This window comes from Epinephelus moara, chromosome 23 (assembly GCF_006386435.1).
Source record: "Epinephelus moara isolate mb chromosome 23, YSFRI_EMoa_1.0, whole genome shotgun sequence".
Classification (NCBI taxonomy): Eukaryota; Metazoa; Chordata; class Actinopteri; order Perciformes; family Serranidae; genus Epinephelus; species Epinephelus moara.
In genome coordinates this window covers 15400822-15459230 of record NC_065528.1, presented here as the reverse complement: position 1 = coordinate 15459230, position 58409 = coordinate 15400822, and the positions used below count along the sequence as shown (strand labels likewise).

At 41.6% G+C, this 58409-nt stretch overlaps 2 protein-coding genes across 2 annotated transcripts; one reads left to right on the top strand and one right to left on the bottom strand.

The window, feature by feature from the left end:
- The first annotated feature begins 31900 nt into the window (after positions 1–31900).
- On the top strand, positions 31901–36666 carry tmem229a (transmembrane protein 229A). The gene has a single exon (XM_050036813.1). The coding sequence runs from the start codon at positions 32013–32015 to the stop codon at positions 33084–33086; it is 1074 nt and encodes a 357-aa protein (XP_049892770.1). The 5' UTR covers positions 31901–32012; the 3' UTR covers positions 33087–36666.
- A 3451-nt stretch (positions 36667–40117) lies between these two features.
- Positions 40118–43792, bottom strand: LOC126385013 (hyaluronidase PH-20-like). The gene is made up of 6 exons (XM_050036500.1): positions 43611–43792; positions 43349–43517; positions 43033–43251; positions 42797–42955; positions 42247–42336; positions 40118–40555 (listed from the first exon to the last, which is right to left on the bottom strand). The coding sequence occupies exons 1-6, from the start codon at positions 43790–43792 to the stop codon at positions 40118–40120; spliced, it is 1257 nt and encodes a 418-aa protein (XP_049892457.1).
- Between the last annotated feature and the right edge of the window lie 14617 nt (positions 43793–58409).

Below are 58409 nucleotides of genomic sequence, written 5' to 3'. Positions count from 1 at the left end.
CCCTCTCCGCAGCTGAGCACCCACGGCGCACGCCCGGCCTGTTAAATAACCTGTAACCACTGTGTGACACAAACTCAGTGCTTTGGTCATTAAATAATGTCGGGCTCGGTTCGGGTTCGGACAGAAATATGCTGCCCGTGCCGCACTCTAACACACACACACACAAACACACGGAAAACCGGACATTATCATCAGTTTATAAAAAAACCTCGGACGCCCCGGACGGGACGTGAAAAGTGGACATGTCCGGGCAAAAGAGGACGTTTGGTCAGCCTATCATTAACAACCAAACTAAGCTAACAAGTTAATTAACTCTTTGCAAGCCTGTTAGCTCAGCGAGTGAGTGAAGATTCTCAGTCATCCAGGTCATGGTAATCTTAAGTGCTATATCGTAGGCAACTGGACTTGCTTGAGTTTCTTGAAGACGTTCATAGATGTTAATTGACGTTCACTGACGTTCATATAAGATGATTTGCATATTGGTGAAACTAAACAACCACTCCACAAGCGCATGGCACAGCACAGGCGAGCCAGCTCGTCAGGTCAACCCTCAGCTGTCCATTTACGTCTAGAGGAAAAGGGATATTCTTTAGCGGACATCAAGGTCCACGTCTTAGCCAGGGAAGACAGATGGTTTCAAAGAGTCGTGAAAGGCGCCATCTACCTCAAACTGGAACGACCATCGTTAAACAGTGGAGGTGGCCTACGACACCTCTTATCACCCACCTACAATGCAGTTTCCCCAAAGTCTTGGGATCCCTCCCCAGATGGATTAACACCCATTCACACCTGGTCCCATCTAACCCTAAAGACACACATGATGGCCAGGTTGGTCATTGACTCATATGTGACCTTCACGACTCTGACACTAGGAGCTCACATATGACCTCAACGGCTCTGTAAGGGTTCACTGCCACAGAGTTAAAAGCCTGCGACTCTGCTATCTAGAAAGAGCATGGAGAGAGGCTTTGTGACTAATTAGGTCCAGCCCAGCTGACTCGAGTGTTACCAGTTAGCCAGCTGAGCAGCAGACTATAAGCTGCAGTAGTTCAAATAGCCCTGTGAGTGGTCACAACATCACCAAGTTTCTACAACCAAATATTTCTGCGACGATACACGGCTTTATTTCATTGTACCAATTTCTTAAGATGCCGGGTCTTTATCCTTTTGTTTCTCACTTTCCAGACTACTCAATTATGCAGCTGTGAAGCTCAGAGGCTGAACTTTGAGAGCAGTAAGACGTGTTTCCCTGCTTCTCATTTACTTATGCATAAGAGCAAGCGTGAGTGGAGGAGTCAGACGGCAGGCAGAGGGAGAAAGGGGGGATGAAAGATGGGAAGATAAAGCAGAAAAATGAGGTGAGAGAGAGAAGGCTAAGCAACATCAGGGTCAAAGAGACAGCAGGGAAAGAAGATGAGAGATTATAATGGAGGAAAGAAAAGGGCAGCGGAGAGAGATTTGGATTTTTTTTCCATGAATGTCTGGTACAAATTAACAGCAGGGGTTGACAGCACACCCCCGGTGCCACTGGGACGGGAAAGTGTGTGTGTGTGTGTGTGCATGAGCAAGACTGAATTATTCAGAAACAAGCTGGGACTCGCTGAGTAAACATTAAGTCGACACAGAGATGCAGCCTCACACACACTCACATACACACACACACACACACTCGTGCTCCCCCCGGTGTTCAGGGAGACTCTCGCCTCCTCTGGGTCCCACAGACAGATGGGACAGGAAATGTGTCACTGGGTCAAATTCAGACAGCGGCAGCCATCTTGGTACCACTGAGCCAACTGTCACCTTTGTTAACCCTGAAGGAAAACGAGTCTTTTTTTCTGTGTATGGACAGATGCTGCTAAGGAAACCCATTTTCCGATCCTTCTGCTCGCCTGAGTGTTGACAACTTGTCTGATTTGACAAATGTGTGAAATCGAGGAGTGTTAAGCGCTTGCAATCAAGGACTGACTAAGTGGGGGGAGTGAAGAAGCCAAAATCAGGCGAGAGAATTTGGAAATGAATATCAAAATTGTGGTAAAGGGGATCTTTGCTGATTTTACAGGTCAAAGTCAATTTATCAGTCACAGGAAGTGCTACTGTATGCAGCCTGTTGAAACGCACATTAAATGTCTTATGTGGCTCTGTGTCAAGTCTGATAAACTGCTCGAAAGATATCATTTGAGTTATCTCAGCTTGGGCTCGGAGACCACACGTTCTGGAAGTGAAATAATTCTTGCTGTCTTGCTGAGAGTAAGACAAAAGGAGCAAAGCAAAAGGAAAGGAAAGCCAGGAGGCAAACAGCTTAGCATAAAGACTGTTCAAAAATCTGCCTACTAGCACTTCCAAGGCCTACGAACTGACATGCTGTACTTTGTGTCTTTAATCCATACATAAATACAAATGTAAAAACACCAGTGTGGGATCTAAAGGGGCTCTATGCAAAATTTAGAGCATATATTAAGATGGACGACATGACAGCTTCCCCAAAGTGAAGCCAAAACATCTTGATATTCCCTTAAAAAGTCAAAGTACATGTCAAATACATTTTTCCTAAAGATGGTTTCTGTCATTTTAGGTAGTTGTTCATCCTGATGTTTGTTCAAGTGTTTGTTTTTCTGATAGGTTTTGTTATAACCAATAATATCGGTGTGGTTCTGCTCGCAATTGGTCGGACAGGTGTATGGGCAGGAACTCGATATCGGTGGAAATTGCTCCTGTGCAGACTTTGGCTCCAAATGACATCACAAGCATAAGATGGTAGTGGCCATATCCAGAATATTTTGGCTTTATTTTTTGTACATTTTTGTACATTCTTACTCCGACCTTGTCACATATCACTGCTTGGTCATGGACTTTCTACATCTACATATGATGTGCAAGGTAAGTTTGTTGCCTGGGTGCATTTGTTGTTGAGGCCCTGAGACGCAGTGTCAACTTCAGCCTGTTACATTCATTGTGTCTTTTGAAAATATGCTTCAAAAGCTTTCAAAATAAATGTACTACATCATTACAACAATTGACTTTTTGTTTTCCTTTAACAACAAATGCACATAGTTATGTTTATCCAAAACTGGCATGTGGTTAGGTTTAGAAAAAAATAACAGGATTTGGATTTACATTCATACGGGAAGCAAACATCAGCTTCCCAGGTGAAAGTCCAGGTGATTGTTCCTCCCTTCTCAAACTTATGTTTCCCCCGGACACCATCAGGCATTGTTACACTGACAGCATCAAGCTGCGTATCATGCGAATGTGAAAGGACAGTTTTTTTCCTCTGTGTCTGAAAGTCACTTCTCAGGTGCTGGTATTCGACGACTTTGGGATGAAATATGGTTAGATGCGTCATCTATCCTAACATACAGTCTATATGCTGAAATAGCGCTAAATGACAGCAACAGTGCTGACAGAGCTAACAGTGTTAACCAGGGTGGAATCGAGGGACAAGCGCTATGCTTTCATGAAAATGCTGTCCCGATATTAGCGGTAACACCCGTATTAGCTAGCCAGTGGAGTAGGCTTACACACAGCTTACCACAACAAACCCCAGAGAAGTTCGTATTACAACACACACAAGTGACTTTCCCCACTATACACATCCTGCGTACACCCTCTCCACTTTGCATAGTAAATAGTGGTTTGCTGCTATATTAGTGCTTTGAATGTCGCATACAGAACTTTTAAGAATACGTTAGGTAGTGTAACCATTTCCTGTCAAACAGCTTATGCACTGCCAACAACAATGTCAAGGTTCCTTGCAAACGCACGGTGACAACAAGACTCTGGGAAGACATTGCTCCCGGCAGTTCAGCAGGAAATAAACCAAGCTGTAACATGTTCACTAGTGAGCTTTAGAGGTGCTGGTAGGGATCAAACTTTTCATCCAACTCTGGGCAAGAAAGTGAATATGTGACGTTGATCTCTTCCTTTAGCATAAAGCTTCAGTCAAGACACCGTTAAAAAAAACAAGCAGTAATGTATCCATAGATCATAAAGTCAAACTAGGTATAAAATCATCATAAAGTCGTCATCGGTGCAGGTCACTATATATGTGTGTCACCATTACATCAGACTGAATATGCCAGCTTGAATAGTTGTGTTTTCAGACGGGATTTGAGAGTGGAAAGAGTCAATACTGCGACTGTCACGGGGGACAGAGTTCCAAAGGCTGGGGGCAGAACGGCTGAAGGCTTTAGAAGTTTACTATTAAGGTTATCTGTGCTTTCCTAAATTCCCAATGTTAAGCTGTCATATTGGAGAGTTTCACTGTGTTGTTTACATGCATGAATTTCTCCTACATAATCCGTATGTTGAGGCAAGGTTTGTTCAATAAGGAGCTTACAGCGACATGAGTGACATGTTTAAACAAAACTTTAATCCAAAGTTTTTATTCTTCCTTTATGCATGAGTGACAAACATTTTAGCCTGCAGCCTTATTTTGATTAAGAAATATCTTGAGGTTCTTACTAATTAAAACTGAGTTGCCATTCATGGTGATGTTCTGAGTAAATTGACTCGGCAGTCTATATGCTAACCAATCCAGAAGTAATCTCTGTGTCTCGTGTGCAATTTATTTTTCATCTGTTTGTCATTCTGTTGATAATTTCTACTTTGTATTAATGCTCATTTTGATTTTCATTGTTTCCCTTGTAATTTCACATCATTTTAATTTAATCATTGACTTCACAGCTCCACTCTTCCTTCTAGGCTTTGTGTGTTTGACTCCACGAATAAATCATCAGCTATCCTTTCTATTCTTTCTCGCACTCTCCTCCTCCTGCATGTTTGTTCGCGCCAGTCTGTCGGTGGAGCGGTGGAACATGGGATAGCTGTCTAACCTCCATCACCTGTCGAGATACGGCGGATGGATGCACCCTGTGGAAATTAACGCCAGGATTATGCAAATCCAAATTGAACTGTGAAGTTAAGAGGCTCGGCCCAGTGACCTCGTCATCTCGCGCAACATACAGTACTCACACGCATGCACACACACTCGCAGACACTCACATTAATGCATGCGCACACACACGCGGATGTATGTGTACAAAAACGCGCAGACATGAACACGAAGTGACACAGCCACAAATCACTGCTGCTTCTTTGTGTGTATGAGAGTGTGTGTGTGCACTTGTGAGTCCATGTGCCTCTCCTGCCTGTGTGCATGAGCTGAATTATAATTTGGTCATTAGTGCTGTGTCCTAAATTACCACACACACACACAAACACAGACACAGTCACATGTATGCACAGGCCACTGGTTTCTCCAGCTGTGACTGCAGGAGTTTATGTGCACTCTCCAACAAGGAACACTTTGGCTTATTTATAAAACCATTTAATGAGGAGCCGCAGCACTGTGGCACACAGTGACTCAAATATAAGTATTTACAGCCTTCAATGGAAAACCAAAAAAGTGTACAAAGACTCCAAATTGTAATCTGTTTAAATCTTAGAACTGAGACTGCAACGCATTTTAACCTCTGCCAAAAATCTGTGATGCATCTGAGGACACACTGTGCATCTGAGCATGAAAGCAAATACATTCCAAGTATAGAGTCGTATCATAAACCAAACAAAACATGAGCATAATCATACTAAACAGATCAAATCTAAACATTTATGGCAAATTAGGGATGTACCCACATCTGAATAGGTTATTCGGGAAATCAGAAATAGTGCCACAAGACAAAACACCTTATCTGTTTGCATCACAGCACTTTGATTTGACTAACTAGTAGTTTCACTCATTGAAAAGGGACTGCTATATTCTGCAGGTGCCCCCACTGAGTCAGCGCACAGCATGCTGCAGCCTTCAGAGCTGACCATTTCCAGCTATCTACTCTTGCACCGAGGAGGAGGAGTCATGTGTGTGAGTCGAGAGACAAAAGCCTGGCGTGGCAGCTGAATTTCTTTCAACCCAACATAAGTATCAAAGTGAAGCAGAAACTGTAGCTTGAAACTGCACAGTATTTCCTCCATTATAAAAGCCAGGTTAAAAAAATGACCCTGTAGTTCATTCAACATCCATTTAAGATGCAACATGCATTACACGTATCAGCCATAACAGGTTTCATGGAAGTACTTGGTTATTTGAAAGGAAGGAAATAAAAAGAGCTGGGAAATAAATGTTCATTAGAAATAAATAAGCAGGGTAGTACTTTTAAAAAATGTCCTTTTTATTAAAAAATTAAAATATATTTATTAATTTATTCACATAACTGTATTGATCCATTTATATATTTATAGGCCTATTCATTTATTGCATAGGCCTATTTATTAATGTATGTATGTATTTATTTATTTATTCAATACTGACTTAAATGGCATTCCATAGTGGTCGGGCTCAGACAGTTCATAAAACTGAATTTAGAATTTTAAAAAAAGAATAAAAATAAGAGGGTGAGAGAGAGGAAAGTGGAAATATATATATATATCATAACTATATGTCATTAATACATCAGTGTGATGCTTTGAAGGCATAGAACTACACTGCCAATCATTATTAGGTTAGAAAAAATATATATAGTATAGACGACGCCCACTTCCTGGAGCCCTAAGCGCTCCCAGACTTCCCAGGAACGCTCCCACAACGTCCGCGAGTCTGCAAGTGTGGTGAAGTCCGAACATTTGGATTCAGCCATGCTCTCCACCAACTGCAAGACCCGGCGCATGATGGGAAACACCTGGCTCTCACCTGATCTAACAGCTGACTGGTTTAAACATTGACTCAACAAGGTGACGTTTTTATTGAATTTCAGAGATTTAAATTTCATTTGTCTGATTTGAAGGTTTATTCTCTTCAAAGAAAACATGTTGTGTGACTTGTAACACTCAACATCATTAGCTCAAAAATCCCTCAACACACACAAAGACGCAGGACATCACCCAGAGTGCTGACATCACATCAAGCTCAGAAGGTACTAGATGGAAGATGACTTCTGAGAATATGAAAGGAGAGGAGGGAAAAAGTAGAGAGAGCGAGATAGATTGGTTAAAGAGGAACACGTCCTCTATTTTTCATCTCCTCATCCTCGATACCATCCCTCTGCCTGACCTCTGACAGATGACAGATGACAGATTAATATACACACCCTGATGCATTCCCAAGTGTGCTAATGTAACTACGCTCACAGTCACACAATCATGCGCGTTTTGCTCTCGCTCAGATGTGCGCACATCCTTATCATATTTAAGGCTATGTGCTCTGAGCCTGCCAGATTTCCAGCGCTGATAGAATGTAATAGTTGGCATTAGCTCAGCGTTCCCCTGACATTTCACTGGGAAAGGGCTTCAGCTGCTAAGTGTGTTTGTGCGCGTGTGTGTGTTCACAGGGCCCGAACAGACAGGCAGACAGCAGTGAGTGTGGGTGGTGTGAGGGAGAGAGCGAAGACGATGACAGAAAGGTGGCATGGCAGAGATGGAGACGACAAGGAGACGAGAGATGCAGACAGAGATCAAAACTGTGAGAGAACTAAAAGAGCAAAGGTAAGTCATACAAGTCAAGACAGAAGGAGAGAGGGAGAAGTGGGGACAGTGTGAAAGAGAAATATCTATCCATGCTCTTCCAGTGGCAGCTTGCAACCATAATCACCACCAACCAAAGGCTCCATCAGCCTGCATGCTAATGTCATCCAAATCCCAAGTCTTAAGTATCTAACTGATTTACTCTGCAGTCTTGCTGTATATCACAACAGAGTCGCAGTGCCAGTTTTGGTGGTTTTATTTTGGACAAAGAAGCTGCCCCTTAAAGAACAATCCACATTTACTGCAACTTGGGTCTTTCAGGTTTCTTTCAGTTATGGTAACCTTTGTGTGGCTCAAAATCCCACAATGCAACACAGCATTTTGATGGTGCAGAAATGAACAGTCATGGGATACTGCCACACACCTGTCAAAGATTCATTCTGGTCCGAAATCCTCAATTTGCTGCTCACTATAGAGTGGGCGTCTACAGTAGTCTGGACACAGACTGAGTGACGGTTCTGTCTGGAGCTGTGACCAATCTATCTGAATTAATGTGAACAAATAATCATCACAGAACATTGTTTTTTTCTATTGGTTGCAGCTACAGACCGTGGGCGCAGCTAATTGAGTTACTCTGGCAATAGTGTCATCAACTGAGCCAATCAAATCAATTCTTTACCGTGCATCGGCAGTTTGTTAGAGAGACCGCTCTAGGCTAAGAACTGGGCACCAACACATGAGAATGGCATTAATTCTATTCAAGCCAAAATTCAAACTACTGGTGGAACAGTTAAAGGCCCATTCTCTGTAAGACAGGAAGTAGAAACAAGTGTAAAAGGGCTGCTCAAAGCCTTGTTTGCATATATGACACATACAGGTTTTAGAATATGTAACTTCTTTGCAGCCACAACTATATTTGGAATATTTCCTGCAGTCATATGAGTCTGGGCAGACATGGATGCAAACTGCAGCTTTACCAGTATTATGTCTTTTTTTCTTTTACTTGAAATGTAAGCCTTCACTTCATTGGCCTATAGATTTCATAATGAAGGCGTCTCCCTACATCTCTCAGTTTCCACATGCTGCTTTTCCTCTCCCTCTCTTTACCCCCTCCCATCTCTCTGCTGCCCCTCCTCCCCCACTACTTCCGTTCACCCTTCATTTTCCAATGACACAGAGGATCATATCCTCTCTGGGGAATACGATGTAACTTAATACGGGTCAGTGATACACAGAGAAATGCCGTGCCCCACCCCTAACCCAGTTAGTCACTGACACCGTAGTAAATGTGGAGCTTGGGATGTGCCTTTGAATAGATATATCGTATGCATGCATGAGCCTGTGCAGCTATATGTATGTGTGTGACGCCAACCGACTGCCAGCATTAGTCACGGATATACTGCCTTCCACTGCGAGGTAAAAGGGTTATTATGACCTTAGCGCACTCCCTGACCTCTGTAATGCGCCTTTAAATGCTGACAGGCTGATGCACGATTACAGATAATGATGGTAATGATGATGATGATAATGGAGGCTTCCCAGTTCTTGTACATTTCCCGATGATTATGGCGAGAAAAAGAGGAATTTTCGAATTCATTATGTCAATATAAACACCGTGTCCTCGCCTCTGTCCTCCACAGGGTTCAGAGGCTTTCTGTACATGCAAGGGCACTCTGCTGAGGAGTAATGACTGAGTGGGTTGATGGTTTTTTGCAGACATATTCCATTTAACTGAAGGTCTATGGTTTAATATATGAATTTTGAATTAAATGGTCTTTTTTTTAATGTGGTATAGATGTGTCATTGTGTGCTGGGGGCAATGTTTTCTGCCATGCAACAAGCTTCTGAGTGATCTAGCAAGCATCATGATGACCTTGATTGGGGCCGGACCAAATCAATATTGCGTGTTGATCGACCAGTCACAGTGTATACTACAAGGTCTCCGTCCACTGACAGAGGCAGATAAACCAAAACAGAAAGAAAGCTGAGCCTGCTTTTGAGCTGCCCCAGAAGCCTGTACTACAAAGGTAACTTTGGGGTTAACTCAGGGTTTTCAGTACCATGAAGCCGGTTCTCTATTTACTGGAATAAATCACCGTGTTAACTTATGCTGGAAAGTCAGGGAAGTTCAAGATCAAGGAATCGGATCACAGCCTGACAACACCCCGACCTCTGACCAATCAGAATACTGAAGAATAAAGTATCCATGGGTGAAAGTCCGGAGTCTCAGGTAGAAAAGAGGAACCTATATGCTGTTAGAGGTCAGTAGAATCATTTCATTGTTCCAGGGCTCTGTTTCCACTGGGTTTAAACAGAGCTTCTAACAAACTAAGATTTTAAGACTTTAAGATTACAGATTGTCGATTACATCCCACGCTACTGACATTTTACTGTCTTGTAGTTACAGGCACTTTTGCTACAGTTTCATCTCATATCATATGAAGCAGCCTACTTCATTCATGGTTCTGATGTCGCTTGTAATTAACCCCGCCTCTTTCTCATGAACATGCTCGAGGCTGGATAGGAAAACCCAGAGTTGACTGAAATAGTTGATAACCAGCTTTGTAGTGCCGATTATCCAGACAGCCAATGTTAGAGTTAGTCAAACCGGATAACCAAAAGATATCCTGGGTAAGTTGAACTGGCTTTGTAGCACAGGCCTCTCTTCTGAAATCAGTTTCTCTCTGTGCCTAAGCATTTATCCAGGTCATTGAGCTTCAGCAGTTTTTGGAAACGTTTGCTTATTACTGTTTTGCCTCAGTTGGAGCCACAACAGGCGCTGGCAATCCATCTCAGGATGTTAGTCAATGAGTCGATCAACATTAGTGCAGTTTCAGGGTACTGCGCTGTTGCTCAGTTACTTTATGTAAAGTGGCTCTAAGTTCACCTTTTCTCCTTCAGTAACTTCATTTTGATATTTAGTATTGGTGTACTGTAGCTTTCACATGCTGCTAACAATTCTAAAAATTATTGTGCATAAATATGTGCAACTGAAGCATCCAACCCCTTCGTAGTACGCTGTCAGAAATATGAGAATAATGAGTGTAATGTGCATAAACACAGGGGTCGAGTATCTAGGGGCTGGTTGTGATGAGCCAGCCACTTTTAGCGCTTGTTAGAACATTTAAATGCGGAATACATATACTTAGTTTGATATTTGAAGCTGTTATATTGGTCACCCTCACAGATATAACAGGTGGGAGCTGAGTACAAGCACTCTGCTAATCTCATTGTTTAATGAAGCAATTGACTCGATGGGTCTATTAACACTTTAAAAAAAAAAATCAACAAAAGATGTTTTGATTTTGTGAAATTTAGTCCATTAGTCTAAGCTTCATTACCCGCTTTAGCTCACTCATGAGTAAAGATCTTGCTTTTGGAAACATGAGCAGTACAAGACACTGTCTTGTATAAAACAGATGCAGTTCCCCAAGCGTAGCCTGCAGCCAGTTTTTGCTGCTGCTTACAGTCTCACAGCCACTGTACTGGAGCTAGATAAGTTTTAATGACACTCATGAGGAAATTGTGTGTCTGTATTTGTTCCTGCAACATATTTTGCCCTTTAGAAACATGTTTATGTTTCCCCTGTGGTTAGAAGTAATGGTTTAGCACAAGAGCCAGTCATGGATCAGCTGAGTTGTTATTCTGCATATTTTGAACTGAGGCTGTGCAGAAAACAAGACGCTTGAATGTATACATACAGCGAAATGTACAGAGAAAGTCAACTGAAGAAATGAGATTGCATTATGGTTTGTCGATTGTGTCTGTATTGTGTACAGATAGTACAATAGTGTCCTCTATGTAAGGAAGGCCTAATCCCAATCAATCCATCCATCCATTTTTATCCACTTCTCCGGGGCTAGGTTGTGGGGACAGCAGGCCAAGCAAAGCACCCAAGATATCCCGCTCCCCAGCAATGCTTTCCAGCTCCTCCTGGGGGACCCCAAGGTGTTCCCAGGCCAGATGAGATATGTAATCCCTCCAGTGTGTTGTGGGTCTGCCCCTGGGCCTCCTACCAGTGGGACGTGCCCGGAACACCTTAAAGCTACTCTTACCTTTCTTGCATTTCACACAGCACTAAGAAAAAAATTGAACATCCACAACTCCCACCTCCCTCCAAAGTCCCATCCCCCTCCTCCTGCAACTCCACCTCCCTCCAAATGCCTACTCCCCCCTCCTCCATTACGTCCTCATTACGTCTATGATAGACGTAGGCATTGGCATGGTAACGTTAGATACACGGAAGAGGAGAGCGAGTGTAACGTTATAACCAAGACAGTCAAAACGCAACCCTGGAGTTTCAAAACTCACCCAGAGTCAGTGATGACTGATGGGTTTTAGAATAAGGTTACAGTGCTAACGTTAGATAGTAGGGTTAACGTTACTAGGAAGTGGAAACGCACAAGGGAGATCGCGTTAATGTTTCAGAGGCTATGATACAGTAGGCTAACGTTAGCCATTAGCATTTGGATGCTGTATTGTCATATAACGTTATTATATTAGAAGCAAACTAAACATAACATTACCTGTCCTACACAGTCAAACGCAACCCTGGAGTTTTGAAACTTATCCGGGGTCAATGATGACTGATGAGTTTTATAATATAAAGTAAACGCTAACGTTAGATAGTACTGGCAACAAACAAGACAGTAGGCTAACCAATGTTACGCAAGTGGTTACGTCAGTCGGAGGCCTCCACATGGGGAAGACAGACAGGACGCTCGGCCAGTCGTTGCATTTGGTCCGAATGCAATGATTGGCCGAGTTTTTATCTCTGGTGGAATTCACTTACATTTTAGCATGCCATCAGCTTATTAATAGCATTTTAACCTAAACAAAGAAAAGCGTAAAATTTCCAGAAAGGTAAGTGTTGCTTCAACAGGAGGCATCCAGGAGGCATCCGGATCAGATGCTCGAACTCCCCTTTCGACGCGAAGGAGCAGCAGCTCTATTCCGAGCTCCCTCCGGGTATCCAAGCTCCTTACCCTATCTCTAAGGTTAAGCCCAGCCATCCAACAGAAGAAACCCCAATCTCCACCCTAGTGTCTAAACCCTGAACCATCACAGACTTAACTGAGGTCACCTGATTAGTGCCTGAGTGTGTGAGGCTGCATGGGCTCCAAATGGTTAAATTGTTAACTTAACATGGTACATGGTGCATGGTACAATTGTGGGGTTTTGACTAACTATTTCATGTTTTTACCTCCTTCAGGACAGAGGCACTTAAGAGATGGCATGCCTGATTTGAAGGTCTTCCAGGCTTGTGCCGTACAGAGAAAAACAGCATCATTAAGCTAAATTTTCAAATAACAGTTTATGAATAAACAAGTTGTGTAATATATATAGCTTCTGCTTGCATTCCTCTGTTTCAATGTGTTCATTTTTTTATGCAGCATCTGTGGGGTTATCTCCAAGTTTGAAAAGTGAAGCCAATGCAGAATTTCTAATGGCCAACAGGGGGCGACTCCACTGGTTTCAAAAAGACCATTGTATAGAAGTCTATTAGAAACTGACCATACATCTCACTTGATTTATTACCTCAGTAAATATGTTCCCAATGACTTTATGGTTTCAATTGCTACTTTCAATCTTTCTCAATACAGCATGACGTTCATTTTGTAAATTACGGTCCCATTTACAGTAAAATAGAAGGTAAAGCAGGGTGTCCACAAAAAAATGGGTGATGCAATGGTGGTGACGTCCACTTCTTTATACTGTCTAGTGTATCATCTTAAATCCTTGTTAATGTGGTGTTTCTATGCAAATCTAGGCAGGCTGCACACCGTTGTGTCATGTCCTACTCCTTATTTATATTCCTTGTAACGCTTCTAGACTCCCACTAGTAACTCTGTGTTATAAGCCCAGGTCAGACCAATGATTCGCGACAAGACGAAACCATTTTAAAACGTTGCAGAGAAAAGTTGCAGCGGTGTGAACTGGCTGGTCTGAGCTTGACTCAAGCCAGCTGATGGTGTCACCTGCAACTCAGCTGGTCAAATCGTGGTGGCTGGTGTTAGAACGTAAAGCATTTCACCACTTAACTTTAAATTAAAATGGCCATACAGAAACCCTACCCACAACTATAAACAATATGAAACAGAGATTCGCTGAAAGACAGTTTGTAAAAGAAACCACCTCCATACAAATTGTATGCAAATACAAGCAGCATCCGCATCCTCTGAAACATTCAGCAGCACTGCAGGGAGCAACAACTAAGCAGGAGCTGAATTTCATAGCTGACCCTGAGAAACAAAGCTGAGGCACATTCGTAAAGGAGCAAGAAAGCAGTAGAAGAAGAGAATGAAAGGGAGGGAAAAACAGACGGTGGGAAAAAAAGACAGTGTTGTTAGGAAAGCTAAATTGAAAGGAGAAAGAAAGATCGCTGGAGGCAAAGACGGACAAATGAGGAAGAAAGTGTTGCTCTCATAAACAGATAGACGGCATAAACATTAGTTCCTCAGGGATAGTACTATTTGAGACGTGTCGTGCCGATTATTTATAGAGTGACAGACTCCTCCAGGAAATCACCTGTATGGGAACACATTAGAGTGCATCTGGCATGATTTACTTTCATATTGAAGCAATCATTTTGATGACAGTCATTTTGTTTCACCTGAAGTAATGATCAGCCCCAGTGATTCATGTAAAAGAGATTGGAAAAGTTATTTGGTCATTTGTGAATAATGTTAATGCAATGAGCCTTTGCCGGAGGCTTGCCTATGGTCACTCGTTGATTTAAATCAGACAAGAAGTCAATTCTAATAAATGGGAGGCCTAAAGAAAATATACTACTCTGATTCTCACTTTTAGGAGGCTGTTTTGATGACTAATTAATGATCAATATTCATGCTTAAGTACATTGATAGACAAGCGCACAACCTTTTGGCTACTAAACCTTAAAAAAACTACATATTTATTAACTGTCAGAAATAATGGTGAAGCTAAGCTACATCTATAGTAGCATGACTTCTTTTCCTGCAGAACAAATACAGAGTAAAACATCCAAGTTTCAGGGTGAAACATTCAAGAAAATCCACTGGAGGCTTTGGTTTGTTAACCCGTGTAGGCAGGCCGCCATGGGAGCTCATTAGGGGAAAGGTTTTGTTTTGTGTTGTTTTGCTTTTCCTCATTGAATGTTTCCATCAACAGCCAAGTCACATCTTGACATGTATCTTCATTTGCTGTAGCAACTGTGTTTTCAGGTTGTGAGGGATTTTGACATCACAAAGTTGAAGACAGTGTCTTATTTCCATATCCAAGCTGTTGTTATGTTCCTCAAAGACACAAGATGTGCTAAGAATAGGCTTTAGAGAGCGAGAACAGAGGTATCTTTCGCTTGGAAAGTGAAAATGTCTTTATCATTAGAGGGGCTGGGTGATTGTGTTTGAGAGGGTGCTAAATAATTTTGTATGAGGAGATAAAATAAAACATGACATATTTTAAATGTTTAGGTATGCTTTTATCAAGCACTTATTGAAAATAAAACATTTTTTCACCAGCTCCTAGAAAACAACCCAGTCTCACACACAACTCATCACCTGACGCTCGGTCAGTGGCCCTCGGTATCAGAGGCACCCATTAGCGTCGGTATGAGACACACCAGGCGGCGGCATATTTTGACACTTTAGGCAACTACTAAAGTATAAAGAGCATGGAAATTGTAAATTGTCATGTAGTCCCAATAGACCCTTTTACTGTTAGTAACAGTATGATGTTTTTTGGTGGACGGGGCTTAGCAGGAGGCAAAACAATTCTCCACAGACATTAGCTAGCACTAGTTAGCAGGTTCTGTTGGCTTGTTTTAGACAATGGAGGAAGATGATGCGAGTGGTGCATTCAGAAATACTCATTCTGAGTGCTGAGTGCACTCTGGCACAAACAGAGACGGAGCCGCAGAGCGTTAATTCATGTAGAAACAGAACGCTCCCTTTCTTCAACCAACAGGGCTCTCACTTTAGTGTAGATTTTTGATGATCGCCTCCGTCCAGGCCTTTCTTCTTATCACATTTAACCATAGTTGTCTTTGTTATTGTTGACGGGCAGTGGCGGCTGGTATGTGATAAAATTTAAGTTTTGAGCCATGACTCCTTCTATTCTGGCTCCCAATAACACAACAAGCAACATCTTAAGACACCTATGTAGCCTACAGCCCTTCGGTAGAGAGTCCTGTTTTGCCTCCAGCTAACAAACTGACGTCATTGTGACACTGGCCCTAAAAGGGTCTATGCATCCAAAAGTGATGCAGGACGGGTACCCAATGCTTCATATTTTAATGTGTAGGGCCGCTGATGAAGCTGGGAGTGAGAATGTGTTGTAGAGAAACAAAAGTATGTATTTCTGTATTTGGCACTTTTTTTTTTAAACTTTTGCAGTCAGGACAGCTTTCGCCTGAAGGCATTTCAAACAGCGAATGCATAGAGTTACATGACCTGATTTTTGTTTGGTTTCCATATTTTATCACTATAACTGACATACAGGCACAAAATATTAAATTTATATGAAAATGTTGCAGACTATCATGCAAACAAAGACATCACTTCAACCATCCATTATTTTCTTCTTTAACCTTTCATCACGCTTTGAGGACTGGAGCCTATCCCAGCATGCACTGGGCATGAGACAGAGAACCACAAGACAGGTTGCCAGTCTGAGAGCTGAAACATATTGAGAGAAAAACACATTCATACTTGCAATTTAGTGTTCCCAAATCACCTACAGTAATCTGCCACAGGAAACAGAAGCACAGATGATGGAAGAACATGCAAACACCACAAGGACGGGCTCACAGAAAAAAAACAAAATACCCTTGAGATTACAGGTCAGAGGTCAAACAGACAAGCCAACTGATGCTCTTTCCTGTTTACCTCCTGCCACCACAGTTAATAGACAACATCCTATAACATCCTACGCTTGCCAAATGAACAATACTTACTGTATTTGTACTGCATTTGATCAATAATGCCAAAATGAACAATAATTTGATCGGCAATAAGTAGTTGGTTTTAGTCTCTGTTCTTGTGGTTATGACTCGGCTTGTATGGTCACTTTTCCTAGAATACGATAAGCTTATGGTGCCATAGTTTAACATTCCCCATCTTGCAACGCTGGTAACACTTTACAATAAGGTACACAAATTAGAGTGGTTACTGAGGAACTAATGAGGAACGAATGAGTAGTTACTGAGGAAGTAAGGTACACAAAATTAGAGTAGCTACTGAGGAACTAATGTGGAACTCATGAGGAACTAATGAGTAGTTACTGAGGAACTAATGAGGAACTAATGAGTAGTTACTGAGGAACTCATGAGTAGTTACTGAGGAACTAAGGTACACAAAATTAGAGTAGTTACTGAGAAACTAATGAGGAACGAATGAGGAACTAATGAGTAACTAATGGTGAACTAACTATTAGTTAATGGTCAGTTCTTCATTAACTCATGATCAAATTTCATAGAGGAGTTAATCACGACTTAATAATTAGTGAACTAGTTACTTCATCAGTGCAGAATCATTACTCAATAACCTGTCCATTAGTTAACCTTTTTATGTCCTAAAATAAAGTGACACATAATGAGTAGTCTTTCATTACTTCATCATCATCTTTACAATTAGTTCCCTAACAAAAAAAAAAATCACAGCAGGATTCTTGAGATGAGTTTGATTCATTATTTTCAGACCACATACACATTAATATGACCATCCATGTTATTCTGTACGATGATGCCTTAAGGTGCTGACACACCAAACCGACATGAAAGAACTAGCAGCGACAAAAGCCAACTGTTGCGTTGTCTACATCGCCTCACATCGCCCTGTGTCAGTTGCATTTGAACACACTACAAAGACTACATCTGATGGCCAAGTAGCACGTACGCACCTGCGTGAGAGGAAATAACGCAAAAAGGGAAACCAGAAGTCCAATGAATGCATGAGATTAGGTTCGTTCGAGATGAGCCAGGCCTGCGCAGATTCGATCGCCAGCGATCAGTGCACAATGCATGCCGGTTAGTTTTGTGCCTGACTTCGTCCCGACTTGCTCTGACGTATTACAAAAGTGGACGGCGATAAAATGGCAAGAACGAGGCGGCTGCAGGTTTTAGAGCCAGGCGCTGCAGTTGCTCTCACCGACTGCACTGCCTGGCTCTCACCTGATCTAACAGCTGATTGGTTCAGATGTCGACTCAACAATATGACGTTTTAGATAAACTTTTCATTTTTTGTTGAATTTTAGAGATTAAGACTGTATTTGTCTGATTTGAAGGGTTATTCTGTGAACAGAAAACATGTTGTGTGACTGATGGTGAAGTTTAGTTATCAGACTAAATAGGCCTACATTCATCATAAACTATACAGAGTCTACTGTATATTAACACTGGACTTTTGTAATTATTGAAATATTTAGCAACACAGACTTGTGGTCAGTGGGATGTGAGGATTCTTAAAATAACATCTGCTCACTTTTTTAACGTATTGGCATCATTCCAGACAGGATGTAAGTGTGTCTGTGACTTCCTGTACGGACTGAAGGCTGCTGGAAACTGTCGGGAAACTGTCCGACTTCACCACGGCTTTATGTCACCGCCCCCCGCTGCGGCCGCCTGGTCTCGTCTACTTTCCAGGCGAGGCGCAGTTCATCTCAAACGAGCCTATTAACAAAGTAGCGGAGTGAGAGAGTGATACATCCTGTCAGCCGAGGGATTTCCTATCTGTGCAGCCGAGCACGGCAGCACCTCCAAGGACTATTACATCCAGACGGTCCCGGTGTTTCCTCCGCAGGCTCCACTTCACTCAGCTGCCCGACAAACCCGCTGCTTCTTCCCACTTTAACCTGAATAACAAACCGGGGCTCGGTGCTCAGGCTGGATCCAAACGGAGAGCCGGGGCTAGGTGGGAAGCTAGCGGAGGCTAACTGGCTGTGCTTCCCTCCGGTCATGCTGCGGCTAACACTCCGCTAGCCGCTCCCAGCTAGCCCCAGCTCTCCGATTCAAACGAAGAGCCGTGGCTGATGATGATGAAGTAATGAAAGACTACTCATATGTGTCAATGGACAGGTTATTGAGTAATGATTCTGTACTGATGAAGTAACTAGTTCACTAATCATTACGTCGTGATTAACTCCTCTATGAAATTTGATCAGGGGTTACTGAAGAACTGACCATTAACTAATAGTTAGTTCCTCACTAGCTCCTCAGTAACTACTCTAATTTTGTGTACCTGATTGTAAAGTGTTACTGCAACGCTGTCTACACATCGCGCTGACCCATCACACTGATAACGCTCAATCTCCTGCTCTTGCTTGCTCTCAAACACTCCACTTCCCTTTCAACATCATTCTCTCTCTCCTCGTCACCCTGTCTCTGCCTGTCTCTCCCAGAGTGCCTGTGAGTGGACAAAGACGAAGACAGACAGGGATTGTTGTGTTTGCGTACAGACGGGCATACACAGACAGACAGAAGAGAGACCAAGGGCAGAGAAAGTGAGAGACAAGGAGCATCGTCAATGATCCATATCCATATCACTACAGGTCTAATACATGCCCCAGCTGATGGCAGGCTGAACCAATCAGAGCATGACACACGTTCGGAGAGTGTCGGTATCCCATGGCTACAATTTCCCAGACCCCCCCTGGGGCGTACAGAGGATTGTAAACAAAATAGACGGGGAGCACAAAGGCTCATAATACACCACCCATAGTGTCTGTCTGTCTATCTACATATCCATCTATGGTCTTTACTTCCATCTCTGCATCTACCATAGAAGTAGTCCCACCATGAAACAGACCCTTTTTCCTGTCCAGGCGAGCATAATTAAATCATACCATCCTCTGCTGCTGCCCTGGCTGTCTAGACTGAGAGAGAGAAAGAAGGTGGAGAGGTCCACATACAAAGCCCGAGGCAGGCGGAGGACGGAGACAGTCTGGCAACAGGTACACAGAGGGCATCTGGAGTGCTGGACTGAATTAACTAACTGGGTTTTCTGCGAGCTGATTCAACATGCAGAGGAAAGGAGACAGGGAGGACAGGCAGAAAATGAGGAGGAGGTTTGAAGGGAAAGTAATTGGGACGAGCAAAGGTCAAACGGGGAACAAAAGACTTGTAATTGTCAGAGTGAGATGACAGGACAGTGAAAAGAGGCCAGAATGGGGTCGTACAGGTGTGGAGGATTTAGATGGGAGAAATTTACAACTATCAGACAGAAGAGGCAGGAGTAAGTCAAAAGGTAAAATGGGCTTTGAACAGGGAAAAGGTGACATGCTTGAAGTGAACCAGAGATGACACATTTAAAATAGCTGGGAGGAGAACGATTAGAGGTCGTATGAAAGGTGTACAAAGTTCTGCTTCCATTAGAAATAGCCTTTACAGTAACAGTTTCACATCTCGCATATATTCAGAGGAAAAATGCTTTGCTTTTTTTCCCATTTTTGGGTAGTTAATGCAAACAATTTTTGGCCATAAAAGGAAAGTAATGTTTTATTTTACCACTGCTTCTCTACTGTAATTGCATTTTGACCACAGTTAGTCATAAGTATAGATTATTGCTATTCATAAATGTTTAGAGATGTTGCATAGAAATAACTTGACTAACTGAAGAATCCCACTTTGCACCTATCCAATACCACGTCATTTAATAATAGCTCAATACAATTGTCAGTTTGTGATAAAAGCTCCAAATTTGTTACATATAGCTTAATATATATGTAGAAGAAATCTGAATACTGGGGCTTTGCAAAGTGGAATTCTGATCACCATGGCAGCAAAATCCAATATGGCTGCCTCCTGAAAAGTGTTTCAGCTATAACTTTTGAACCAGATGAGCTACAAATGCAAGCTTGGTGTCTGTTTTATGGTTTCGTTTTACCTTGAGAAACACATTGGAATGCAATTGGAATTTTTTTTTTTTTTGGATGCATTTGGACCCCTTATTTGCATATTTCCAAGATGGCGGCCACCCAAATAAAGTTTCTTTTTTCAACTCTTTTGGCAAACTTGAGCTGTGTTCCAAACCGTCTACTCACTCACTCACTATTCCCTATTTCGTGTTTACTATATAGTGCACTACATGGGGAACGAATGAACGAGATTTCGGACACTAACTGAAATTTTCTGAACGTCGTTGCGTCAGTAGCTGCGCCACATACTCCTGTGACGTAAGTGGACGCGCCGAGCATCATGTAAACAAACCGGGCGCTTTGCGGATGATCGAACTGTATGGTGGTTGTACTTTTTGTCAATAAATTGTTGAAATGTCAGTGGCGTGGATGTTTGGTTTTGTCAGCTACGGTTGTGTGTCTGCATTGTGAGCTGTAATAGCCCACGATAGTGCACGAGCTAGAAGCTACCTGGCTCGTGCGAGCTAAGTGGCTATTGTTAGCTCGTGAGCTAACGTTACCGGCTAGCATCCTATTCGTTTCTTTTCTCTTTGCGGTTGTTCTTCTTCTCCTCTGGCAAAAGACGACCACATTGCATTGTGGTATACGGGAGTAAAANAGCGAAGTGGCTATTGTTAGCTCGTGAGCTAACGTTACCGGCTAGCATCCTATTTGTTTCTTTTCTTTTTTGCCATCTTTGCGGTTGTTGTTGTTGTTGTTCTTCTTCTTCTCTGGCAAAAGACGACCGCATTGCATTGTGGTATACGGGAGTAAAATGTAGGGTACATCGTTTGTTCATTCACATTTGCTGTGCATTGTGGGTATTTTATAGTCCACTATATAGTGAATGAAATTAACCGTGGAGAATTCAAACAACACTACAAAATGGCAAACACACTATATATAGTGCACTATATCCGTGATAGGGAGCGATTTCAAACATAGCTTTGGTGTCTATTTCATATTTTTAAGCATCACACACAACAAAATCTTATTATTGTTATCATTTAAAAAAGTTCTGTGGCATCCACTCTCTGTATGCATTTCATGTTCACGTATAACAATGGGTTAAACCTGAGCCATGCCATACAGCTGCGATAGCAATCATTTCACATCCATAGAGGGTTAGCAGTATACAGCTGTTGAGTTTTTTTAATGCATATGTATCGGATCAGTAGTTGAATCTGCCGATGTCCAAGTTCAGGTATCAGAACGTATGCAATCCCCCACACTGGACTCTAGTTTCTAAGAGGCAGGTGTCTGACTGATGGACACTGTATGTAAAATCAAAGCTGTATTCAAATAAGTACTATTACTAAGTACCTTTAGGTAATATTGTGTTTGGTGTGGACCCCAGGAAGAATAGCTCCTGCTTTGACTACAGCTAATGGAGATCCTAATAAATGAGATGAAATGAAACCAAACTAGATTTACTGTTGTTCATGATCTTCCAGTGTTAAGTAATTGGAAGCTTTTAAATCTGTGCTTTCAAAGAACCTTTCCCAACGCTGCCTGTTACTGCTTCACAATATAAGCCACCCTATGTTTTTCCAGTTGAATCTTTTTAATGTGAGGCGGCAGGATTACTAAATGTTTGATTTCTGCATTAGCAGTAACTTAATACAACTCCGATGAAGCCGTGGGAGAGTGAGAGTGAACAGATATCAATGAAATAAATCAAAAGCTATTTACCTGTGAATCTGTTGTGCATGTAAAGTCAATTTAAGAACAATGCAGAAATGGCGAACTCTGTAGACAGGCAGGCTAATTACTAGGGTTTAGCTGAATAATCGGATGAAAAATATATAAATAAATAAATATATCAACTTCTGATCAACCAATATCAATTTCAGGTTTAAATAACTTCTGGTTTAAACTCCACCCACTTTTGGTTTAAGTGTAACAGTGTCAATTATACAGCAGTGATATTCATAACAAAGTTAAATGTACATTTGTAATATTAAGTATTGTAATTACACAAAATTTGTTCCAGCTGTTATTATCTGACACGCTTAGGCCTCCATAGTCAACATGTGGAACGTCTGATACTCAGTTTCTGTACCCTTATGTTCACCTTTGGGGGTACCCCATCTATAAAGGGTTGTCTCCAGCCTTACCGCTCCCTTTTTGTTGTTGTGCTCTGTGGGAGAGGTAAGCGACATTGCTCTTGTTGTAATTTCTGTGTTTTAGCCCTGCTAAGATATGTTAATAAATGTATTGTATGCTAACATAATCCTGTGTAACTTAATTTGTGTAGGGGCTCAAATTAATATGGTTATATTTGAGGGAGGATTTTGTTCTTACCTCTTGTTGTCAGCTGTCCGGAATAAACAGATCACCTCCAAAGGTATCCACGGTCTGGGCCTCTTCATATCAACACAATGCAGACAGCACAAGAGTCCACTGGCTAAATAAGTTCCACCTGTTTTTAGTAAGGATAGAGAAACAGGTAACTTAGTTGGTTAAACAAATACAGACACAGATAAAGATAAGATAAAGACATGCCACAATAAGAGCCAAGAACTTGCGCCGGCTTTACGTAGAGGGAATAGTAGACAAAAAAAAAGGTTGAAGAGTACGAGAAGGGGTGGATGAGAGTAAAGGGTTATGCAACTGGGCGGGGGGGGCATGAGAGGTTACAACACTGCAGCTGTGTGGAGAATATAATCGATTGTGCTGAAAAGAGGTACGAAATGTTTTACCAGAGACAATACATGCTATGTGGTGGGCAGTAAGTGGGTTAAGAGGTGACAAAAAGGGGGAAATGAAGGTTAGAGTGAGGCTGAGGAGATGTAAAAAGAAGGAGGCGTTGAGAGGGTTATTTAAGATGACAAGGTTAAAAGGAGGGTCACTAAGGTTACTGCAGAGAGGAGCGCAGAGATGAAACGAGAGAGGAGAGGATAAGCAGGAGAATGAGATGGGTGAAGAGGGGTGGTGAAGGCACAGATTAATTATAGTAGTAGATCCACTGGGACTTACACAGGAGACTATAAGAGAAAAGAGAAGTTAGAATGTGAAAATATAAATGAGCAGAGATGAAAAGGGTGAGGACAGTTGAAAGACTCCAACAATGGCGTTATCTAAGTAGTGTTAAATGATTATATTTTTTAAAAAAATTGCCATCAGACTTGGAGAGGATGTGGTTCATAAAATTTTAGTGGAGGAGAGGCAGCGACTGAATACAAGATGGGAGAGGGTGAGGCAGACATAAATGCATTACAATATCAGGAGGAGAGGAGAGTCTTTAGAGGAGAGACAAGGAGCGGGGAGAAGGGTAAGGCTAGGTGAGATAGGGTAAGTCAGGGTGTTGTGTTGCAGTGTGACCAGGCGAGCCCCAGAGGGTCTCAGGGTTGCACAGAATTCCTAATGAGGGAGAAACTGCAAACAAGAGCCTGAAGTTACTCCTGGGAAATGTGCAAACCTCCTATTGAGAAGACTCAGCCTTATCCTCTCTTCATCCTCTCCCTCCTCCTCCTCCTATCTCTGGAGGGAGCACATTTTCACACACACACACACACACATATGCAGGCTCTCCCATATAAGCAACATGCACACTAGCATTAGTTTCTATCCAGCCATCTATGCAGACACATACTTCAGATTACATGTATACAAGTGTCTTGTCAGGAGGAGGGGGGAATGGTGGATGGTGTTACACCCAGGTGAGATGGCTGCTAAGCTTCTAAGCAGCAGAGCATGTTCGAGACCAAGAAAAAAAAAGGTATTTTTCACAAGAGTTCGGGACACTCCAGCCTTGTTTGTGGCGACAAAAGGCAATATTTTTTAGCGAGATTTCAGGATATTTTCAGCTTTGTTTGCAGTGACAAAAGCAGGAATTTTTTAACACAAACTCAGACTATTTCCAGCTGTGTTTGTAGCAATATGAGTGGACATTTACAGCCATGTTTGTAGCAATGAAGCCAGTATTTTGAACAAGAATTGGACATTTTCAGCTGTGTTTGTATTGACAAAATCGGACAATTCCAGATGTGCTTGTAGCAATAAGAGTGTTTTTTTGTTGTTGGGTTTTTTTGTTTTTTTTTTTAACAAGAGTTCCAGATATTTCCAGCCATGTTTGTAGGGTCAAAATCTGCTATTTCTTAAAGAAAGTTTGGGAAATTTCCAGGTGTGTTTGCAGTGACAAATGCAGGTATTTTTTCAACACAAACTCAGACTACTTCCACATGTGTTTGTAGCAATGAACATGGACATTTATAGCCATGTTTGTAGCGATGAAGCAAGTATTTTTAAATAAGAGTTTGGGACATTTTTAGCTGCGTTCGTAGTGACAAAAGCGAGTATCTTTTGACCAGAGTTTGGGACATCTTTAGCCACCTTTGTAGTGACAAAAGCAAGTATTTTTTGACAAGAGTTTGGGACATTTTCAGCCGCATTTGTAGTGACAAAAGCAGGGATTTTTAATGAGCTTGGGACATTTTTAGCTATATTTATAGTGACAGGAGAGGGTATTTTTTAAGGAGAGTTTGGGTGATTTTCAGCCATGTTTGTAGTAACAAAAGTGGGTATTTTTTTAAACAAGAGTTTGGAACATTACAGCCGTGTTTGTAGTGACAAAATCTAGTGTTTCTTAACAAGAGTTCAGGAAATTTCCAGTCGTGTTTGTAGCGACAAGGGAGCTCGGAAAATTTCCAGCCACATTTGTCGCCCAAAAACCAGGTATATTTTAATGAGGGTACAGAGCATGTCCAGTTGTAGCAACCAAACTGAGAATTTTAAGCAAAACATGATGTTTTTCTAACTCGATCCAAGCATTTTTTATGCCTAAACTTAACATGTTAACCGCATCATTTTTACAACATAAAATGTAAAAATTGAAACATATGCATCAACCCTGAATAAAACAATCAAGCAACATGTGAAAACTGGGAAAATGCACAGTGTGAGCTCATGGGAACACACACACACATAAAACACATTACCGTACCCAACCTGGCCATATGAGACAATGCGAGCGCATGGGGCCAGCGGTCCATTCAATAATGGCTCAAATTGGAGGAAATGGGTTCTGAAATTACATTTTCAGGGGTTCTCATTTTAAGTGCATGACTGCAGATTCACATTCATTTCCTGCGGGACTCGGTCAAGCGTCACATCAATCAAAAATCACATAGCTTCATCTTACAGCCATTTACAAACTCTAATGAGCCTAACAGGATATATCTGATGAGAAAATGTTTTTGTATGCAATTGAGGGGAGGCTGTCAGGCACCTAATATGATATATCTGTTTTATACCTTTACAAGAGCCTTTGTAAATGTGCAAGAGCCTCAAGTATGCGGTCTACAACCCTTCAGAGCCTGAATGAACTTGAGATTTCAGGCTTTAAATGGCACTCTCAAATGAATGACACCAGCAGTACAATAAGCTTGAATCCTCCATTGTTAACATTTCAATCAGCACACAGTGATGAGTATAAAGGAGTGCAAGGCCACAATACACATACACAAACATCGTGTATCATTGCTATTCAGGCCACACATTTTACATCCGCCTTTTGCATTTGCCACATTGGCCATCACTGATGCAGAAATATAACCATCATGTATTAAAATGCACCTGATGCAAAGCAGTATAATCTTGTTTCTGTGAATTAAAACATCAGGAGGGCCCACCCAAGCCACAGGAGACTGTCACACTGCTGCCATCTAGTGTTCAGGCCAGAGGAAACAACACAGACACAACACAAACATGCTTCTTGGGGAAATAAATTTAGATTTCTGGGAAGGCAGTGACCTCTTTGAACATTCATTCTATGGAGTGTAAATGAGATGATACAGTTTTATCGTCTGATGTAATAAATGCAACAGGAATTATAATGCCTCTTACATTTTCTGCTCAACTGTCACTCCCTTATATCTGACACTTGGCTGACTAGGATCCACCAACACATTCAAACGCACAAAACATACAGGGAGACAAAGACAACAAACTGACTCAAGGTCTGTAGGGTTATATATGGTGAACACTGAGACTTAACCTCACAGACAAGCAAATGTTTCACTGAAGGACAGGCTTAAGAAAGTGTAGCAATGATTGCATGAAGTATCACGAACACAGTCATCTCACAATCAAACCATGTCTTTTAAATCTACAAGAACTTGTCTTGGCGGCGCTAACACGCATCAGAGAGAATTTATCAGTACAGAGGACAGACAATGACATGCAGCACACAGGGAAAATGAGCAAGTTTCATTGTTTGACTTCTATTCAGTGAATATTCCACAGTTTGCGTGCTACATAATAAGTACGCCATTGTGCAACATCAAGTCTGGCAGTCCTCTGAATAAAAGACAACATGAGGATAGGATTAGTTTGTGTCGCCACCACCCAAGGGTTTGCAAAATAATTTTGTGACATCATGAGATAATTTACAGCTCGGCGAAAACATTTCTTATCTGAATTACAAATGTATTCACGCATCGATTTTTCTCATTTTACCCGGACTTTCTTTGCATGAAATAATATTTGTCAGTGTGACTGTGTTCTCTGATAAATTAAATTATACTGGGAAAAATAGCACACAGTAATACAAAGAAATCCAATATATGAGACAGCAACAGAGATAGAAGAGGTCAGTGCTGACTCAGATTGGCTTCACTGCACAGAATATTATTCATAATATCCCTGAGATTATCTGCGAGGAAACTAATTTTTCTGTCCAATTCATCTTTGTCAGGTCTGTTGTATCATATAATATCTCGCCTTTAACTTACATGCAATATTGAAAAATGTGTGTATCTTATGTGAACATTTAAAGGGACAGTGCACCCTTAAATCAAAAATACATGCACATTGGTTGCTTAAGTCACAGAAAAAGCAAACAAACAAATGTGAAACTCTATTAGGAGCTGCGCCTTGTCAAAATAAATCAAAACCTATTTGACCGGACCATTTTAATTTGAAAGGACAGACACAGGAAGAGGCCACGCTCAGTCAGACAGGAGTCACATGTCAAACAAATCACCGCAGACAGATATCTTTGGCTTTTTCTGTAAATATTCAGTCTGATAAACACTGTAAAGCTGATCACTTTAGTCATCTGAAACATGTTGTGAGGAAGCACCACCCCCTTTTTGCTAGGAAAGGTGGACAGACTCTCACACACAATTTTCTTTGTTTTCTGTATTTAAGTTATGGTTTCAACATTAGTTGAGAAACAAACAATTGCACTAAGCACTAGAATGAAGATGCAAGTTTTTTTTAAGTTTTTTTAAGAATGAACTAAATAATCTAAGCCATCACCTGTCGGAGTTTGGGTCCTTTGTGGAGGCCATTTTGTGCTGGTGCTTAAAGAGGAAGCACGCCTCAACAACAGCCTTTTTATATGGTGTAGGAGTAGGCGGGCTCTCAGGCTTCATTGGTCAAAGGATGTGTGATGACAATGACAGCTAATTAAGATAAATACTGACTGATGTACAAGTGATTTGCTTACTTTGAATGTATAGCATTTACAGTTACATATTGAAGAGTGACATGAGGCTTTGTTGGCATGAGCAAACTAAGAAAATCACTGTATATTTGTTGTTTACCTTGTCAACGATCCATTCTACAGTGCTGACCTGATAGGCAGCCCCAACACTGTTTGAGCCGTGTTCATGAGCACAAAGTGTTTTTGCTTAGTCTTTCTTTTGTTTCATTTTATTTTGGAGACTGAAAATAAAAGTCGACCTAATTTTTTCAGCATAACTCCCTGCCAGTGTGATGTTTTTATCCTCGAGTCTCATCATGCGTCCCTGCACCTCACCTTGCAACACGTCAGTAGCTACTTAGCACAATCATTACTGCTTTGCCGATAGCGTCTTTAAAAGGCAGCTCGCTCAGTGTGTGACGTGCACTTGTAGATAAAATATAGGCCTATATTAATGAAGGTTCATTAGTACGGTTTTGTATTTCTCTGTAATGTAGCACAGTGTTAACAATGTCACTGATACTATTCTTTCTCACACCTTCAACTCAAACCATTGTGTTGCCCCACCCAAAATATATAATAGCTAGTAGCTCAAAGTCTGCTGCTACACATGACAAATACGGCTGCTGTTACCTGTAGAGGTGCACTTACTGGAGATTGAGGAAATGTATGAGATGTGCCAACATGCATGTGTGTGTGAGAGAGGATCACATTTTGTCAGCTGGCATATATACAGCTGTATTTGACCCGGACATTTGAAAAATTTGTCTCGCTCTCGTTTGTGAATCGGCTGCACTGGCTCTGGGTCACGACTGAGTGGGTTCAGGCTGCAGTTCATTCTGCGCTGAAGCGATTCTGATAGTTTCAAACCATGCAGAGACACACTGTTATCTCTGTGGCCCAGAAAGACCGCTGATATCTCTATTTCCTCTGAGTGCACACACACACACACACATGCATTCACAGTCACATACAAATACACACATATAGCACATAGACATTCACAAAAACACACATGTATACACACACTGTTTGGGCACACAGAACTGCACCCTACAGAGACGTGCTGACACTCACACAGCGCTCACGAATACTGTTAAATACACAAACTGTGGAACCGTGAAAGACTGTTCAAAGAGGTAGAATATGAACTTACACAAATTCATACTTCGTGGAAACCAAACAAACACTAATGCATGTATTCAGCACACACTGACACACCCTCTTCACAACGTACGCCAGTCAGAGATGAAACAACGAGACACATCTGAAGAAGAAGTGAGTGAGTCGCAGCACCAAACGGCACCATGTCACACACTCATTTAACAGCCTCTGATGAAAAACCACTGAGTTCCCTTTACTGAAAATAAGCCTTATCTACAGGATCACTCAGCAGTGCCCCTCTGTGGCCATCCAAATGTACTGCATACACCCTGCAAGCAATTGCACAACCTAAGATTATAGATAACTGTGTCATGATACACTTTCTTAACCTTTATCAGAACACTTGATTTGCTACTAATTTCCAATCAAATCACTGTACTTGTCAAGTATCCGCTCAGCATATTTTGGGTTTAGCTCTGCCCAATGTTGTCATTGAAGCAATGGTGTCATATTGAGATTTACAGCATGCATATCTCATAATATCGCTGATTTGTTTGGTTGTTTTTGTTTCGTGTTGTTATTTATTTCTAGGTCACACCAATGCAACAACAGCAAGCTATTATTATTACAAGTAACCAGGAAACCATAACAGGAAGTGGTGTCAGAGATGCTTCATCAACAGACCTAATTTCTTCACTCAAGCCTACTGTTAAATTTACACTTAAATGCAGCATGAACATTGTGTTTATGATACAGGCTATCTTTAGTCACACAGGTGTAGGTACCTGTGACACGTGATTTAATAATTCTGATGAAAGACAAATTAGTTTACCACATTTTTTTAAACAAATGAGTTCATTGAGATATTGGTCCATCATAGCAGCACAGTAATCTGCTGTAATTATCATTAATGACTTGTAATTGAACAGCGTCAGGACGTCGCAGGGGGACGTGAGTTCAATTAAAAACCGCAGCAGAGCCTAAACGTCCTGTCTCCACCACAGCTCTACAGCTACACCGCCTCCTCCATCAGTTTCCCCCTTATGCTGCCTTCAGGTGCTGTTGGAAATTTACAGATGATTTAAAAGACGGTTTATTGACCTTTTGACCTCATGCATGCATTAGTGTCTGTTCATAGTGCTCACAACTCCTGTACTGAAGTTTGTCTTCAGATAAGTTTGCCTTAAGTCGTTCTAATTTCTATTTCTTTGAGTTCCCAGCTGCTGGAAGGACATCTTGCCAGGCCGGACCACAAGAAGTGCCCCCCTTAAGCAGTGCTCTTAAACACAGGAAGTGGCCAATCACAGTGTACCAGCAGAGCTGCATTCCTCAGATCAGCGGGTGCTGCTGGTTGTTCCTCCATCTCGGCTTGTGCCCAAAGGTGACGGGGCCTTTGCTGTTAGAGCCTCCAGACTCTGAAACACTCACCATCTTTTAAATCCCTTCTGACAACTTTCTTTGATAGGAAAGAAATTATGATTATTTTGTCAGCTTTTTATCCTCTTTTTAAATTCTTCTTTATCCCCCAGGGTTTTTTCTTTATTTATTAAAACTTAGTTGTTGTATCATTTTTACGTGTGTGCCATGTTAAGGAGGGATCGGGACTTGTGGTTTTGAGATTTTGCTCATTTCTTCTGACTATATCAGAATGTTGCTGCTTTTATTTTTGACAATTGCTTAAATATTTATACTGAATGACTAATTGTTCTGTTTTGTTTTATTTGCAGTTTAGCAGGTAGCGTTTGTCTTTGTATTATCCCCTTTGTTTCAATAGAAATAATGAACGTAGCCACTGTGACACATCACCTGTTGGTCTGTAGACTGCTGTTTAGAAGACTCGAGATTGGCATTTTGGCCGTCGCCATCTTGGATTTCTGCAACCAGACGTGCAAATATGGCACCGGGCTTTGCCATGTTAGATCGATGCTAACAAAGCTAGCTTCCGTAATGTGAGGTAAACTTTAGAGATATGTATTAAAGTCATCTTGGTGACGTTAGCTAATTGCATACAGTCCACATTTGGCAGATATCACATATAAGAGGAGTAACATTAACCTTAACGTTACTGTGGTGTTAGCTGAAGTTAATGTTACCGTGTGTAAGTTAATGTGTTAAAGTGTGTGGTGTGTTAGCGTAATTGAAATAATGTGGTGTAGGTTAGATTATAGTTTTAGTTGACCTCTTTTATGGCACAGTACTTTGTTATATTTTGTACTTTTGAGGTAAATAAAACCCTCTTTTTTTTGAAAATCCACCTGTCTCTCTTCATGCCAGCTCGGTCCTTCAACTGCATAACAGACACACCTGAATCTATCATATTAAATATTTATATCAGGAGTAACATAGTTGTGGTCTGTGAATACTTTTCTTATCATATCCAAGCTGCTGAGATGACATTTAATAAGCAGCGAGCACACTGCATCAGTTATTTGTTAAATTTATGCTTTATCATAATGTTATTTTGACTAATGTATGAAAAACATAAATTACCAGCACATTTAAATCTCTAGTGCTTGGACTGAAAAGAGAAACCTTTACAAATGAGTTACTACAGCATGTTATTATTTTAAATTGAGTCATTTTAAAGGAACCCCACAGAGTCTTTGACCACTAGTGGCACCACAGAGCTGTGTTTTTACGAGGACGCACATGTACAAGCATGCAAGAGGTGCAATTAACGTCCTGACAGATCGGCAGTTGGTGACGGTTGCATGTCAACGAGTGTGGCATTGTGTCCTTCCCAGGGCAGGGCAGAAGACTGCTAGCTTGTAAACACAGATATAAACAATGCATTCAGATTAAGCTGTGTCTCATAAGGAAGGAAATGCACTAAACAGGAGAATGGTGAGTCACGCTAAATATAGACACCACTTCTGTTTGCTCCAAAGAAAACACTGTGGGACATTTAAAGCGTAAATGTCAACAGAAGTTTTGTTTGCTCACAAAACACGCTCTAATGGACATTTTTGAGCGTCCCAAGGTGGGTTCATAAGAACAGGTTTTTACAGGGAGCACTTGAACGCAGCAGTCGCGCCGTACAGTTGCAGGAGATGCTTGCAGCCGCAGCTCGCCTCACAGTGCGGCCGCAGCGGAACATAACAGAAAAACAATGTGTGGGAAGAGAGAAGCTGAATCTTCCCACACAGAGTGACTGATCATGGCCAGTCGGTGGCGGTACGGACCTCGCAGCCGGTCGGGAGACCCCGCCGGTGGGCTAAAAACGGCGCGAATGCCCCGCCAGCAAGAACCGTCCGGGGAGACAGAGGACGCGGCGGAGTCGCTGCGGGAGCTGCCGCGGTGGATGCGGCTGTACTTCTACGGGATGCACGGCGTGACTCTGGATGTCCTGCTCTCGTCGCTGCACGGTGTGTTGAATCATCGGGACCCTAAACTGGTGGGCTTCTCCTCACCGTATCTTTGCATCATGCATTCACTGACCCACTTTGCGCTGGAGAAGATCTACTCTCAGAAGAGGTGTTTCCGAGGTCGGCCTGTGGTGTTTCATCTTGTTTTCTACCCGTCGGTCTACATCGGGCTGCAGATCCTGATCGGGAACATTAACACTTTGACCGAGCAGGTGAGGGTGGTGTCTGGCACGCAGCTGGCGGTGCATTACATCCTGGCTCTCTATTTTGCCCAGGTGTTTCACAGAGGGCTGTCAAAGCTGCAGTATCACCCCACCTGCCCCCCCGACCCCACCATCAGGGAGGACAGCGGTCATGCTCGGGGGCCTCTTCATGGTCTCCCCGGCTTCGTGCGTTTCCTGTTCTTCGGGATGCACGGCTTCCTGGACGAGGTGCTCTTCACCTCTGTCTTCAACCTTGTGGAGAAGTCCGACCGGACCCTCAGTGGGCACACGTCCCTGTGGTCGTTCCTGATGTACGGGAGCTGCAGCTTCGTGGTGGAGAAGCTCTACTTGCACCTGCACTTCAGCAGAGGCTGGGGGACGTGGCGGAGGCTCCCCATCTACATCTGCTTCATCTACACATGGGAGTTCTCCTGGGGTCTGGTCCTGAGGCAGTTTGGCGCCTGCTCCTGGGACTACTCGCACTATCCTCACAACTTCATGGGACTCATCACCCTCCTGTACTTGCCAGGCTGGGTGTGCCTCAGTCTGTATCAGGACGTGCTGTCTAATGTCCTGCTGAGAATCAAGTGCACCAAAGATGTGAATGGTTTGAGTGGGGAGAATGGGGAGCTCAATGGACAGCTGGAGGCAAAGAAAAAATGATGTTAAAAGTCTGGCTCAAGTGAGAGCTATGAAGAAACAAGTTGGCATTATTTTATTCTAATTAATAAATTATTACATCAAACTGATTTGATGAGAAAATCATAAAAGCTGATATTTTAGAAAGAGCAAGAGATAAAATGGTATAATGTGAGACCATTTTGGCCTTAAAAAGGTCTGGATTTCACATATCAAAGTATTTAAGATACTTCTACTCTTTGGACTGCTGGTCAGCAATATGTTGCCATGACAACAGATACTGAGATGTTGAATACAGGATTCAACATTTTGTGCAATTCATATTTTCAGTAATTCAAGAGTTACTCCAGGGTCCAGACACTTGGTACCAATACGCAGATGAGACACTTTCCAGTCGCCAGCTCTGCAGCACCTGATGTTTCTGGGTCCAGTAATGCAGATAAAACACAACCGAGGACCCTGAATTGTTGACCTAGTCTGTTTAAATTCAGTTAACCTACTGCCATTTTTATCTCTCTGATGTAAAGTACAGTTGTAATAGTAATATTTTACAAGTCCTCATGGCTCTGGAAGTGTGAACATCCTGTTTTTTTATGATTGCAGTGGCAGACCGACCATCGAATACATGACATGCATCGTGGCAGCTCTAGTTTGAGTTGGATTGCTTCATTTCCATATGCATTGCATGCTTTAACTATAGCTCATATCTGCATGCTAAGAAGTACAAAATTAAACAACATGCAGAAGGTTTGTAGATTAGATAATATGATATTCAAAAGTCTGTATTTTTAGGACTAAAAACACACAAACGTCCCATCTTTCATGCAAGCAGTCAGTCTCTAAATGTTAATTTCTTTTTCTGTTCAATGCTAATTCACATTTAGAAACAAATCGTCTTGTTAATATGACCCCCGACTAATGCATGGCAACTATTAGAGCAGAGATAAACCCAGTAATATATGTAGCAAGGAAACCTGTAGCTGAATGGATATGAGGAGCTGAGTGAGATTTTACTGTGAATCTTTTATGAACCAAACGTTACTTTGCTGGAGTGCCTTCCTGTGAAAACGGTGTCAACCAGACTCAAACGAACACGGCTCAGCGTCCATGGGCTCCTGTTTTTATATTAGTAGCACCAAAATGATCGATATAACTACAGCTGATCAAATTTACAGATTTCTATGTCCAACACAATAAAACAGAATAGTACAGACTTATTGTAGATTCATAAGGAACCATTTTTAGTGAAATACTCCCTAGATAAACTCCAACATCGTGCACTGTGTAGAGCATATTCTGACACCCAAATTTGTTTTACAACGGTTTATGCCTTACTAACAAAACAAACCAATCTTAGTACCTTGCACTGTGATTAAATACATGGTGGTGAATCTTAGCAAACTTGTCTACTCTATGCGAGTCACTCTGTGAGGTAACTAACCATCTTTAGAAATTACGTGGCTGATAAACTGATGGGTTTGCCAGCAGTTTAGTTTTAGTAGAATTTAAACTTGGTGCTGGAATCATTCCTGACAGTCACGAAGAAACCCTTCATTTCTTTATGATTAGAAAATATTTTGTATTGATCACAACTGTAAATTCTGATAATTTGCATTAACTTGTTGTAGGAATGAGTAGTGTTATCTGAATGTCTAGATACGCTTGTGGTTTAATGGATGCAAAGCTTGAATGATTTTAAAAACTGTTGTTTTTTTAAATAATCGTCAGTAATATGGATATAATGACAAAGTGGGTAAAGGCAAATAATAGAACAGCTAGAACAATCTGATAAGTTCAGAAAATTACATCACTTTACTGTAACGTAGCCTTTAAAATCAAGTAAAAGACATCTTGATATAATAACGATACATGCTCAGCCTTCTCTTATACACTGTGGGACTGACACTGAAACTGTTGCACATCATTAAATATATTAGAATCATTCACTTTAGATTCTTAAAATAAGAAACTAGATTTTCTTCCTGTGTGTGGATGAGTAGGTATGGGCATTTTAAGTAACTTCAGTTTTCAAGTACTCACCTTAAGTTATTATAGAGCACTCGAGTACTCGTTCAAAAAAAAATAATGCAAGAATAGAAATGTAAAATGGCCAACAAAGGGAAACAAGCCTATCAAACCATAAATTCAAAGTTAACATAAGAAAAATCAGCAGACTTCCTGTCGAAAGGTTCTCTCCTCCCACTCAGTTCAGCATCTGCCCGCTTAGCACAAGCTAATACTGTAGCAACGGCTAATATCTGACACCACGCCATTTAAAGGTCCCAATATACTCATGCCAACACAGAAACGGCTCAACTGTGTCATTAAACCCGCTAAAAAACGTTAGGTATCATTAGCCATGTGATGCTAACAGTTAGCCCTTTCACTGTGTGTGTAGCCCGTTTAACACTGCCTCTACAAAGCGGGAATTTCACAGCATTATGCCGCCTTGCCGATCTGTGTAAAAGTTACAACCACGAAATGGGGAGAAGGGAGTTGTCTTATCTTTAAGCCAGCATTGGAGGTAATAACAGCACCAAAATGATGTCTTTATAAATGGGACAGTGGCATGTGTGTGACGTTTTTGCAACCCCACCATGGAGGATTAATAAAGTAGCTGGGAGCAATTAGCAACTAATTCAAAAAAGAAGAACAGCAGCCAAACATGTCCGCTAATTTGGAAAAAAAATGAGGTTCGGGAGCTCCTTAACCTCCAAGCAGTTATATGAGCCACCATATAACTGAGACAGTAAATGATTGTTGTTGCCATGTTATGCCATTGCTAGAAACTGTTGCGTAACATGTCACGCTTGTTACACCCCTATTTATTCCATGGTATGCTATCTAAAATCAGACACTGGAACGGCATGATGGCCCTGTTGTTCGGTACAAAGTAAAAATGCAAAGGCAGCATGAAAAAGGGCCTTTGTGGCGGGCTTATAGCGCAATCTTTGTGTCAGAGGGTTTGTGTGTGCAGGTGGACTCTCACCAACTGCACCCTGTTGCAGAGCTCACACTCCTGCAGCAGCAGTCTCATGATAAAGAGAGACTGACAGCAGGGCAAGGAGGTGCTGAGTGAACAAATAAAATGCATGCAGCTCTTAAATAAAGTAAGATCTTACCCATTCAAAATAGTAACAGAAATATATAGAGGTCAAATTCACATGTGAGAGGGTCGACATTGCTTACTTTATACTGTAAACGAGTGCTGATGTCCAAGCTAGTACTTGAGTACTTATGCCCATTCCTAATATTTAGAAGGGTAACTGGCACAGGCATTATCATTTACTTTACAAAACAACAAAAAGAGGCATCCAGCACAAAAGGTTTACAGTCAGCCCTACCTGTGGCTGGTGTGTTTGGGGGTTTTTTTGGTCCAACTTGGCAGCTATAGAGGTTCTTAACCATTTGCATTCACTGAACCACAGAGTGAATGACTTTGTACATCGTTAAGACTGTAGCTGTTTTACTCATTCTTTTCTTTGTGCTGTGTTACCTGTTTTGAAAAAGACCAAACTGCTTTTAGAAACTTGATTTGACTTGTAATGGCATGTACTGTACGACTTAACGACTTAATTAAATCTGAAATTTTCCTGTGTCACAACTGGCATTCCTTCATTTCTTTACTTTATTATTGGACAGTACCATTTACATTATTCAGCAGAGCTCTGGGGATTAATTTTTCACAGTGTAACGCTGAACTGAAGCACGCAAGCAAGCCGTTCAAGAGAGATTGTGCAATAATGAGGAACAATTCAGTTTCTCTTTAATCGTAGCTGATGCCTTGTTTGTTTTATCTCTAGTTAAAACATTCAGTGTCATAGGGGAACCATAAAAAAGGTCTTCAACCTATTTTCAGACTGACTCATAACTGTCAACATATCTCATCTCAGGTATGAAACAAGTCTCGGCAAAAATCCAAAACAAAGTCAGAGGACATAAACAACATGACAGGTAACATTGGCTTTATGCCTGTAAATTACTTTGTATACTAGAACATGCACATCAGTTCCTGGTTCACACAAGGGCTTGCAGTCTCTCTCATTGCTGCTTCCTTGTTGAGATATTGTAGTGATAAAATACACATGAAACAAGTTAGGAAGGATCCAAGTAAGTTCAACACAAAGCCCACAGTTTAAACCTTTAATTGAGGTAACTATCTGTTCTGAACTTACAGGGACATTTTAGTGGTTAAAACTGAGCTGCAAAGCTAACACTGTGTCAAATCATCTTATCTCTTTCTTTAAACCACCTTGGAGATCATTTTGACGCAAGCAAACATAGAAAACCAGACTCGCCTCACACACTCACCACCCAGAGGACACCATTAATACACCAATGGCCTACAGTATCTGCTGACAACACCACTATGGGAATATTACACACTAACTCCTCCATAAAGACTCATTAGCACTCTCATTTACAACTATATGACTTCTGTGCACAAAGTGAAAACACAGTTTGATGGAGATGAAAACAGGAAGTGAGATGCAACAGTTTGACTGCTAATTAGCATCACCATTAGCCACTATTAGCCATCTCTCCACTAGTACAACACCTGAAAATCTTATCTTAACGTAGGTTGACCAGTCCATTAACCTGTAAATATTTTTTCACATTAACACTGACTCAAATGCCAATATGTCTAAAGTGAAATAGACCACCACTATTTGTGACACACAGAAACTTAGCTAACGTTAGCTAACACTCAACTCTTCAGCCCTGTACTTCTTTTTTAGCTTTTATAAACCTGCTTTAGGGGTTTTACTGCACATTTACTGCTTATTTATGTACCCCAGGTTTTAGCAACCTTGTTTCCAGTGGCAAATGGCTTTTAAAAAAACTTTTTAAAAAAACACAATACACCACCAACCTCGATACCAAAGAAAAACCAAAGTTAGCTATTAGCTGCTAAACAGTCTGACAAGCTAACAAGCTAGTTTGTTCTCCCAGAGATTAGAGACCAAAACAGAGTGAAAGGAAGATTGAATATTAGCACTTACATTTGTCTTTGTGCCAGAAACATGTCCTCAAATGAATGGTAATGTCGCTCCATGTCTGCTGAATGTGTAAGTAGGTAACTGCTTGCTAACAATTTAGCTAGCAGCTGAAATAGCCTGACAAGGTGACAAAAGCTTAGCTAGCTGCCTGTGGAGTTCTTTTGTCCTCTAATGGCCTAAAAATTAATTACACCGACACAGGTGTTTCCACTTATCTGATTAGACCTCAGCACAGGTTGAAGGTGGGTATACAGTGTTGTAATTAGTGACATCTGTGCTTCTGTTATCATGACCGTGACTATGACAAGGTAAAGAGAATAAAAAAAAGGCTTCCCAGTGCAGTCTGCACATGGTCACACAGTGCTGTGAGGCTCTAATCAGGCAATATAAGTGGAAACACCTGTGGGGTCAAGCGGCAACCTCAGGGGCCGAAAAATAAAGCCAGCACAGAAGTGCCACAAGCTGCATTTCCTCAAATGGCCACTAGAGGCTGGCTCCAAAAGTCAATCCCTATAGACCCCATGTTAAAATGCCCACCTTTACAGCAGAAATAAACATGGTTACAGCCTGGTACAAAAATGGTTTGGTGTCTATGGCTAATTTCCCCATCCATGACAGCAGTACAGGAGATGAATTTTTATCTAACTCACTTTATGAGTGTTAATTATGTTAAGGCTTATGGGGCTTAAACACACTGCTGCCCCCAGTCAATTCAATGAGGTGAAAGTGGCAGAGGGGGAGCAGTTTCACACAAAGCAGTTGCCTCCCACTTGTGCGCGTATAGTTTTTGCTCTACCATGCAGAGTTCACCATGTTGAACTTCTTGCAGTTGCCGCCTGGCTTTGGCTGATCAAATAGTAGCAATCAAGGAAGCAGAAAGAAGACAAGATGGAGGAGCTGATAATGTTGGTGTTAAAGTGCCAGCAACTTATAACCCGTTATTGCAGCTGCAAACCATAGCAGCAGCAGCAGCCACTTTTAAAAATGCTTTGCTTTTTGAGGGAACGCTCAAGGGCGGTTACCACGTGATGGTGTGAAAGCAGCTTTAAAGTTAGCATAATTAAGGGGCGTGGCCGCTTAGAGTGACAGGGTGTTTGCAAATAATATCCCTGGGCTCTGAGTCTGATCCATCAGTTGCTCCTCCCCAACTCCACCCTCTTGTCGAAATATAGTCACTTCTGGCCCCCAAAAATCCAAAATGGCGACCGCCAAAAGGCTTCAAAACTCGAGTCTACAAACCAATGGGCGACGTCACGATGGCTACGTCCATTATTTATACAGTCTACGGTGGGGGTGCACCAAGGAGTGGGCAACTTCATCATTTGTTTCTGTGCTAACAAATGCACCTTTTACACCAGGATATGAATATAGTCCATAAACCTTATCCAAACAAGTAAACAAAGCACATGTGAGCTAATTTGTTTAATCACCTTTTTTAGACTGGATTTCTAACAGAAGTCTTCATTCACACAGTCTTCGTCTGTTCTCTGTATTGTGAAAGGCAAGTTCAACACTGACATAACAACACTCTGGCCACCTGTGTCTCTTTTCAGGTATTTACATATACAGTCAAATCATATACAAATGCCCAATGGAAATAATAATTGTCACAGCTGATAATGACTTGATATAGCACAGTGTGTGTGTTTGTAAGTTTGATTAGAGATTAGGCAAACACCTGTTCTTTGGCAAGACTATGGAAGATGTTACCTTCAGTCAGTGGTCCTAGTGTGCACACATTATATAGATGAGGTGATGCTTCCTGGGTCCTTTTAAAAGTGCAGTAATATGTAGTTCTGGAGAACGATAGTTGTTTATTAAATGTCTTTCCGAGGTTGTCAAATACAAACGCTATGGGTTGGTGGTTGTGTTTAACTACCAACCCAAGGTCGACCTGGGAATGAGACTCAACAGCATACTGAACCTTTATTACTGCCAAAGAAGGACTGGATATTTCTCAGGTCTGAATGTACTGTATGTACTGGTTTAGGTGGTGTATTTCATGAAAAAAAGATATTAAGAAAAGAACTCTTGAGCAAACATTTTAATTCCAAGCTAAACTTTCAAGTTGTTTTTAACATCGTCCTTAGTAATACTGGCTTGTAGTGTATCGTCCACCATGGCTTTATTCAGGGCGTTAAACTTTTGGGACAGTCCTTGCTTCACACTAAACATCAGGGCCTTGTCTAGCTCTTTGTCAGTCCTGGGAGAGCAGCTCAGTCCTTTGTAGCACTGACAGGTAAACCTCCTACTCAAAGCCTTCAGGTCTGTGAGAGTGGGTCTCCCTAGGACAAGGTAACGCTTCTGAACATGCAGGATCCTGAAATTCTCGGGGTTTAGGTGGAGGTAGTGCTTGGAGTTGTAGTTCTTTCGGACGCAGCGGCCATTCCCCCGACACAGGAAGTTGCTGCAGAGCTGGGCGGCTGTGGTGACATTGGTGATGTAAGGGTTGAGGGTGGAGGAGAGGTAGGATGACAGGGCTGCACAAGAAGTCTGGGGAGCAAAGGAAAGTGAGTGGAAGAAGGAACAAGAAGAGCAAGAAGGGAAAAGTTTTCAAAAGTAAATATATACTCTGTAAATTTATATACTGTGTAAATACAACTATATGTCTGAAACAGAACATTACAGCAAGTCAACAGCCCTCAGATAGTGTGTGTTGATATAAGGTAGAGAAATAGGAAATACTTTTATTAGCTTGACAAGAATTAGATGAGAGGACCAATACCACTCTCATAGTTGTTAGTTCAATAAGAAACTGAACCCAAGAAACTGTTAGCTGAGCTTAAAGACTGGAATCATGGGGAAATAGCTAGCTTGCCTCTGTCAAACATATTGTACCTCATTTCTTTATGCTGTGTACAAACTTAAGTGTAAAAACAACAGGATGGGTTAAGGAAAGATGAATTCACAAAAAAATTACAATATTTCATCGTAAAATAACCAAGCGGCAACCTCCGAGGCTAAAAAATGAAGCCAACACACAAGTCCCAAAAACTGCAGTTCCTCTAATAACCACTTGAGGCTGGCTCCAAAAGTTAGTCAATCCTCATAGACCCCCTGTGTTAAAGTGGCCAACTTTACAGCAGAAATAAAAATGTGTACAGCCTGGTACAAAACGGTTTTGTCCTCTATAGCTAATTTCATCATTCATGACAACTGTACCGGGGGTGAATATTTATATAATGCACCCGTTTATATTTTATTAAGGCATAAAGTTGTGCATATTTAAGGTATTTGAGTTACAGGTTTGTGGGGCACTGCTACATTCTATGAGGCAGATCCACCCCTCAACCTCTAGTCCAAAAATAGCCTAGACATACCAACACACCAAGATGGCAGGGACCGAAATGCTGAACTCAAGGCTTCAAAACAGCAATGGGTAAAGTAGCTGTGTCCATTATTTTGTACAGTCTATGGGTGTAACCCTAGATTCACAGAGTATAGGCGCAGCTGTAGCTGTTGCTATTTCAGTGTGTTTTCAGTTCCTGAAAGTTAATTGTAACATTTTGGTTAAAAAAGTCTTGTTCAGAGTTTGATTGTACTGTAAGTAGCAGAGACTTAGACTTCTCAGATTCTCAGAAGTTGGATGTTAAGTTTTTCTGGTAAGTACATTGTTTTAATGGTTTTAAGCCTGTTTTTCGCTAGCAGAAATTAGCATTAGCATTATCACAGTTACCCATAACTGTAAATGCACCATGCTAACCAAGCTTGCAGCTAGCGTTGGGGTTATCGCTACCCTCTTATCCAAATATGGTCACTTCTGGCTCCAAAAAAAACTAAGCTGCGACGGCCAAACTTGAGGCTTCAAAACCAGAGTCCACAAACCAAGAGGTGATGTCACAATGGCTCCATCCATTATTTTATACAGTCTATGATAACATCATATGCACTGATTGATACTAACTTGAATTAACATGGCAAGGTCTCTTTCAGAAGACTTTAAACATCCAGTGAAAGTCACTATCAACAAGCTAGTCTTGGCTTCCCTGCCATGGATTAACTAATACTGTTACAACCAACACAATCCATCAGTGCCTGTGCCGTTCAGGTATTGTTAGTGTGTCACAGAGACGAGCAGAGTCCTATATCATCTAATTGAACACATTGTCCCTGGTCTGACTACCTGCCACCAGTACACTGTCATGTCTTTCAGCAGTCCAGTGGAGGTCAGGGGGTGATGTTACCTGGTTGTCATAGTCAGCGCTGGCCCCCCATACGACAGCGCCAGACCCTCCTAGTGCTGCACTCTCCCCGATGGTGTTCACCAAGTCTCCCTGGATACAAATGGTTAAATATGTTCAATATGTAGATAAACAGAGACTGCCACACACATTAACAAATGAGACAATCATGTATGCATGCACACTGTGCTTCTTATTTCCCCCAAATCTCACCGTACAAGGTGAGAAGAGAGGTAAGGATTATGTGCTCAGGCGAGGTGTAACAACATCTGAGCAGGGTGTTGTTACACCAAGAAACCAAACTCCTCTTAAAACTGGACCTCAGGCTGAAAACACCTCACTGCTGGGATGAAGAAGTAACCTAAAATGTATCTAATCTTGTCAAGTGTGTGGTCGCTCTGTAACGAGTCATTAAGAAAATGTAATCTGTTTGAATGGTGGATTTAATTATTGATTTATTTTTAGTGAGTGGTTGTCATCAGTACGTCTCCCAGTGAGATCCCATGCTCTTATAGAATACAAATAAATCCACATTTGAATGACTCTCATTCACCTGGCTGAGAAAGCGTCTGTTATGATCAACAAAGACAGGTCGCATGTAAGCAAACACAGGCACAGTGACACTCCTTTTAGGCAGGGCAGATACTCTCAAAGCTTCCTGGATGCGGTTTCTCACCATCAGGGCAGCTTTGGGATTGTCTGCCAGACCGACCTGGAACAGTGCAAGGACAATAATATTAGAGGTCACCTATCCATAACAAGTAAAACTTGCCTTACAGTCTAACCAACCTGCAGGTAGATGGAGGGGTAGAGGGCAGTGCTGGACTCCCACAGCCAGAGCAGCTCATCATTCTGCCTCCTCACCTCCTTGGAGCAGCGCCCTGTGTAGCTTGGCCTCTCCCAGCCGTAATTGTAGCAGTTAGGAAACAGGTAGAAGCCCCAGAGATAGTTGGGTCTCATAGCTCTGCCAATTTCCAACTTCCCTGACATGAAACTCTTCGCTGCCACCTGAAATGGAAGGAATGAAGGAAGAATAGAAGAGTCAATATTTAATAACTGTTAAGAACTGTATAATTTGTTTGGTTAATCTTTAGGTAGTTCTGACCTGGAACTGGTGTTTGGCTTTCTCTGTGGCCTGCTGCAACGTGAGGGAGCGGTTTGTCTGCATAAGGTGGGCCACAGATAAAGTCTGGTAGATTCTCTTTGTGCCCCAGTTTCTGTCCCATAGGGGGCGCCATTCCTCCCAGTCTATCACGGCCAAGCCTCGGCTTGTCCTAGAGGGAGGACAGGAGGGTGAAGAAGCGGGTTAAAGATTAGCCTCAAGTGTGCCAAGCGATGAAAGACATACATATAAGGTATATTCTCACTTGGATGGGATGTAGTAGTTAACATCTGCTCTGGCCTTGTTCATACTGGCTCTCAGGTTACCTCTCTGAGGGATGCCACCATTCAACTGTTTCTTTCTCATGAGGTCTACATGTGGGTAAAGACCCAGTCGGTCTGTGTAGAACAGAGACAGAAACTGTCCTGGGACCTGCAGCAGAAACATAACAGAGTGAATGAACCTGTGAATTTCCCTTAAATAATCAGTCAGTCAAACTTAATTTTTTTGAACACCTTTCAAACAAATCTGCGCAGTTAACAAAAGAAAACTTGCTAAAATTTTGATAAAGGAAAAGAAAAGAAATCACAGTAATTAACAGTAAAACTTTGATATAAAAACAAAAAGAGAAAAAATTAATAATAATAATGGTAATAAAATAAACAGAATAAAACTATAAAATTTAAAGCTAGACGAAAGAGATGAGTTTTTTGTCTACATTTAAAAAATATATATTTTTAGCTCTTCTCAAATCACCAAACGTTTTTGTTCTGCTTTGTGGAACAGCTAAAAGAAAAGAACCCAACTGGTGGGTTGCAGTCCAAAAGTGGGTCTTGAGTCCATTCTGAATGGACCACAAGTGACTCACAAACGTGTCAGGTTTGTAAAAAGCGCACTTTATTTTCAAGTACAGTAAATTTCCGGCACAGTGCTTTTATTTTGAAGTGCCATTTCCAACTGTAGAGTGAGTGACTAACAGATAGTTACGTAACAGAGTCAGCAAACTAGTTCGGTGAAATGCATGTATGATGCTGAATATATTAAACTGTGTGGACCTTGAATTAATGACTAAGGAGAGATCTGGACCCTGTTGGAACCACTGGTCTGGTGCATGGCCATGTACATGTAGTGCTTTATCAACTCGTTTTTACCATTTTAAAATCAATATGAAAACAAACAGTGTAAAGACTTTTAAAACAGGCATATGTATTTCTCGGTAGACCAGAAAGGAGAGTGTTACAGTGGTGTAGCCTGCTATTTATAAAAGTGTGCTCTGGGTTGTTTTTGTCTGGCTAACTTGTACTTCCCTGTCATTCACCCTCTGCCATCATGAAGGATCCTCCACTTACTTTCATGCACCTTGAGGAGACAAGGAGAGAGGTGGCTTCTGGAGGAGCCACTTTGTAATTTTTCATAGGGGTGATCAGATAGGGCCACTGATAATCTTGGAGTTGCTCACTCCAATAGAATTTCAGGAATTTGCTTATGCTGTTAAACTATACAGTGTGGGCCGGTTGAAAACTATGCGAATATGACAGTTAAGGAATCACATACTGATATACCCTTGGTTTCTTATTTTACAGTTAATATTGGTTATTATCTGATCTGATAACTGATTATCTTTAATTTGAAATAGTACACAGATTATAAGGAACATTTACGAGGAACAAGCGTTCTTTAGTTTAGGGGAGAGTCGTGGGTACCCATGGAACCCATTTTCATTCAGATATCTTGAGGTGATAGTTCAAAGGACCTCTCTGAAAATGACCTTGGGAGTTGTTCCCTTGCCAAAATTTAGCATATTTTTGGAACATTATTTAGGTCCCTTCCTGACAAGGTTTGACAACATGGTTGGTACCAGTTGATGCCTTAGGTTGTCTTGTACTACATTCGCACTCCTTTAAAAAATGAAAGACAGTAATATCGACCTCCAATTACTTTTTCGTAATTTTTGTTAGAGGTGGCCGAAAGCGGGCTTATTCTCACTGCACTTACATTGTACTGCTGTATATAGGAAACTACAGATAATAATGAACACAGTTACATGGCGAGATCCAATATAATATGCCGTCAATTTATGTGTGATATTACCGTAGAATATATAGCATAATTTAATCGAAAAGTTTGGAGGCATGACATGATGCAGCAGTTTGTTTGTTTTTAATTTACCATACAATCAACATACGAATATTCTTACGCAGCTTTGTGGTGTATTATTGTGCAGATAACAATGATGCAAGTAAATTAATAGCCAAAATAAGAAAAAACAGTGATTTGTGCATAAATGAGACCAGTCTCATTTCAAAGTCGCAGATATCCGACACTTAGGCAGTGACTTGTGGCGTCAGAAATCGACACAAAAGGCGTCTTTCAGTGTCGGCGTGATAGGCGGCTGGTTGCCATTATCGTTTAACGCCGTCTGGTGGTGTCATGGGGAAACATGGCAGGACAAAGACGAAAGTTAAGGCAGCGAAAGTCCGACTGGGGAGGACGGGATGGGTGGTGGATGGGTCCAACAAACATCGACTTTTACACTGCCGAAAACTAACCACGTGCTTTTGTTGTTGAAGGGGGAAAAAAAATGTCAATTTGCGGTGTTGTACTGATGTAGTGCGTTTATTTTGAAAGAGACTGTATGTAAACATTAAATTTCCTGTGAAAACGGAGGTGTGGTTTGAAAGAAGACAATGCATGTAACAGGCAGAACTTGACACAGTGTCCCAGAACGTCAACAACCAACACACCCAGGGTACCTTGCACGTCGTATGTGGACGTGGAAAGTCCATGACCAAACATCAATATGTGACGAGGTCGGAGTGAGAATGTGTTGCCTAAAAATACTACTTATAATCATCTGTGTTAACAGTTAACATAAATGAGTAAAGGCCTCCTGTTATAGGCCCATAAGAGATGTTCCTATCTATGAAAGACACACTAAGGTTTTGAGATTGTTCTTCAATAAGGGGTTTGACAGGTGATACAGCTGTGCAGCACATCATATGTAACTGAAGTCACTTGAGAAGGATGCTGTGGTACACATGCATGGTACACTATGGTAAGTATTTCTCATTTGGCAGCACTGGCTCCTCCATCCTCACATTACTTCCTTGCCTCCCGTGTGTGGGACAAAGTTGTGAGGAAGGGAAGTAAGTAAGGGAGGACAAGAGACATGTTAGCATGATGAAATGAGATGGTATTTTCAAGAAAGGGAACTGTTTTAAAGCCTCCAGTATAAGAGGTGTCTTTCCTACATGGCTTGTATTATATAATTATATTCATACACTTAACTGTGTTAGCATTATGTAGAAACGAGACCCAGATTCAACTTTGTTTGCATGCATGGAATAGGTGTGGCAACTACTCAAAAGCCCCCCCCCCCTTCCCCCGCACCAATTTTTTTTTAAAGTAAATCATTGGAAATGTTCTTCCATAATATCTTTATGTAAAGTAAGTGAGCTTGTAAATTGATTACAGCGAGTGTTTTGCAACCATTGATTTGAATATAAGTAAAACAGAGTCGAACTCAACTCAATACATCATTCAAATATGTGTCCCCTTACCTTAGCAGGTGTGGCCACTCCTTTAAAGGGTGAGGTGTCCAGTGAGATATTATATCTCTTACACACCATATCAGGGATGTTCCAGCTAACAATGAAAGGCTGGTGCTCAAACAGTGGACCTGTGGTGTCGGGGAGAGGGGGAGGTGGAAGCAGTCCAGGCTGACGAGAAGCTGCTGCTTCTGGAGGAGACGGCAAGGTTTTGGGGAGAGGAGGCGAGAATACTCTGGAGAGGGGTGATGTTGAAACTGGAGACAGAAGTTTGGGTGAAGTAGTCTGAGGTGGAGGGGGAGATGGCAAACTTTTTGGAAGTGAAGGAGGAAATAATTTAGCAGTGTGAAGAGGACATTTCTCAGGAGACGGAGGATACAGAGGGATCCGTTTTTTGTGCAGAAGTAGTTTTAGAGTTTTAAGGGGTGATGTGAGATGTTTGCAGGAGTGAGGGAGCAACTTGGGGATATTGGTGGGAAATAGTTTTAGGGGTTTAAGAGGAAGGTGGGATACAGGGTGACAGACTGGATCAGTACTCTGTGAGGCTTTTTTGCCGAACTGACAGGAGACTGTTTTTGTAGCAGCTAAGGGTGAGGATATAGGGAGGTCTCTGGGGGACGTTAGGTTGAAGAGTGACACTACAGAAATAGCTGACATTGATTTTGAGGGAGTTGTCACAGAGGCTTGTGACGAAGATGCTGGTCTGACAGCAGAGGTGGATGGTTTTAGGGTTGCAGGAGTGGCAGAAGAAATGGCTGATACATTAGTGTCACCAACAGGTGCGAGCACTGCTCTTGGTGTTGACAGGGCAGGTAATGAAAGAACAGGCCAGACGGAGAGGGTGAGAGCAGGGAGGACAGAGATGGGCAGAGGGGGAAAGACTGATGTGGTGAGTGAGAGAAGCAGCAGCACACAGCTTCTGCTCTTCTGTGTGACTGAAACCATCCTTTCCCCTGGCTGAAGAGAAACAAAATAAAACAAAACCAATCAAATTCCATAGTCTAATACAGTGGTCCCCAACTGGTCCAGCCACAGGGTCCAGATTTCCCCTTAGTCATTAGCTCAGGGGCCACACAGCTGAATAAAGTCAGTGTCATACTTGTGGTCGGCCATGTTGTCAAACTAGTTTGCTGTCTCTGTAGTCTATTATTCACTCACTCTACAGCAAGAAACGATATGTCAAAATAAAAGCTTGACACATTAGCGAGTCATGTGCGGTCCAATCAGAATGGACTCAGGACCCACTTTTGGACTGTGAACCACCAGTTGGGAACCACTGGTCTAATATGCAAATATAATAGTAGCCAATGTTGCAACAAGCTTGACAATGTTCCCTTTTTAAAGGAATATATCAGCCCCCAAAATGACCGTTTGTGTATCAGCTACTCACCCGGTGTTACGGTGAATTGTGAACACAGTTTTGCGTGCCTCCAGTGAACGAAGAATCCAAAAACTGAAAAAACTCTTGACGAATTAAAGTAACAGGGGTCTGCATTTACCAACAGTAGAACTGTATCCAAACATAAATTTACAAACTCTCATACAACTTATGCAGTGTAATCCAGTATTTATCCAGTTGTATGCCCAGTACTTCCCAAACAGACAGCCCTTACTGTGTAACTGGTTACTCCAAACTAACCCTTTAAAAAACACCAGTCTCAAAAATAACAAACACTGACTAACTGATAGAAGCGGGAGAGCTGAAGCTTCTGTGTACAGCAAGCTAAAATTATTGTTTTTGTCAGTGGAGTCTGGCTTTTAAGAGGTCAGTATTAGTTCAGTTCCACTTTTTGCTCATGGAGGTAGACTTCACATGAACTTTATCAGTTTTTGGATTAGTCCTTCACTGGAAGCACTTAAATGAAACAAAGCTTTTTTCCGAAAATTCAGCAGAACATGGGTGAGTAATTAATATTTTTTATATTTGGGGGGTGAAGTATTCCTGTAAGATATTCAGAGCACATGTGATGTTTGCTCATTTTCAGTTCTTATCCCAAGTTGGGCTTTTACATGCACAGTGTAATTGAAATGAAATGCCCAGTCCCTTTAACTCACCTGGTGTGGCTACACATTTTGACAAATATATGCCTGTCTCAATTAGAGGCCTAGTCTGGTTGCCAAGCAGTTCATTTTTTATAGAAGTTCTTTGGATGTACAAAACCAGGTTGTCGGCTACCTCAAATTACGTGTCCATTCCTCGATTACCCTGTCAGTTATTTATATTCCTTTAGTCCGTAAGGGTCCTCAGATCAAAAGAATCAAAATGGTTTTTCATAAAAATGAATCCAAATTGTGAGTTTTGTTTTAACAGGATAAAGTGGTGTTGTGTTGGTATTACAGTGCCGTAATCCTTGAGTGTTGTAACTGTCTCTTTCTCTGATGCACTTTCGGAGCTAGATCAGATGAATGACTCACAATTGATATATTATCTGAAGCCTAATTTTATACAGGTAATATTTACACTGGTTTTTAAAAAAAACAAAACAATTTTATTGTATTTCCTGATCTTTGCAGAGCAACAGTTTTGTGTGAAAGGAAATTAAAGGCCTGTCCCAAATATAGGCCTGTTGATTTCAGTGATTCAAGCAAATAATAGCCCGGGATATTAATTGAAGTTTTACAGTATAACTGCACAACCTAATATCACCATATCTGAAGTAGGGCTGGGCAAGATATCGATATTCATCAAAATGTTGACATGAGACTACATATCATCTTAGATTGTGGATATCATAAAATTTGAGCATAGCGTTAGTTCAGGCAGGACACAATGTCAAACTCAGCTCACATCCTAGCTACATCAGCTGATCTCAAACAGTCCAATCAACTGATGGAGCAGCTGATTGATGGAAGGGAGTCAGCTGATAGATCACATGATTCCTTTCTATGCAACCAATTGGTAAATCCCATTCAGGGCACCCTATTTAAACTGCTTTGACCTGCCTACTGTTGCTGCTTCCTCTGCAAGCCGCTTTGCAACTCGTCTCCACCCCAGCTCCTCCTTTTTGTGTTGTGTCTGACTCATCAGTGTCATTTCTGTTTGTCATTGATGCTGCTCTGTTCTGCTCCCGGGGTCTTTGCTGTTGCTCTCCCTGCCTTAGGCTTTCCATGTAGGCGCATGGAAGGGCAGGGAGGTTTGCTCTCTTTGCCTTAAGCTTTCCTTGTTTGCACATGGAGGGGCAGAGAGATGTGCTCTTTCCACCTTAGGCTTTCCATGTAGGAGCCTGGAGGAGGCAGAGAGGCTCCAGAACAGAGCCATAATGTAATGTAATACTGCAAATGGAAATAAAGTTTTCTTTGATGAAAGTGGTCCTGACTGAAATGTGAATTGTGTTGTCTTTTCATTAATTTTAAAGGCTGCATTACAGTAAAGTGATGTAATTGTCTGAACTTACGAGACGGTTCTAGCTGTTCTAGCATTTGCCTTTACCCACATAGTCATTATATCCACACTACTCATGATTATCTATCAAAAGTCTCACTGTGTAAATATTTTTGTTATAAGCACCAATATTCAACCCTACAATACTGTCTCAGTATCAATATCAAGGTATTTGATCAAAAATACCTTGACTTTTGATTTTCTCCATATCACCCAGCCCTAATCTGAAGTCATTTTCTCTTAATTTTACCCAGCTATCAACTCTCATTTGAAATCCGAAAGAAATCAGAGCTTATCCGCAGAATTCAAATCCAACCTCCTACTCCTGCCATGATTTCACACTCTTTGTCTTCCTAAACACAAACCACACACTCGAGAGCTCTATGAGGTGTAAACTGATCTTTATGTTTATCTAAGCATTCCTAAATCAGCATGAAGCCACCTTAACAATTATAAACCACAGCACACCAACTCAAAACTAACTTACAGAATATGTAAAAAGACACAATACCTGAACATGCCTTCAGTGGAACCGTCTCACCATAAGATGTGTTGACGGGAGTGCAGAGAGTATGAGTGTCCTCCCAAAAATGACAGTCTGATATAGGTATGGGAGGAGAGGCATGATGGGCAGGGCTGTGTAAAAGGATGTTCTCTGCTCTCCGTTGTTTGTCTAAGGAAAACGCGTTGTTTTGATCACCCAGTGCCAAGTTTGACTCGGAGCGGAGGAGGAGGAGGAGGAGGAGGAGGGCACACCTGGGTGTGAGGTTATGAAGCATGCACTGTCCTTACAGTGAAGCAAACGGAGTAGGTCATCAGTATGGACCCTCAACTGTCATTGCACCAGTGTTGACACTAGTGTTTGTCACCTAGGATGGGAAAAACAAATGATTACAACAATGAAAGTGGTGAAAGCAAATGGGATTACTTGATAAACTGACATTCATCCTTAAATATTTCAAAACTACATGCACAGTTCATCCTGTTTGGATTTGGACTCATAGCTTTAAGGTGATCTTGTAAGGGTTGTGGGTTCAACATCATATCGAGTCGCACAATGTGATTTTGCCAAGTAGGACATGTTCATGAATCAACATCCCACATTGCGTTCCTGGACCAACATTGCGATCAACCAATCAGAGCCCTCTGACATCATCAGTGTGCTGCTCCTGTGCTTTTTCTACTAAGCTAAGTTTTCCAAATTGAAATTGGTTCATTTGAATCAAAGTCTCAGTAAGACTGAACAAACTCTGTATGCACTACTGCAGGGTTAGTGAGTTAGCTTGCTCAGTGGGTAGGCTATGCTAGAATATAAGCAAGTTAGCTTTCTATCTAAGTAGACCATGCTATTATTATTACTTGCCAATAGGGTACAATACTAGCGAGTGAGGCTCCGATCACACAGAAAGCGTTTTAGCAGCTGGAGGCGCCTTTTTGTAATTGTTCATAATGAGAATGTTTTTTTGTGTAGCGACGCGCCTTGCATTGCTGCACTCTAGGCGTCTGGCAGAAAAACGCCCCACATCATCTCTTTTTTCATATTCTTTTTTCCCATTATCCAATCAGATGATTTGAGGGGCGGGCCTTCTGTGGTGGTCACGACAACAAGTTTACAGTTGGTAAACAATGGAGGAGAAACTGGTGGTAGCGGTTGCTGGATACCCAGAGTTATACGGCCAGGTTGTCAAACTGCCCCCAAGTCGTCCTAAAATATACCTGGAAATGGCAATCATTGAGGAGAAGCTCCTGGACCAACTGGTGGTGCTCCCCGTGATCCACCTTCTTTTTTAGGGTCTCATGTACCCACACAGATCTCTGTTTCCCTGTGCCAAACAAACCTTATTTTTCAGTTGCAAATAACTAATTTAACAATTTGTTTATGCTGGACAGGGACCATCATCATCACATGGATTCTGGATAACTTGTTTATGTTGACATCAACATAGCAGTGATGGTTCTGGATCAAAATTAGCAATTCTATTCAGGATCAACATGGCAATGACGATCCAAGATCAACATGAACATATATCCAAGATCAACAAGGTAATGATGTTCCTGGATCAACAAAGAAATTATCCTGGATCGACATGGCAGTGATGATCCTGGATTGAAAATGGATAGATGAAGTGGATCCTGGATGGAAACGAAAGGGGAAATGTGTCCATGGCAGGTCTTTACAACTGCAAAATAACATGATTCTAGCCTAATGCTAAGTATACTTGTTAGCACAGCCTTCCTATTTAGCAGCTAACTCACTAACCCTGGAGCTACTGATGATGTCAGAGGGCTGTGATTGGTTGATCACAGTGTTGGTCCAGGAATGCAATGTGGGATGTTGATCCAGGAACATGTCCTTCTCTGCAAAATCATGTTGTACATAATGGAGTCAAAGCAAAGTAAGACAGATTAAACCAACATCTTCACTGAAAGACAGCATGGTGAGAAAGAAGAATTGCAGCTCAGCCTTAGATCCAAGACCACCTGTTTCGATACAATATTTATCAAGTAAATACATTTCTGGCTGCTTTTTCTCGTTCATCAAGGATTCAGAAAATGTAAATTGTTTAAGATAGCAGTTCAATAACAGTAACACTGGCTGGCAGGTTAGCCTGGTTGGAAAAACAATTGCATAATAGGCTACATGCTATCAATCAGCACCCTCTCCCCTAGGAGACAGGAAAGTTTCACACCCAGGTGGCAACAGAGGAGCTGTATACTGATGGCATCAATAACAGCACTTCTCTTTTCTATGAGACTGTAAGTGTTAAAAAACTGTGAAGTTAACAGTCAAAAAATAACTCAAATATAACTAAGAATAGAATCTTTCACCTCCGTGTCACAAGCCGTCTGCATTGTCTGTGGTGTATCTATTGGACTGTTTACCCCACACGTGTTTATGTGTCTGCTCGGAGACATGTAATACCAAATGGTGGTGGTTACTTCACAAGTTGGTGGCACAGTGAGAACAGTGGCTGTTTTTAGGAGGGTGATACGTGTACCTGTGTGTGTTTTTGTTCAAATAATACAAGTAAACAAGATTATGTTTCATTAAAAACCGACCTTTTTTTTTTTTAATTTCTGAATCAGAAATCAGTCCCTCTACAGATAGAGTCAATGGAGCACTATGATGATGAGCAAATGTAATTTACAGGACCAGTCACAAGATGGCACTTCTGATATTCCATAAAAATAGGTCAAATATGAAATATGATCCTTGTGTCGAAGAGACATAAGGTTTCAAAGCACCAAAATAACAGACCTGCACATGCTGCACTCCACCATTGGTTTACAGATTAGATTAGATTAGATTAGATTAGATTAGATTAGATTAGATTAGATTAGAAGCATAGCATATTTGGTTTGCTGCAGTGCAGTGGCTGTTACTACCTACTAAGCCTAGAAGGTTTAGTACCAAATACTTTAACTGTTATGTCATTAACGATGGATTACGCCTGTAGGGATATGACCAAAATGTTTCATGTACTGAGGCAACATTAAATAGGTATATTCTTACCTCTTCTATCTTTCTGTCATTGTTGACAGGTAGGCACCCTGCAGCCCGCTGATAGATCAAATCTCAAGTTGATCAGCAGGTTTTGCAGCATGTCATTGTCAAGAGCTCATAATGTAGAACAGAATGCACACCAGGAGTTGCACTCATGGATGGCATACTGAACGGGCACAGGCCCAGAGGCCCAAAGTGTTAGGAGCCCCCCTGGTCTTCACCTGCAAAATGTGACTCCCCAGTGATGGCAGTGTCGGCAGCAGGTGCTGGGCCAGCTGATTTGGCCCTATTCTGGGCGTCATATATACTGAGTCTAAGCCCAGTCAGGCAACCAGATGTGGCTCGGCTAATTTCATCCGGCATGCCAAGATTGGGCTGATGTTGGGCCAGATCATTTCTGATAACGGCCAGTGTCTGCAGCTGGAATCAGGCCAGCCGATTTGGCCCAACTCTGGAGCGTCATTCATGCCAAGTCTCAGCTGAGTCGGACAACCGGACCTTGCCCGGCTAATTTCCTCCAGCATGCCAAGTTTGGGCCGATGCTGGGCCAGGTCATTTTGGCTACCTGGGTCAATGAGACATACCGACCAGGAAGAGACAGTCCATTCTCATTCCCAGGTCATCAAATACTGCTGCTTGGTCAGTGAATTCGGGGCCAGACAGCATCAGTTTGAAACGCTAGCAGTAAAAGCTTGATAAGGAGTGGAGAGTCCCTATAAGGCATGAAGGAGGGGAGGTGCATGGGTCCAACAAACCCTGGACTTTCATCCAGGAGCCCACTGTTCACTTCCTGTACGAATGTTAATCCAGACCATGATGTTTTTTTCTAAACCAAACCACATGCTTTTGTTGCATAAGAAAATAAACATGAATTCGAGGAGTTTTACCAACATTTTAAGTTTATTTTGAAAAAGACTGTGTACAGCAGGAACTCTAACTTTCCTACAACAGATGCAGGAGGATATATGGCACATCATCGGAGAGGTGGTGGGGCCTTTTGCATGTCTGATCCCAGGAGCCCACTGTCTTATAATTCGCCCATGTTCTAACTGGGGTGCTGACCACTGGCAATAGACTTAAAAGTAGGAGACAAGTATTGCACACTCAGGCTCCATATGTATTTCTCTTTCATTCAGATGAGGTTTGGACCCATAGGCTTTCCTTAAGATCAACAATCATAGTCAGAAACAGGCACACAGATCTATATAGGCCGCACCCTCATCGTGCAACATCATTAGGGTGAGCAAAACACAATCAAGAGGCCTTCAACAAACTAAAACCTATAAACAATCCATTAAATTTACCACAGCACACAGTTTTAAAGGAAGCCTGAGCTAACGCTGCATTCATGTGGTTTGGGAATAATTGGAACAATGAGTTCCTGACTGGGAAAATTCACGTGAAGTCAGAACAACTCAGAAACTGACATTTTTGTACACTAGTTTACATTATATAAGCAAAAGCATGGTGGGTGAAAGTAAATGTTCGGTTGTTGGTAATAAACTTTTCATAAATTCACACATTGCGTGTCAATTTTTGCTCACATGCAATTTGTAATATGGTATTAGGTTGTAATCGTTAGTTGCTATCCATGTAGAGTGACCTAGATCAGTTAGAAAGTCATTTATCAGCATCAGTCGGGTAAACCAATATTTTAGTAGTTTTAGGGGATGCACTGGTGCAGCAACAATATAAAGTTTCAAATTGTTGTCAACATGTTGTTTAAATGCTCTGAGCAATAAAACACAGCTAATCTTTTTAGCGTGCATGTTGTTTCCACATTACAGCCTCAAGCTCTTGAACACAACAGAATGGGACCTCCAAGGAGAGCCTGAATGCAGCATTAGTGCATATGTGTTGCTTTGCATGGCTGCATGAGCTGCATTGTCTTCCTCCCAAACCATGACACTGCAACCTCCATTGTTAAAATAAAAACCACACTTTGAATAATTGCTCCAACAGATGGGCAGTAACTCTCCGCCACATCACTTTCATTAGTGGCAGCAATATGTGCTAATATGCACAATAGCGCAGACTTGGTTTTGAGTTTTGGCATACATGTTGGGCAAATATAATTTGATACAGTAACCAATGTGCTGAGTGCACTGTCCAGCGCCAGTGCTATCATAAAGTGTAATGCTGCCACCTTGTGGTTAAACTGGACACATGCTGCAAGTCTAACTAGCAAAATTTCCCAAACCTATTCTGACTTTTTCTCCCCCTGTGAATCCCACTGTATGAATGTATGTGTGTATGTATGCAAACCTGACCCCAGACCAAGAAGCAAAACACCACCCTTGGCACACAACACTTGCCTGTTTCGATATGTTTCGGTTGAGATGACCCCGTCGTAGTACTTCCAAAAAAATCCATGCTGTAGAACATGATGAGAAGATGTGAAAAGGCCAGCTTCATTAAATATTCATGCAGAGGCCTGTAGGGGATCCCTTCCTCCAGAATTCAAAATATAATATTCATGTTGTCCTCTTCCCTCCTCCTCTCATAACCTCAATTTTCTTTTGTTGTGGAAAGTGGGTCAAATGAATGTTTCACAAGGGTAGCCCCAGAAGGTGCATCTGCGTAACCCCCAAAACACATACAGCATATACAGTTACATAATGCAGAGTGTTCCATTCCTTAACTCCACACTTCAAACACAAACAAGCTCACTTAAACACACATTTACATACTGCAAAAAGACTTCCACACTCATACTTCACACATTCTTGCTGGTATTGCTCAGAAATGTCAGTTAGGTAACTGCTCAGTTCAGTTTCCTTGTTATTGTATGAGTAAGTGCATACCAAGTGTCATTAGCTGTCAGTATCATTGGCTTTCTGTGAATAGAGCATCTGTGTCCTTCTCAGCACGTCAGCAGATGATCTATTTACTTCCTTACTTGTGCAGTTGCTCACTGTCATTAGCATTTGGGGAAATTTAGGTTTCAGACACTGGACTGCTTCCTTTTATCACCTTCCTTCACTCTCCTCATTTCCCACTCTGTGTCCATCTTTGCCCTCTTTTCTCATTCACTGCTCCAAAATGCCAAATTTTTCAAGTGTTCTTATAACTGCTCAGTCAGGATGAGTCATGTCTAACACTTCTATACCTTGTTAAACCAAGGCTAGGTGGAGTAGTGCAGAGTTTCCTGAGGTGTTTGACTGCCTGTCTGTCGGGTTTTTCGAGTCCAGCGAGACTTTTGTTGAAAGCAGGGAATTAGTTTCAACCGTGTGGAAGGAAGTGTGAAAGAGCATATGCACCTGACAGGTTAAGTTAATGTTAAAAGTAAGCAACCCACCCTTTACTGAAAAACAATGACCTCACTGTCAGAGGAACAGTATGCAAAATATATTGAGAATTATATGGCAAAATACAATGTATATTTTGCTTTTTAAGGGCAGTGTATTGCGGTGTGGCATCCAAATTCATCCTGACAGTGCAGACATAAAGAAATAACCATATATGGACTGTATTTTCATCACCAAAAGCTGACTTTGGTTAATGTGCGTTGTCGTTCACAACAGGTGTTACTACTGACATTTGAGGCTGTCGTGTGTGTGAGAGCTCCACAGGAACTTTCTCCACCCCTATTGTGACCTGGCAAGAGAGCAGTAATGGCACATGTATGAGACATACACTCATACACACATGTATGAGACATACACTCACACACACACTGAGAATGTTCATGTTTACCTGCAAACAGATGCAGACATGCACAAGCACACACAGGAATCTCTGCGATCAGGACTACGGCAACTATGTCACGATCAACTCTAAGTACTGCGCTCTAATTGGAGACATAACAAAATTTACAGCAAGTAAAGGCACAGCTCTCCCTTCATGTGTAGAACTGTGTAAGAATTTGCTCCAAAACGTATAATGAAGCTGCACAACTATGGGCAATAGCAAATTAATTCCTGTTGTGTATATAGCCCAAGCCTTTTCTTTGTATCACCTCTCCAAGACAGCCATTCTGCAAACAACACCCATTTATGAGCCTGACTGAGCATGTTGCAGAGCACTACAAACACCCTACGGCACATAAGTAAAATATGCATGAGCCATGTTTGCTGCCCTTCTTGAAAACTAACCTCTGAATTTGTCTAATTGTTAAGAGCTACGTGTTGTGCAGATTAATATTAATATATAATTTTGTTGTAAAGGATACACTGAAATGTACATTTTGAAGCAGCCATCCCCTCAGGGCCATGTATAGTAACTGGAGCAGTCTTAATTGTATTTCGTTTTATTCATGGGGTATTGCTGTAAAAGGAAGAGACCTGTGTATCCTCCCAGAAGCATTTCAGTCCAAGGGGGCAAATCATGTCTTGTCCAAGGGAATGTTTATCATGTAGGAAATCACAAGGCCTAGATAACAGCTCTGCAGCTCAACCATGACCTGACCTCTCTGACTTCAAGAACAAAACAGCACGTCATTATGATTAGAGAGGAATTATAATTTTCATGGCTCTTTTATGAACACCTATTGAGGCTTAAAGTGTTCATTTAAAGTGTGGGCTTGGCTTTGCATTAATTTCTAGCTGAATAACTCCTCTCTCATGGAGTATTGTGCGCTATTATCTTCCCAACTTGCACCTTATTTCTTATCTCCTCCCATTCTGCACT

Coding starts and splice junctions, on each gene's coding strand:
- tmem229a (XM_050036813.1), top strand. CDS start 32,013: ATGGCCAGTCGGTGGCGGTACGGACCTCGCAGCCGGTCGGGAGACCCC.
- LOC126385013 (XM_050036500.1), bottom strand. CDS start 43,792: ATGTTTCTGCTGCAGGTCCCAGGACAGTTTCTGTCTCTGTTCTACACA. Junction 43,252..43,348: donor AAGCCAAACACCAGTTCCAG/GTCAGAACTACC, acceptor CTTCCATTTCAG/GTGGCAGCGAAGAGTTTCAT. Junction 42,956..43,032: donor ACCCCTCCATCTACCTGCAG/GTTGGTTAGACT, acceptor GCACTGTTCCAG/GTCGGTCTGGCAGACAATCC.